Here is a 72,089-nt window from a genome sequence, read left to right as displayed (position 1 = left end):
TACTATACTTGCGGCACCATAAAAATTAGCAGTTAACTTATCTGAAGCTACTAATAAATTCTTAGCATCCTGGAAAAAAAGAATCTAAGGTAGAGGTTGATACTACAGTGTATGTCTTGCAATAATTTTTAGTATTTATTAGTTCCAGTCTGCAAACTACTTGGAAAAAAAATTACTATTAATTTTCATCTGATTGCTCCCATCTAACTGAACATGGATTCTGATAGTTGATTTTACAGTATATTCAAATTTTTGTAGGTAAGATATGAGTAATAAAATAAGGCTATATATACATCTTTGCCAAACAGCCACAAGAGTTTGTACCCAAAAGTCTGTGTGATTAATTTAAGAAACAGCTTTTCAGAAAAAAATCAAATACTGCTTCTAGTCATTCCATAAGCTATTTTATGGCTCCACTAAGCTGCTACTTAGTCGTATTTATCTCTACTCTATTTCATACTTTTTATGTGTATTACCTGTCAGTGAAAAGATCAAAAATTATTTTGCAATAATTTTTTTCTTTTTAGGTGATAAAGTAGTTTTGGGTTAAAACTGAATAAGTGTTATGACTATCCAATCAGTTTTCTCCTTTGCTGAGGGAACCAAAGAAAGGCTCATGTAAAATGAAAAAAAAATTACTGAAGAGTTTTTTCGTCTTATAAAAATGAAATAAGCTCTCTCTACTGTTACTATATTCTCTTGTTCAGCAGGCTGTTATTTTCTGAAATAACATTCATTTGTGAGACAGAAGGGAACTTCTTCTGCTTGCTTTCATCCTGAAAATGCTGGCTGCCTAGTCTAAGACATACAGCCATTTCCTAAGGGAGGCTTTGCTTGAAACCTCAGAATGGTTTGTCATTTAGACAGGCATCTCTCTTTTCTCTGATGGAAGCCCTGGTCAGCTCAGTAGAACTGCTTACTTAGCTTTTAGATGCCTTGAATTCCATTTGTGAGGGTGTAAGAAACTCTACTTATGCACAGGAAGCTTAATTCATAAGGAGCATGAAGGGTCATTAATAAAATGTTAAAATGACACAGGAACAAATATATTCTGTGGCTGAGATCTTACAAATGCTTCTGAAGGTGCGTAACCTAATCCCTGGGAGCAGTTCTACACATGCCAGGAGAACTCCACGAGCAGAGGTATGAGGGGAAGGGTAAGCTGGGGCATTTGAGGTACAGGCAGTCAACAGCAGGACACTTTTTAGCATTTGCCTTTTGCATCAGAGAGACCTTGGTATGACAAAATGGTTTAAAAGTACAAAAGTTAATTTTATAGTATCAAGGCCAGGCAATCCAAGTTGGAAAAGAAAGGATGAATGCAAGTTTGAGTTTTATAGATATTTTCTTCCAGTTAACCAAATGGCAGAGGATGTCACCATGTGATTAATGGCTAAATATAATATGCTGCTGCATAAACAACCACTGTAAATATAGCTATCTTCACAGCAGGGGAAGCCTGAGCACATATAGCAGCAGGCTAGCTGACAGCCAGAGAGATTACAGTATTTCATTTTCAGGCACAAGTCTCAGTCAGAGTGGCTGTGGTCAGCAAGAAACTGTTTCTAATATGTTTGGCTGGACCTTGAAGTTAATCTGTTGACTGCTGCCAGATTTACAGGGCAGGCTTTAGTGGTCCATTGATTTTAATAGACTCTTAATCAACATGGGAAATTAACTCATAAGGCCACCAGGAACAGAGAAACAGGAGAGTATAGGCTGCACTGGTTTGATGTAGGCAGCAGGGATTGGAGAGGGGTATCTCCGTTATATGTAAAATATTATATTTTGTTTCCATATCCTCTGAGCATACAGCCCAAAAATATCATATTTTGCAGTGGCAATGTTCAGCCCCCCTGCCCACATCAGAAATAAAACTTTCTTCATGGATTTATGTTGGCCAAAAAATTACATGTTAAAACCAGAGTTTCCTACCACAGTCTTAAAAATAGAAAAGTAGATCACAGAAGAAAGGAAGTTCAAGCTTGTCTGCTCAAACTGCTCTGTTTTTCATCCACACAGGAAGAATACAGCTGGCCAACTCCTCCAAAGTTAAGCACATACTTCATACCAGTCTCCAGGCTTTGTCCTGAGCTAGCTAATTCCTTCCTCAGAGGAAATCATACTGCCTACCTGCAACACCCCATCTCCAGGTAAATGTACTTTTCCCTGAGGGCTGTTTAGGTAAGATCTCCAGATACTTGAGCCCCTTTGGCTTTTGAATAGAATCAGAGAGTCTTTTAGATTGGAAATCACCTCTAAGATCCCTAAGTTCAACCTTTACCCCACCACTGCCAAGTTCACCACTAAACCATCTCCCCAAATGCCACATCTACATGTCTTCTAAACACCTCTGAAGAGGAATTAGAAAACTTGGGCATGCGGACCTAGTGCGCTGTATCTCCACAGTAAACTCTGACAAGGAAATAAAGGTAAACCCAGGCATGTGGCTAATTTCAACTCCTCATCACGTTCACAACTGTGTCAGTGTAACAGATGCTATTCCTGTAGAAAAAGATCAACTTTGTAGTGCTAGAACATTGTCCAGAGGGGCAATATAGTATAATTGCAAATGACAAATAGTTGCAGCATTGTAAAAGCCATATGCACTTTGTTTCTTATATGCATATTGGTTTTCATGTTCCAGAAAGATAAATTTAGCCGGGCACATGTCCAGGTTATAATACACCTAGGAGAAGTGAGGAATGTAGAAATGATCAGACCAGAGATGACTGGAAAAATTTGGCTTGTTTGAAATGGGAAAGCAAAGACTGAGAAGAGAAACAGTTTAGATTTATAAATAACATCAGGGGGTAGTTGTCTACCAAGAAAGAAGCTGCAGGGCAGTTCTAGCAGAAGAATAAATGAGTACAGCCATGAATAGATTTCAGGAAAAAGGGAACTGTTTGCACTAATAAGAATTATGTCCTAGCAACAGTTTTTCAACAGGAACAATGTGAGCAAAAACCAAAGCTACTTTTAAGATGCAATTCAGTATTTTAAGAAAAGGATTTTATGATGTGTTGGTGTGTGACATCAAGGGATGGAGCCTGATAAATCTGAAAGTTCCTTCCCATCCTGCACTTCCTGTAGCCAGCATGCTGTGATGCTGGTTTGACAGTGCAAAAAGGTTACAGGTGTTTTTCATAATCCTTCTTAGACAGAGCCAGGTTACATGATGCAAAGAACAGAGACAATGAGTCCTCCAGGAGCAAGATGTCCTTGGGAAGGCTGGAGAAACTGCTAGGTTATTTTTTTCAGTTAAAGACTGGTCTCCCAAGTATCCATGTTTTATGAAAGCTGATACATGATGAGATTAAACCCAGCAGTTATAAATTGCAGCAAATAGTGTTCAGCTGGAGATAGAAGCAAAGGCAGTCATTTTGGGAAGTTGGTGAACAAAACACAATATGCACTTAGACCAAGGAAGACTTTTTTTTTAAGATACCAATGGACAAAAATAAAAAGTTGAACATGTGAGGTCATAAAACTTCTCAGTATCCTTAGTGCAAAACCCCTGGCTTCACAACATTAGAAAGCTTGTGGGAACAAGCTCTACCCAAGATCCTAGCTCTGAGGATTGCCTTTGTTGGATGGGTATAAAGAGAAGGCAAAAATGCTCTGTTAAAATTTTTTGGCCCTTCATTTTTTCTAATGGTGACCAGGACTCAGAAACCTATATAAAGCTTCAGAAGATTTTGAAAACAGGGAAAATGTTCTCAAAACTATGAGGAGTTCTGTTTTCTCAGAAAAGTTTTACACTTTCCTACACAGTACTCTTTTTCCTTAGGAATTCCAAAGAAGCCTGCACGTGCAGAACCAGTGAATGAAATGAATGAATGAGTAGTCAGGATAAAGCGTTGAGAATGGATGGTCGCTCCTCAGACAGACAAACAGACAGAGAGATTTACTCAGGCCAGCGTTTCCCATGGCCAGGGAGTGGCAGGCTTCCAAGCCACCTTCTGTCACCTGGGAGCAGGGTTTGACACAGCACCCCTGACAGCAGCTCTGATAAACAGCCCGTGGGGCTTTTACAGCTGAACCAAACTGTGACACTTTTGAAGCTCTCAGTTTACAAAACAAACTTGTGTAAGTGTTTAATTCATCAAAACCCACAGTGGGTTATGGTAGCTGCTTTACAATCCTGAGGGACCCTGGAGCAAACCTTTCGGCAGCTCTGCATCCCAGCACTCACGATCCAGCAGTCTGTCTTCTGTGGCATCTAAGTGGAAGTGACAGTCTGTCATGACCTAGAGGACAGCCAGCCACCCTCCCAGTCACAGAGGAAATGAAGAACATCAGGGCTTCAGAAATGCAAAAAAGCCCTTGAGATTCAGGGTGTTATTTATAAGACTCCAGTGGATGAGAGGCCCAGAGATTTCAGCTGGGAATTGGGGATGAGAGAAGAACTCTGCTCCTCCAGGAACAGCAGCTCCTAACCTTAGAGAGGGCCAAGGGCTGGGCTCAGCACAGGGCTGAGCACCTTCTAAGCTGTTTCAGACTGGGGTTAGAGTGACCAGCTGGTACAGCCACGGGGAATCCCTATGCTTTCTGCAGGCCAGGTGTAAGGCATTCGGTTGGATGCTGCACTTAATACTTTGCCTAATTCTTTCCAGGTGTTCCAGTCCCTTTGCACTGTGGGGCCAGTCTGAGCTAATGAGGCAGTCTGGGGGCCATACAAGAGAGTCTCAGGATTATAAAAGTCAATGACAAAGAGGATTTTCATGGAGCCACAGGTTCAGCACATACCAGATTTCAGGGCACTCCTCTGCCGAGAGCAGAGTATAAACATGTGTTTGTACATATGTACACTCTGCTGTCTGAAGGATGTGTCCAGAAAGATGTGTTTGCTGTCCTGGCTGTGTTATGAAAGTCAGGAGGAGTTGAGTGCTCTTTCTGACCAGCAAGGGGACAGGCAGAATGGACAGACAGATCCTGGTATCACCATGGCTGTGCTCATTTCAGTCCCAATGACACTGGAAACTTCCCACAGCTTCCTAATAAAAACTAATATGTGGGTAAAATAAATATCTTTTATTAGACAGATCAATATAGTTTTTTCCAAGCCTGAGTAGCTCATTTAATAAAAGGATGCAACCTCTACCCTCAAGTCTTACAATACTTTCAACGGGCCTTGTAAACATTTAATGCAGTATACAAATTGAATCTGTGGGGTCTTTAACCTTGGACAGCCTGGAGTATGGACTTACCCAAGCTATGCTTCCACTCTAGAGTGGTCTTAGAAAATTGAATAAAGCTTCTAAAAAGTTTATTTGGTCTTCACAAGGTAGTAAAGTGTGTAGAGGGTATTATAAAGCATAAATAATGAAAAGTGTGACCAGGTGTAAAGGATCAAAGACACAAATAACAGACAGCATATTGTGTAGACCATCAGTCAAATTGTGCCTGAGTTGCATGTGATGAGTCTGCCCCTAATAGGAGAAATAACAGTGGTTCAAATATCACCAGTAACAGCACTCCCTAGAATCATACCATAATCTTAGGAAGGTTCAATTTTCACTTTAAATTCAACACAAGATATATCCTTCAGCAATCCCTGCATTTATCCAGGGTCTATTCCCCACTGATAAGAAACTCAGATATTTTTTTCTGTAAAGTGCAAGATCTCTTAAGAAGCATGAGAGAGACATAGCTGAAGCTCTGATTCTTGTCTGCAATTCCACATGACATTTATCACAACGAACAGCTCTGATCAGGTACTGTATTCATTTGGGGTCTCTAGATTTTGAGTCCTAGAAGAGACTAGATTTTCCAGTTTGTATACTAATCTTTGGTATCATCGTTTTTCATGACTGTCACTGTTCCACAGTAGTTTGTTTTCCTTTTGTAATTGTTGTACATGAGGAAGAAAAAATACTTTGTAAATACTAGTAAGCTTCAAAGTCATAATTGGCAGAAGGGAAAGAGCAATGGCTTTAAATATTTTTTTAACGGTTTGAATTTCAAGTTGATAGCATCACTTCAAACTAATGAGACAAAGTAAGAGATGGAAAACATGCAAATACACTAGGAGAAAGGCTGGCACTATTGACAATTAACTAACGATTATTAATTCCCCTGATACTCATTGTAGTAATGATAATTACGATTTACTTATTTTGTTTCATTGTGGAGGCTGTTAACATTTGATTTCCTGGGCTCTTACTTGCAATTTCCATTAATTACTGCCCACCTTTTCTCTAGTTCTTCTATTGAAACTAAAAAAAAATTAACAGTCTTTAAATTCTGCTGCAGAACCCTTTTCCAATTGACTTTCAAACTAATTGGAATGGAAGTATTTCTGCTCGTCATCACACGTCTCAAAATATGAGTTTTGTTGAAAGAAAATTATTCTTCCTTTTTCTACACAGATTTGCAGACATGCTTTTCCCCTTTGCTGACTCCAGGAACTGACCTTTTTTCCAGCCCAGACCCTTACCTTTGTACATGGCTCCACTCAGTCTCATCTTCTCTTGAGTCCAGCATCTGAGCCACCGACTCATTTCCTGGCCCTTTCTGCTGAGGGTCATTTGCTGCCACTTCACCCACGCCCCTCTGCTCGTTCCCCCAGCCCCTTGCACAAGTAACCCTCCTCATTGACTCCTCCTAATGAAGTCAATGAAGACCACTCAGCTGGAGATCTGGCCCATCATCTTGAATTACGGGCAATCTCCATAGTGCAGACGTAGGAAGAATAAGCTTGACATTATTCATTTGATGCAATAGATAAAACAATTTTCTTTCTAAAATCTAGCATTGGCTATCTCTTATGAAGCTCATACCCATCCTGACCTACATTTTTTTCTGTACAATTAATACCAAGCATTAATTTCCAGATTTTTTCTGTTACCAGAAGAATCCCCTCAGAGTCCTCATATTGCTAATACTGATAAAGCCTGGGAAAGCTTCAGTGATCCCTGTTACAGTGACTCCAGACTTTCAAAGTCTGTTGAGTCCATTTTAGGGAATTTTTGAACTGTAGTTTAAAACAAAAATCTACGTCTTCCAGAAGCTGAAGGAAATCTATGATTAATACTAATATTTAGCTAGATCTGTAATTTTTGCTTCCTCCTCCTCCAGCAAGTGCTGAATTAAGTTGTCTCAGTTCTTGTTGCCTGGCTGGTGCAAAGGCTTCACTGTAGCTCAGCTCCCCATGAACCTTGGCAATTACAATGAAGCCCCCTGTGCCACCCTGACCACTGGGAGACAAAGGCAAATTATTCTGTGAAGCTCCTTTTGGAAGGCTGACTCGACCTGGCTGGTTGCTTCCCACCAGTGCAGCTGTGGCTGGCAAGCCTGTGCACAGAGGTGAGGTAGCAGAGCACACAGTGGCTGAGATGCAAACTACTTCATGAGAAACAAGGCTTCAAGCTAGCAGAGCAGAAGAGAACAGAGCTGTGGGCCAAGTACCACGTTCCCTTTTGGCCCCGCTGCTGGAGAGTCAAACTGAGTCATCCTGGGAGGTGCCAGAGGCTCTCTAGGGCCAATGTGCCAGCAAAGCTCCTTTGCAGAGCTCCTGTGCATTGATTTTGGTCACTTACTCAGATTTTCCTTGTTCTTTACTGGCAGATCAGCTGCCCTGTCTTCAGTGTCCTTCCACAGGGAGGCCGAAGGACTAAAACTGTGATAATGCCAGCACATAAATATATTTGCATTCCACATGGTGACTTTAGCAGAAAACAAGTTTTTCAGGACTTGTGTAGATGAAAAGAACAATTATTGATGCAACAGTACTGTGGCAGTGTTTGCAGAAGCTTTTGCATTCAACTGCTACTTCACCATTGGAAACAAATCCACAAACCACAATTTGTACCTACTTGCAATCAGAGTTCCTTTCATCTGTTTATGCCTAAAGCAAAAAATGAAGAATTGAAAAAAAAAGCTTTTTGCCAGTATCATATCTCTAAGCCTTCAGGTTTCCTTCTTCACCATGTCCCTAAAGTGCTTGGGGATGCAGGAGCATTCTGCAAATACTGGGAAATTCTGAGGGGCATTGCCTTACCCTGCCTAACAGCAGGCACACAGTGAGAGGGAGATATGCAGCAGAGAGAGGCAGGAATATGAAACACATTCCTGGATGTCCATTTGGCTGCTCTAGCCACTCAAACCATGTTCTCAAAATGTAGCTGCAGAGCTGGGCTGTTGGGAAGGGACTCAGGAGCTGGAATAGCTGAGAATAAGGTGGAGCACCACAAAATCATAGTGAGTACCATGGGAATGCAGGTCTAATACAAATAAGAACATTTCTGCCTTCAGTGCCTTCTAGATCTTCCATGACATAGATCCTGGAAATTTGTACTTGTGGAAGAAACTCTGATGGTAAATTTTCACCCCCTAAAAAGGGGGATTTAATCAGAGCAGACATCACATTTTTGAGGAAAAACATCATCTTTCAGCCCACTGAGACAACCAAGGTGCTGACTTTGCCTTTGAAGCTCAGGAAAAGAACAAGTATGTCAGATGCCTATACTCCAGAGCCCCTGGTTCACTACAGGGAAGCACTTGGATGCTGAGATGTTGCTGAAGGAGTTGGTGCTGGGAGGCAGCTGACCTTTTGCAAAATAATGAAAAGAGGCTGAGAGATGTTCCTGTTAGATATGGGGATGATAACTGCCCCATGGCATGCCCAGAAGGAACTGAAAGTATAGGTCGGGTGGATCATTGTTAGAGAGGACTCATGGCAAGGAGGAGGTTCTCAGGTTTGTTATAAGGAAAGAAACGACAATTATTCATCAAACATTAAGAACTTTGGGGAACAGAAGAGGAACAACTATGTTGTGTTATCTGGAGAAATTCAGAAAAGAAGCGAAAAAAGGGAGGTGAAATATTAATATAAGAAGGATGTGCAAAAAGGGCTCTGTCTTGTGGGAATGGGAGTGAAGAAATTGCTAATACCTTCCAGTGCAGTTCATCTCTTTTTCTTGTTATTCTCCCTGAAAATAAAAATCTACCAGATGGATATGATTAACCAAATCCCTTGAGGAGAAAGGTTTTAATTTCCTTCTTTAGCTTCTCTTCACCTTTATGAACTCTAAGGAGGGGATGGGACCAAAACAAATTCACAGAACCATTCATCAACAGCCCAGGGGAAGTCAAATCCCTGTGGAAAGGTTTCACTGGCAGAAGGACCAATATATGCTACACACCAATGGCAGCCCATTGTCTGGACTTCCTGCATATTAATTCTCCTGCCTGATATTTTATGTTGCAAAAATGTCAATAGCAGAGTGGCATCCTCGAGGTGCAATATGCTGTCAACGTGCCATAAATAGCAGCAAGACAATGTCTGAAAGCAATTAAGGGCTGCTGTTTATGACCCAGTCAGTGCATTTAGGATTATTTGAAATAGTCTAGTTTGGCTCCCACAGATATGAATAAGGGTTTGTCTATTTAAATTCTGTGGAAAGCTCATCTGAATTTACTTCTGAATGGAGTAGCATAACCCCCTGCATGCAGGATTATAGCTGCTTTTGATGATACAATTTAGTTCACTCCCAAAGGAGCAGCGGATCAAAAACTCTCATTAAGGACAGGTTGTCTGTTTAAGATTAACACAGATCTTCATTTCATGTTCCTGTGGAGCTGTGGCACACAGGAGTGACTGGGCAGCCAGTGTCATCTCTCATCCCCTGGTTTTGTTTCTTGTAGTCTCTGGGTGAAAGGACAGATCTTGGACTTGGGTGACTTTGCTGGCATACAGTGCTTCTTCTAGGGCGGCTTGGGTTGCACGAAGAACAGATTTTGGGGAAACCTCAATGTGTTCTCTGGTGGTCACATGTCCAAGGAACATGGGCAAGGAAAGGATGCTCCCCCTAACTCAGGCATCTGGTAGCAGAAATGTGTCCCCTGGTTAGACATTTAGTGCTGAGCAGGTGCTGTGGGGCTTTTCTACCTGTCCCTGAACATGCTGAAAAGTCCCAAGCACAGGACGAATGTGGAAGGAGAGAGATCCCTGTGAAATCTGAGGAATTCTCACATTTTTGAAATTATTATTTGAAACATAAATATAACTGTTTAGCTGCTTGAACAGTGGAGGCATTGATCTTTGTTAATTAATTCATACTGTATTAAATTTAGAAATGATTAATTTATTTATTGTAAGTAGGTGTTTTGTCTGTGGGAAATTATGACAGGCACTGAATTGATCTGACCTTTGCCAGTGGGAATATGTTCCTGCAGCTGTTCACACTGGGAGGAGCTCCAGCAATGTCATTGATTTGACTCTGTAACAACATCCCACTTGCTCTCTTAGACCAAACACCTGCCCCACTAATGTGGAATCGTTCATGGCTCAGCTGCTTCATTAATCACACTGATGTTTGGGTATTTTGCATTTCTAATCAAACCCTTACCTGCCATATCAATACCCGATTGATTGATTATGTTTACAGACCTAGTGAAGGCTTTGCAAGAATACTGATAAACTTTTCACTTAAAAAGCAAGACTACATCCTCTGGACTTAAAGAAAAGATAAAAATCCAGATTCTCAGCATTAGATATGAACAGAACACCAACCACCTAATTTCACGAAGTTATCTCTGTGCTGAGTCTCATAATTTCTGTTTGACTTAGGCAAACTTCAGAAAGGCATTTGGACACATGGGGAGATGCAGAACAAACCATTTTCTTCTATATTTTGCTTCAATAGTTTATAACCTCCCTAAAATATATTTGCACCTAATTTCTCATGTAAATTTGTCTAGCCTTGCTTTGAATCATTATTTTTTGCTATGCCATTGTCCATAATTAAAAAGTGAATTAAAGAACACTTCTATTCCCAGTTAATATTCCTTTTGAGGTCACCTTAAACTTTTCTTTCCTGAACAAAAGTGATGGTGCTCTTTACATCTCTCATGGAATTGTATTTCCTCTAGTCTCCACAATTTTTAGGGTATTTTTGCACTCTCAGCAGCATTTCATTGTTCTTTTAATATAAGTATGCCAGAATGTAACATTATCCTAGACCTATTCTAGCCAATTCTGTACATAAAGGTAAAAGCCATCTTTCCACCCTTAATCATTACTTCCCTCTTTACACTGTCAAGAATATTTTTAACCCTTTCTATCACAAAATGCTGAGCAGTTTATGCATTCTGACTTCCCCAAATGCTTTCTAGAATTATTTTCCAGAACCTTCAACCCCCATCTGGGTGCCAAAAACCAAATCTCCTTTGGCCAAGGCAAATGCTGCAGGCTGTACTCAGACACACAAGACACAAATGGTGCCTACATGCATATTAGGTTTTCCACGTAAGTATAAATTCAGCCATGTCAGTTCCCAGCCAGCACAGGAATGGACAGATATGAGCATTGCAATCACTTTCTTGTTCATATGGACTCCTCTTGATTTCAAAATAGCCTAAAATCTTGTACGGACTCTAACATCTAGAAACCTGACTCTCTTGCAAGGTCTTCTTTATTTATGCAGAAAATACACCTGGATACATTCAGACTGGTGTCTGAAGAAGGAAAAGAAGTCACTGATGCATGAAAAAAAGCTCTTACATGAAATACTCTGCAACTTTCCCCATCCTTGGCATGGAGAGCACCCAAGTCCCCGTGTTACTGGCTAGCCAGTGGGAGACCACCCTCCAGTCCTTCAGATAAACTTATTCTGGGCTTTATGTAGGAATGAGGGGTTTGCTAATCCAATATCTAATGTTTTAGCTGAGGATTTGGCACTTGCTTGTTACAGGGAGAGAGCTGAGGTCCAGTCCCTGCTCTGAGGGCAATACACACATTAGACTGAAGGGAGTTGTTAAAGTGATAAACTGCTTCTTAGTTCAGTAAATTCAGAAATTCAGAAATCCTAACAATCAAAAGGTTTACCCCAAACTGATCCCTGGACTGTGACATTAATTCATGACAACAAAGTTTCTGCTCCGTGCAGTATTCACTCAATTTAAATGAGTGACAATCAAAATGTTTTGAAATGTAGCTTTATGTAGAGTTGAATTACTTACCATAAATACTTTGCATTAAGTTTTGATGAAGTTTTCATAAAGTCTCATTGATTTTGGCACTTACATTTCATTGTCTGTCTACAGGACTATGACAAGTAAGGTATTATATGAGCTATAGAACAATTTTTCTGGTAATAATTCAGTTACACACTGTATCACTTTTCTCCACTGTAGTCCTACTTTTCCCAAATGCTTTATCTCCAGCAGCAGCCTCAAAGATCTTTTGTCTGTGCACTGGGTGTAGTTAATTATGACCTCTAACGAGGCTGCTGAATTACACCAATCAAGAAATACATTTACTGGGGCTTTCCATGGATGCAGCTATATTGGTGTACTGAATATATACCCTCAAAAAACCCTACAGGCTTCCTAACTGCTCTGTGCTAGTGATTAGACAAGATTAACATTTCATGGGAACTGTGTCAGCACGAATGTGAATGTGGTAAAATTGAGCACAGTGATAATACTTTGTGGTGAACAAGTTTTCAATCAATGATTCAAAATTATAGCATGTTATCTTCCCGCAGCTAAAATTGCAGAGGCTGCAGATAAAATGTTGACTTTATTTTCCATATTTGACTGGAGATTATGTATTTTCCTGTACTGACAGCTCAGAATTCTCATTAAAGATTAGTCCTATTCACATCACTTTCACTGCAAACACTTAGAAAAGTATTTAAAAGTATAATCCAAGTCATTTTTTGTATCTCCAGCCACAGGCAAAGGACATAGCTTTCCACTTTGCCCATTGCTGCCGTTTTGGGGTGGTGATGGGGATGAGTAGTGCAGAGGAGTGGTCGTGGTTATGGGGGGACAACTAACTCATACTCCCACTAGAAAGAGGACATTGATAAACTGGAGTGAGCCCAGGGCAGATGGTGGGGCTGGAGCACGAGTCCTGTGAGGAAATGTTGGAGAACTCCCACAAGGGAAGTGGTCTTGTTTAATTGGAACAAAGATGGCTTTAGGTGGCCTAGCAGCAGCCCAAAGTGCCTGTAGGAAAGTCACTGAGGATGCCTTCAAAGTGGGACTGGGCAGGAAGAAAGACACAGAAGGCATCAAAGTTGAGATGTAAGAGTTTCAACCTGGGCATAAGGAGACACTTTTGTCTATTAGGGCAATTGGTCAGAGGACAGAGAGGCTTTGCAGTCTCTGGCTTTTGAGGCTTTCAAGACTGAGCTGTATGAAGAACTCAACAGCGTGGTCTGAATTCAGAGCTGACCTGCTTCTCCATTGGTTCTTGTCCCCTCAAGAGAGCAGTGCTCACCTCACCAAGAGAAGAGATGGGGCGGGGAGCTGAGAACATTAACAGCCTGTTCAGTTACAAGTCCAGTATGTGAAGATCTTGCTTTTCTTCTTGAGAAAATGTGATCCCCAGTCATATGACATGGGGCAAAAATATGCAGTTTCTTCCTGAAGAACTACCCTTTCTGGAGACATTTGATATCATTTGATACTATTTGTTTTGTCTCTGGTGGCAAGGCATCAGCTGAAGACATGATTTCTATGACACATATCAGATAGGAGAACCTATCCACATCTGATGTGGCTCAGCTTTTAAAGCTGACATGGCTGAAAGCAGCCCACAGGAGCTCAGCAGTACATCCATCTTCCTTCTGCCTGTAAAAAGGCCTGATAACCTGGGATCTCCCTCCTTGCCTTTGCTGGAAACGCCTTGCTCAAATGATTTTAGAGACCTGCCAGAGAGTGTAGCTGAAAAATGCTTGATGCTCATTTTGTATGAATAGAGATGACTGAAATAATATCAAGAGTAGCAGAGGCTGCTATTTCTGAAGTGAGCACGGAGGATAGTTCAGATTCCCTAAGGGAAGTGGTGGTGCTGCAAGATGTGAGGATGGAGGTGTCACATGTCCCCAGTTGCCCTTTTGCAAGCAGTGATTGCTGCCACTCACAGCTGCAGCATCTGCCGCTGGAGAGGCTGGAAGCAACTACAAAATCTTAAGGCCCTTTCACGATGGAACTTTATGGGAAACACCCCCTGGTGCTCGCCTCACCCTGCTCTATCTGACACCAAGGGAAGTGAGGCACTGCTCTGCTGCTCTGTGTGCAGGTGAGGGGAACTGCTGTCCTCAGCCTCCCCACCACCCTCAGGCGTGTTTTTAACCAGGCACCTTCGGGAAGCAGGTTCATGGCCACAGTCTGGAGACTTGCTGTGCCTTCACTAATGTCACAAAGGTTTCAGATGCAGCTATAAAGGATAAATAAAATCCATAAATAAACAGTCTAGGAAAGAAATGAGGCATTTTAACTGATGTGTGGGGATCTATTTTTTGTTTCTTATCTGTCTTTGAACATTGGCTACAGTTCTACTTTTCATCCCACCTAGGCAGGAATATTTACAAAAACTGAAAAATACCTTGCTTTTATTTTTTGAATCTAGCCATAAGTTCAGATAAAACATACCTGCTACAGGATGCAGTGCCCTGCAGGTGTCGTGGAGGAGAATTGCCATGAAAGAGTAAAGTGAAACATAACTTCTGATAATGCAATGCATTGGACTCAGGAGTTGACAGGACTGCTACTAGAAATAAATTAAGCTTTTGGCACATGACGAGAACATGGGTTCTTGTCTCTGAGGCTCAGGATGTTTCCTCCCCCTTGGGGCAGACTCCATTTCTCTGTGATGCTTGTACTGCAATGCACTGATTACAGTGACCTTCTTCAGGATTTATTACAGCTCTAGATGGCACAAGGAAAGCTAAATAATAATGATAGATTCATGCCCCTAGGGAGCATCCAGTGTAAGAAAAGCACACTAAAAGAGATGGCAAGGCACAAAAGATGTAGGAAGAAGTAGATATCCAGAGAAGAAGATGCTTCCATCCAGCTTTATACTTGCTGTCTCTGCTCCTTGTTGCTGTCAGAATCAGGGACAGCATCTCTGATGATGAGTTGGTAGAAGCCAAAGTGAAGTAGCCCCAAGCCAGAGGTCTGAGCTCCTGCTCCCAGGGCACATGGCAACAGGCAGATGTGTCAGTGTTCCTGGCGGAGATGCAGGCAGAGCATTGTCACAGATGGACGAGTGTCTGCTGCTGGTGTGACAGATGAGCAATGGATCTAATTATATAACTGGAAGAGAAGAGTCATCTTGCACTCTTCTGTGATCTAGGGAAGTCATTGCAAAGCTGCTGTGTAGTACAAGGAGCAGTGTAACATTAGCTGCTCTACAGCCCTGCAATACATCACACATGGACCCATTCCATGGCCACCCTAATATATGTCCCCTAATATATGTCACTGCCTTTGCTTGCCAGTCCATCACTTGAGAAAGGGACAGGAGGTGTAAAAAGCCTCAGTCACAGAACTGCACTGAGAGTGTAAGTTTCACAACTCATGTAGGGAGCAGTGAACTGTAGCAAGGGCTTATATTCACTTTCCATTGACTGCTCAGCTGCTATTCATAAAAGAGTGCGGAAAAACAATTCTAGCTGACTGCACGTCCTAACCCATTTATGTTCCTGTAAGCATTCTGTTTTATCTTGATTATAACCAGAACATGTAGAGCAATGAGAGAGGGAGAAAGGCAGCAGAAAGGAAGAGGTATAGCTATGCAATATTTATTCATATGATATATGCTGAGGCACATGAAAAATTACATGATTGGTGACAATCAACATGGTTTCATTAAGAGCAGGGTGCCTGACAAATTTGATGGCCTTCTACAATGGGATTACAGCATTGGTGGATGAGGGAAGAGCAACAGACATAATCTAGTGCTGGGTATTTGACAACATCCTGCACAATATTCTTGTCTCTAATCTGCAGAGACATGGATTTGACAGATGGGACAGTGGAGGATAGGAATTAGGTGGACACTGAAATAGCTGCAGTCAACTACTCAATGTCCAAGTGTTGAGCAGCATGAATGGCATTCCTCAGGGATTGGTGCTGTGGCTGGGGCTGTTTAACAGCTTTGTCAGAGACACTGACAGTGGCATAGAGTGCACCCTTAGCAAGTTTGCCAGTGACACCAAGCTGTGTAGTCTGACTGACACATTGGAGGAAGGGGATGCCATCCAGAGAGACCTTGACAGGCTTGAAAGGTGGCAATTCACAAAACACAATACACAGTAGAGTGATGGGCATGCAGAAGTATGCACTCTCCTTGGTCTCACTGTGTATGAAAAAGCTGCTAATGAAATTGAATTATCCAATACAGTCAGCTAACTATGCCACCCTTGGGCTGCAGAGGCGTTTGAGGTTTTTCAAACCTACAGGTTTTTCTTTTATAAAAAATGGCTATATGGAACTAACAGAAAAACAGATCATTTTGTAATCCTCATAAAAAGTGTTTTAAAGAAACTGTCTAAAGATATTAAAGGAGAGGATTTTTACTGATACCTTCTCTAGCTTGGCTAACAGACTTCCTGCAGCATCAGTAGTGGATCTACATGCTGTAGGACATATGGCACTGCATTGTTAGTCAGTGCTTAATGACTTTCTGACCTGGATGACTTTTATATTTCCACCTGAATTCCCCAAGCACAACCCTGCCATTTGATGCTGGGTGTAAGCAGATCATACAAGAGGTATGTGTGGGAGCAGTTGAGTAAAGATATGGATGGTGCTGCACACATCAAAAGCAGCCTCCATTATGGGGGGTGCCTGGGGTGCTGGGAATGTGTCTGACCCCCCTAGATGTGGTAGGCATTGCAGGACTAGAGAGTTGCACCAAATCTACACTGGTAGTCACCCATTATCACATTGCTGAGTCCCAGAAAGCAAGAAACTCGTCGCTGCAGAATTCTTGAGGCTCTTATTGCTGCTCTGTTGTTTGAACTGTCTGTACAGGTGTATTTTCATACGTCAGCTGTCTCAGCAGGGCAAAACAGAGGCATAAACACAGCCTATTTGTGGAGTGTATGAGATATCTGTCATGGGTCACAGTTTCTTCTTTTTTCCAGATCTCACACTGCTTTCTTCCTCTTCATCTGCTGATAACAGTTTTTAGAAGGTTGAAGCCCTTGGACCGCTGGTGTGGTCAGGAAGAGATCATGGCTCACTAGTGATTTTTATTGGAGTTGTTGATAATTACTACCTGCAGCATCTCCTCAAGTCTGCTGGCCTTTTGTCCCCTGAAGAATTTTTGAGAAAAAGACTCGGTAAAAGTTTTGGAGACAGGACTCTAGGCAAAATTGAGCATACAAATAGGTTCCTAAAGTCTTCATTTGCATTTTATGCATTATGACAACTCTCATATTCTTATCTTGGACTAGTACAGTTCCTTATGTGCTAGATACCTCACAAATGCATTAAAAAACCCCCAGATGTTCTTTCTTGATATATTTGCCACCCAGGCACACAGATTTTGCTTCTTCATTTTTGTATCACTTTAATAAAGAATTTTAAGGAATGAGTAAAGGATACACCTTTGAAATTGGTGCACAGACTGGAATAAAGCTCACAAGACCAGAGCAAATCTGGTGGCACCAACATACCTCAGCAGACAACTGCCTTGGTTTATAGCTATTCATTTCTAATAGACTTTCTCTGACTATACTTGCTACAAATCTTGCCCTTGAAATGAATCTAGCTTGTGCATGATGGCTGGGATTTAAAAGGAGCCTACGCATATTTTTTTCCAAAATCCCATTACATTTTAATAACATTTCTACTTGTAACAGACTGTGGTCTCATGAAAAGCTCAGTTTGAATTCCCAGTTTCCCACTAAGTCAGTGCTATCACTAAATCAACTCCATGGTGATTCCTTCCAGAAAGTTGAGTGTTAATTTTAATTTTTGTTAGCGGCTCCTCTCCTGCACTTCAGTGGTTTAGGACTTTCCTCTTGCTTGACTTGTTTTTGTGCTTCATGTTTTTTTTATCATCCTTGCTAAGGATATCTCTGAATATAGAGTGACACTCATACCTGACACCATGAACAGGAAAATTGATGAGTCACAGCAGCTCCAATTTCCCACCTGCATCAACAACAGGGAAATATCCAGCTAGGAATAACCACGTACTTTATAGTCAGCTTTTCCCGTTCCTATCACCCTGAGTTACAAGTATTTTCTAAACTGCACAATTGTAAATGTACAAAAACAAACAACCAAAAAGCTTCAAGATTTAAATTATAAATGGATAGTCAAGACACACTGTCCATCAGCCATCACTAGAGCTGTCCCTCTTCCTGGCCTTTTTCAATGAGCCTGAATCCTATTTTCCTTTGGTCACCACCCCTAGGACGGGAGGGAGGAGGATGCTGCAAAATCGGATAAGGTTATTGTATCTTACAAGCACTTCAGGGAGCAATATCACCAAGGTAAAAAATCTTATACCTCCTTTACATTCCCCTGATATCTCTGCTGGGCTTCCAGGAAAGCTGTTTACAGATGTTTTGAGCCAACAGCCTATGCATAGTCAACCTGTAATGTATTTCTCACAGGTTGTCCAGCTACTACATAGCCTGACTTGCAGTGAAAGCCCAGTCTGGGAGTGGGGGAAGCTGGAGCTTGTCAGCTGGGGGGAGCTGTGCTTGTCACCAAGGCTTCTGGCGGCCTCATGCCAATAAATTCACTGGTACTTTTCAGGATTTAATGCCTGGGAGATAGAAGGTGGGATTAAGTGGCTCCTACTCAGAAAGGGAATGAGGTTAGACTTTATAGCACATAGGACAGCAGATCTGTCCATCTCTTTGAAAGTAAATTGTACCTGTGAGAATTTAGCTGGGGTTAAAATCCTCCCTAGTTATATAGGCATCATCAACCTCTTCCAGGGAATTCTTTTTCTCTCTAAAATTTGTCTTTAGCAGTTATTCCTGTCTAACTGCTAGAGAGCATTTGCATGTATTCCTGCTTTTAAATGATATGATAAAATATATGGGCATCTGGTGAATGCACATACAGATAATATGCTTGCTGAATAAATTCAGAAAAACCTCAGAGGCATTGTTGCAGTGGCAGACACTGGTTTCCTCAGAAACACTCTGCTGAGCACTTCTCACTGGGATGTTCAATTTAGGATCCTTGGCTCAGGGCTCTGCTCAGCATTGTCTGCCTCTCTCTGTGTTGACCATTGACAACAGCTCCATTCATATTTCACCAACATTTCTTTTGCACCAAGTGCCCTGCAAGATGTGGGGAACAATTTAGAGCCCTGGCCCTCTGTTGGACTGTAAGGGACAGCTTTGGAAGGACGTGCAGCCTGGTCCCATTTTGGCCATTAGCTTTCACAGGCTGTGCTAGGGCAGGACGGGCAGGACACTGTTATATCTGCACACATGAGGCCAGCTTTGTGAGGGCAAGCCTCACTGCAAGGGGAACAGGGTTTGTGTCATTTCGCAAGTAATGTATTGCAGATTTTGAACCCACAATGTCATGGAGTGGTCCCTGTGTCCAGAATCCTTTCTGGGCTCAAGGACTGCCCCTGACTCCTGCTGAAGCCTGAGGACTGGCATGGCAATGGTGTCCTTCTGCTTTTGCTGCTTGAGCCCACATGTCAAGGCATGAAGGTTCTTGTCCAGGCTGGTGCTCTCCCAAGGGAATGACAGGTGAGGTGGCCTTCTGCACAGCCAGCCATGCTCCAATGGGCAGCTGTGCAGAAGCCCCAGACCTTCTCCTTCACCCTCTCAATTCACCAAACTGCAGGCACTGGCTCCACACCATGCTCCCTCCCACCACTGCAGAAATTATTACAACAGCTCTATGCTATCAAATTAAATTAGTATATTTCACACCTAGGACATCACACGTGGAGGTGGGGAGGTCAGTAAGTGACTCACTCACAAGGACTCATCCATCATGTCCCACCTTCCCACCTCCCGCCTTCTCCCTGAGGGACTGAGGGAAAGCCCATAGTGCCAGATTGGGAGGCTGGGGACAATCACCTCCAGGGGAGCCAACAACCATCTCAGAATGCCACAAGAATGGACCAGGCACTCTTTCTTCCAATTAAGGACATAAGTAGGGCCCTACACTTCCAGCCTACTACTTCCAAACCTTTTGCTGTCTGGCTGACTCTCACGGCTGAGAGCAGACTCAGGATGGCAAATTCTGATTGGAGCCATCTTCAGTGTGTACTAAAGAGAGTCAAAATGGTGAAAGGTGACCAGAGTCATGTTTGTAGCAAATAGAGCTAGAAATGTCACTTCAGTGCAGAGTTGTTAGAAACCACAGTCGTTTCTGTCTTGTGGTAAGCTGTGTGGTGTGCTCTCAGTGTGCAGTGAGCTGCATTGACTTCTCAGTGGTCTTCCTGCTCTTCTCCCTTACTGGGATATCCTCCTGCAGCAAGGAAAGACTCTCCAGGTACATGTTTTAAGGGGTTCTTTGCACTTCTGCACGTGTGTTCAGTCCTGCAGTGGGGATAATAAAAAGTGGATAGAAAATTAACATGATTTTATATGTTTCATTAAGAACAAACAGCAAGATGTAAAAGCCAGCTTTTACACACAGATTTAACTCAGATCCTATGGAGTTGAAAGAAGTTGAAAGACTAACCCAGAACTAGAAAGTAAAATCTACCATATTTTATTTGATTTTTATTCCTGACTGGATAAGCTTCTGAAAATCAGTTCTTTAAAAAAATCAAAAATCTAACATGCTGCTTCTTTTTGGATGATGATCTCTGCATTCACTGGGTTAATCATGCCAGAATTACTTGCAAATTATCCAAACATACCTGAGACTGGGTAAAACTTGCTGAAAAATATGAATTATGTTTTTAATATAAAATTTAAGGGGAAAGAAGAGAAACAAGAATTTAAATATAGGAAAAATACATGTTGGCTTCTAAAAAAATTTTAAAGTCTAACATTTAGGAGAAATTGTGGGTGTTTTTTCTCCTGCAGATAATATCTCTGAGGCAGAAGCTGTTGATCAGCTCCTGCAAGCTTTCATGGCTGTGATGATAAGAAAATGGTGTAACAGCCAGGTTCTTTTGAGTCTCATCTGTAACACTGTCATCATCTCTAGCTCTCTGCTTTCCTCTTTGTGCTTTTCCTGCCACCTTGCTTTAAAACACAAGCTCTAAATTGGAGTTGTTCGGTTACTGTCAGACAATGTGCCCAAAGAAAAATGTTTTACTTTTTAGCTTTTATTTCAAACAGCTGTATTCTTTTAAAGTTCATCCTTTTCACTATAAGCTGTGGTTGCAGACAGCCAGTTGATTGTCAACAATTTCCTACAGCACAGATTCATCTCTCATTGTCTTTTCATTTTTTCCATCAAAAAATATTTGTAAGTAAAAAATGTTGACCAGTTCTATTGTGCTCTCTGAAACATTAAAAAACAGTGGTTATGAAGCCTTATAATGAGCTGTCATGTCTTCCTTTCTTCAGCTTTTCACCACAGCTGAGCTCACTGATCAGGGTGCAGGATTTGTGCTGTTGGATGAATATAGAAAAAAAAATCAGAATTCTTGATGCCACAAGCAATCATAGTGAGACAAAGAGTGAAAGAAAGAGTGAGGAAAAATATTTAGGGTATTAAACGTAGCTGTCTTTGGAAGAAGCCCCTCAAAATACTTACTGCAAGAGAACTGTGATGCTATGTCACTGGCAGTGGCATTTCAGATCAAATCAGCTCAGGAGTACTATTTAAACCCGAGTCAGTAGCTCCCCTTCATTGTGTTTGGGTCACCTTACAGAAAAGTTTTCAGGTGTACAAACAAGCTTCCTTCTGGATGAAACAAAACCAGGAGGTATTTCTCATGAAATCACCAATGTCTCTGGTGGGTGTGCATCCTTGGGGCCAGGCCAGATCTAATCTGAGGGAAACTGCCTAGAAATGGGAGAAACGTGGGTTCCCACAGCTCAGAATCAATGCTTCTGCACAGACCCATTCCAAGGCATTGCAGACACAGCCTGTGACTAAAGGAAGGTGGCAGAGTACTCCCTGAAATCAGCCGACACTGTTATGTTCAGAAATCAGATACCTACAATGAGCTATTCTATTCTATTCTATTCTATTCTATTCTATTCTATTCTATTCTATTCTATTCTATTCTATTCTATTCTATTCTATTCTATTCTATTCTATTCTATTCTATTCTAGTCTAGTCTATTCTATTCCATTCCATTCCATTCCATTCCATTCCATTCCATTCCATTCCATTCTGCAGTGGCCCATCACCATCCCTGCAAAACCTCACTGTCTTCCAGGAGCACATTAGTCAATATGAGTAAAGTTTGTCAACATTTACACAGGGGATAATCAAGAGCTCATTGTTCCTCAGCTCTCCAGAATTGAACAAGAAGCTGCAATAATGAAATTCTCTTATTGATTCAACAGATCAAAATGTATTTGCATCAGTAGCTCAGGATAATTGCAGCACATTATAACAAAACAACTGATTGGTAGTGTAATGCTGTTCAGAATATAAATTCAAAATCCTTTCATGCATTTAATATTTCCGTTAATCACTATCTTGGTGCCATCTTCAATTTTGCTGAACAGCCTTCAAGCTGGGAAGCCTGAAGCTCTTTAAATCTGTTTTTGTGTTTACAGACCCTCTTAGACTGCCTGACAATGTGAACTTTTAACTTTGAATCAGTCTGAAAAATCAGTGTGAGATGATGCTTACATTGGTGTTCTCCTTCCCTGTCCTCTGTTGTGGCATTGCTTCGTATTTGTTTCCTTAGCAGAGAAACAGAAGGACTTGACAAATGTAGAACTGCAGCCTTTTCCCTCCACATGTACTAGTATGGCCTCATTTCCAGACTTAGCTTGGTTGCATCATAAAGATTTTTAGTGCAGGGAGCCCCACACTTCTCCAGGCAGAAAACACACAGGACAAGGTGGAAAAAGCTGCTTCTCTGTCCCAAATTTCCCAGATCTCAGCTGCTATTAACTACTAAAAGGAAACTATCTATTTTCTTTTTGCAGTACCTGTTCTCCAACAAGACATACTTTTAAGAAACAGGACAAAAATAAAATGTGGCAATAAGATACTCTTAGTTTGATATTTTCTAGTTAGACACACTTGTACCATTGGAAGAACAGATGTTGACAGCAGGTCAGATGGACACATGCAGCATATAAAATGTGGTGTGCAACCAACAGATACCAGCAAGGTTAATAGGATTGAAAATGCAAATATGCAGCCCTTCAAGGACCAGCATCGCTCTCCTGAGTGTTACAAGTGCTTAAGTCATCCTGAAGGTAATTAGAGTTGAAGGTCCTCTGAATTTTTCAGAAGATCTAAAACATTTATCTCTGGACTAGATTATTTTTTGCTAAGGGGAACTGTTCATCTTTTTGGTTCTTGGTAACTTCTCTGATTTTGTCACAGATTTCCTCCCTTCTCACCTTAATCTCTTGAAGACAGGTTTGCACATTCTGCCAAATCAGTGAGCAAGATCAGAAGAATGACAGATCAGACCATATGTCAAAAATCTGTCCAATAGTCACTACTATAAAAATACACCTATAGCTTTTTGGATGTGCTTCATAATCTTTCCTTCAAGGTTGCAATTTCATTTTTGACAGGAGATATCACATATTTCATCTTAAAATCCCACTCATGTATTCACAGATACAGTGAGATTCCAAATTATATCAGTCCATTGAATTAATAACTAACATAAGTGTCTGTTGACATTGTTGGAATGTGTTGTAAATTCCTTCAATATCAGAAACAGCATGAATAAACACAGCTCTAACCCTAGGAAAGTGCTGAAAATTCTGTGAAAGCAAATTGATTTTGTCTCTTCTCTGGAATGGGTCCCTAGAGCACCCATTAGAGCAGAAGTAAGCCTTGCCAAATAAGCACTAAATGCCTCAAAGAGCCATCCGTGATGTCCAGTCCAGCTTCCTCTGGTACGTGTTGGCACAGCAGTTATGATCAAACCAGGAAATTTAACTCAGATATGCACAGCATGGAATAATATCCTGTATTTATACAGATTTACTTGTTTGTAGAAGTGGTCCTGAGGTGAATAGAGGAATGTCCATATGGAAATTAGAGAGCACTGTGTTAAGAAATTATGTTTCTCTGATTTGAGGAGTTTTATTTTTGCTTTCTGCCCAGATCACTAACCTCTTGACAGTCTTCTTGCATCCATACTGAAAATTCTTACCTGTTTTTGCTACCCTCATGCAGACTTTGCTACCAATTGTAAAATCACAGAGTACCTATATATGTCAGAGGAACCCCCCACATTATCTCTTCTTTTTGTGGGAAGCACCACAGCTTTTACCCATGAGAAAGTCAACACACGTCTCTGTTCTCTTCAGTATGTGACTATAATGCAAATTGGGACTTTGCTCATAAACAGAGAAGAAAGCTGTTTTGATGTTGTACAGAGTTCATTTATGTCACCTACAAATGGGCAAAAATGTGTCATCTGTGCTCCCTTATGTTGTTCAGATGAGACACAGAGTCTCTTTTTTTCTTCTTTTGCTTGTTTTTACTTTAGTAATATGAAAAAAAATGCCAAGGTGAGGCTGGCCTTGATTGTTTGAAATCAAATTTTAAGTTCTCAGAGGTGAATTAGCACTGCTTGCCTGTCTTGCAACTCCCATGGTTTGTCTTTTCTGTGTTTAGTCAGGCTGTGGTCCCAGCCCCACAGTGAGCTGCCTGTGAGCAATGACTGCTCCTGTATGCAGTTCAGGTGAGGAAAGAGCCTGAGCGTTGTCTGCTTCCTATCACGTCCCAGAGATTTGATGTGTTCCTGTTCCCTTGCCTAGAAGAAAGCAATGACATGGTGACTGCCAATGTGTTTGCTGTATCTTATCTACAATATTCACCAGTTCTGTAACAGAAAGCATTCAAACAAGCAGCTTTTCCAGGAATCATACCCAGGACAGCAAAACTGCTTCCAGAACCAGCTCTGGTAAGAGCCAGTAAAAAGCTTATTTGGCTAAATCCATGGCAAAGAAAAGGTCTCCAAATGTGTAATATCAGCATCTGATGATGTTGGCCATGATAATGTGTCATTTTGTATTTCCTGTTAGAAAAGGCTTTGAAGGTGCAACTCTGAATGCATCTGAAAACGAAACAATCTATTGCAGGATACCAACCATAAGCACCTGGCATTTCAAACTGAAGTGAAACAGAGGAAATGCAAGTTGTTAACAAAGACTTCTCCCTAAACGGAGTTAATGATTACAGTTAAATGTGTGTCAACAAGGGTAAAACAAAAGACTGTCTTAAATGAACTACTAAAAATTTAATTCTGTCTGAATCAGGTTTCATTTCATGGAGTATAACTTGTTGTAAATTGTTTTGGTTTTGCTTTGTTTCCAGCCATCAGAGACATTCACAAAGCATTGGGCAAACAAATTTTGATCTGAGCAGAAAACAAAACAACCAACAACAACAACAACAACAAAAAGTAAACAGACACAAAATCTCTGTAGTTTTTCACATATCACAGACTAACAGGCTGCACTATTTTGTACTAACAGGCTGTACCACTTTGCCTTTTAACACCTCTTCAGCTGTGTCAACACTTATGGACGCAAGGTTCCATGTCCTGAATTCCCTCAAGCTTCAGGTTAGCCAAATGCAGACCCACAGTTTCAGTCAGGTGGGCAGGCAGCTGGACCAACAGTCCCAATCTGAGCCAACTCTGTTCTGTTGCCAGCTCCAGGTAAGCAGGTACAAAGTTAGACAACTGGTGATAATGACTTTTCACTCTGTGTCAGGTGCTTACCATCTGGCCTCTTGCCTTTGTGAGGTCCAGCTCAGAAGAAAAAAGCAAAAACAACAGCTTTGTGAAGGAGGAGACTGTGGCCAAAATTTAGTGAAACATTTCTGAACACGCCTAAATTGAAGAGCATAGCATTTCCCAGTAGGCTCAGGGAAGGATAAGCTTACTCCCTTCACTGAATTGCACTTTCGTGTTCTGCAGAACAAAATTAAGTATTTTGTGCTTCAGAAGCTTATGGTATAGAAGGATGATGATGTATCTTAAAGAAACACAATTCTGCTTACAGGGAAGGGAAATGGCAAGACAATCTCTTGCTCCAGTGTGTTTATTTCAATATGTTAACATTTTGGATGAAGAGGACGACGTGTTTCCAGAGTGAAGTTTTAGTGAAATTCTCCTCCAATATTCTGACACCTTGTTATTTGCATTTCTCTTGTCTTTTAAAAAACTCCACAACTCTGTGTACTGAAGGAAGCTAGCAGCAAACTTCTCACGGCTTTTGGCAGCTTGTATTCCAGATGGCCTGGACAAACCATAAGATATTATATAAAAGACCCAATTCTAGAAGTCAGTGCATGGAAGATATTTCAGGTGATGGCATGAAGTTTTTTACCAGGGCATGTGTAATGTCTCCCTGGGCTGATATCCTCAGTTGAGAAGCCTCGGTGGGTTTAAGGCACGTTCATCAGCTTTACTGTTGTACTTGGAGGAGCTGTCTTGCTCTCCTAATACATGCTGCTAACCAGATGGCCCCAGAAAACACAACCATATGAAGTCTGATCCCAGTTAATTCTTATACTCTTCATGCTTTGGACTTTTCTGGGTTTGCATGAAAACAAGGCATAATCAAGTAGCAGTAAAGTAGAAGTTGATTCAGTCCACAGTTTTGCCCTTGATGTCTGTGATTGAGAAAAGACAATGGTGGCTCTAATACACAGCTATAAAAGCCTGTTTGAATGGGAGTACAGCTGTACCAAATAATATTTTCAATTATTACAAGGTTTTATGTATTATTATAGCATGAGAACCCTATAATGGAGGCTTCTGAGGATCAGAGAACATAAAGGTATTGTTAAGCTTTTCATATAAATGGCTGTAATATGATCCTTTTAAAGGGGCTTCTGCGTGGTTAAAGCCATCTAGTCATTTCCATGTCCTTTGTAGAAGAAAATTATTCTTTTTCTTATCTTCCTTTTGTGAGGGATCTTCTATATCTGGGTAGGGAGGAGTTGTGAAAATAAGTGTATGGCTTTTCTCCCTTCAATTCCCATGAACTTCTTTACAATAAGATCTTATTTAAAAAGACAATTTGTTCAATACTTAGAGCACAAACCCAATGTCAGGCCAAGGTACAGCTGCATCTCAGGACTGAGAGCAGCCCTTCATTGGGATGAATCATGGTATTTGCTATGTTGCAATTGATTGTACAAGGTACATGCTTGCCTGCAATTTGTCAAACAGCCTTGACAGATAAATGTGTAGTTAGAGGGGATGACAATCAGCAGTTGGAAATTCTGCCCTACCTCAGTCCATCATTCCACAGCCTAAATCCAAGAGGCAGCTTCTGGCAGTTTGCAGGTGGATGTCACCTACAGACATGAAACTAATCAGGCTTAGGAAGTACTCCTAGGGTTTGCTTTTTTCCCCTCACCTTGGAGAACCTTAGAAATATTTAAAAATGAAAATGTGACTTGACACCTTGCAGAGGGAAATAGGCCCTGCTTGGGTTTTTTCTCCTGCTAATCCATGATGTGTGCAGTGATTCATGCACAGGCAGCGTCAAGCGCTCTTCCACAGATGTCTGCTCATACAGCAAACAACTTGCAATGCCACTGGCACCCAGCACACCATCCTTTTATCCTACTATAAAAAAAATCCAATCAAGGGCAGCGTTGATCTTGTCCCTACAAGATTTGTTGTGGAGTAACCTCATTTGCACCAATGACTCCTGATTTATGCCAGAAAATGTGAGTGTAGAATGAGGCCCTTTTGCTCTAATTTAGCATCCTTCCTGCTGTGATGCTTTACCCATCCTGGGCCTGATGTGCAGTCATCAAGTGTCCTGCTGGTGCTGTAGCAAGCAGTTTGGGAGGAAATTCAATTTCTCCCACAAGACCTATACTGAAGACTGCTGAAATGAGCTTGAACTCTTGAAGTACAATTCACCAGCTGTTTCTGAGGGGCTGCTGTAGTGCAAGGTCATATAATGCAGCCCCTGGAAATAGCTGTCCTCAAGGTACCTGGAATTTATCTTCAGAACATGGAATTTAGGAGGAGCAGCTCACGTATATTTCCTTCAGTCTCATGTGTGTTTTCAGTCATTATTTAGGATTTCTTTGTGAGAAGATCTGCATCTGTCCTGTGAAACCAGGTTCACTTTTGGACATGTTGTAATTGTGAAGCATCTACACCCCACATCCATTTTGTTGAACATCTTTCTGCTTTTATAGCACAAACATCAGAAAGCCTCAGCTGCCTGCTTCCCCACTGGGGAAAGTGAGGAACACCTATGAGCATTTGACATTTCAGTCTAATCCAATCTACATAAGGATCTTCATCCCCTGTCACAGGGCAGTGAATTCACTGGAGACTCTCCTGCAGGGTTACAGGGCCATCTTTGTGCGGTGAGAAGCGTGTGGGCAGCCTCAGGGGAGAAACATCCACCACAAACCTCAAGTGCAGAGCTGAGGCTTGGTCCTCTCTCAGACTTGTGTGGGCCGCACCAGGGTAACTCTCTAAGAAATGATGGAAGATAATTGCAAAGTGGGTCCATCCTTTTTGCCTCAGTGCTGCCCAGGGTCTGACCCTGAGCATGGCATTACAAAACGTGTCCAACCTTGGGCAGCTCTCCCTCTGCCAAGAAGCTAGGTGTCCAAGGACCAAGCTGTGTCCCAGGGGCCAGCTGGTGCAGCATGGCTGGTGTCCATGCAGCTGCCATCTCATACCACCACCCATGGCGGCCACGTCCAAACTCTGTACCCAGAGCCCTCCCTAATCCATGCTAACCCCAGGCTGTGCCTAAAGTCAAACCCCACGGGGAATGTGGGACATGGGCTCATCAATGCTCTCAGCTGGCAGAGGGCTGTGGGGTAATGCCCACTGCCGAGATGGATCACGTGCAAAAGCACAGCCTACAGAGAAATACCCTGGGTTCCAGTTGTTTTTCATTTTCTGTGGGTTTGTAAAGGGAAATGTGTTCAATACTGAGTCAAAGTAGGTTTTCAGGGGGGTTAGACAAAATGGAAATTCTCTGTTAACACTGCCAACCTATATTTATTCAGCTGACAAACACTGTTCCTGAAAAAACTGTCAGATAGGGCTGTCATCTGAATCAAAGTAAATAAAGAGGCTGCCAAATTTGCCTAAAAAATCCCAATAATTGCCTATGTATTCTTTATTTTTGTCAGGTGATGGCAAAAACAGTAAAAATGAGAAACAGGGTATTGAAAGACAGCACAGAGAGAGCACAACAGACAGACAGAACACAGCAACAGAGAGACACTTAGATAGTTAAGAAAAACTATAATTAATGTCAGTGCTGAATAATAACCTATTTGAAGGAAAATACATATTTTAATTTACAGGATGATTTGATCTCAATACCGTTATGAAGAAGCTCTCACCTGCTACTATTATTCTACATTTTAAAGATTGTAATGATATGAAAGTGTAAAAGAAAATGAAAGAATCAGATGACTTAATGTTGTGGTTAAACCCCAGCTGTTAGCTAAGCCCTACACAGTCCCTTGCTCATTGTCCACCCAGTGGGATGGCAAGAAGAGAACTGGAAGGATAAAAGTAAGAAAACTCATGGGCTGAGATAAGAACATTTTAATAACTGTAATGAAAGGAAAGACAGTAGTAATAATTATATTAATGGTAATTATTAGCATTATTATTATTACTACTATTATGTATTGAAAAGGAAATTAACAAAGAGAAATAAATCCAAGAAAGACTATGCAAATGAAAACAGTTTTTCACCACCAACTGACCATTGCCCTGCCAGTTCCTGAGAAGCAGCTGCCCCCTGGCCAACCTTGCCCCCTAACTCTATTGCTGAGCATGACACCACATGGTCTGGGACATCCTTTTGGTCAGTTGGAGTCAATTGTCCTGGCTGTGCCCTGTCTCAACTCTTATCCCACCCCCAGCCCACTCACTGGTAGGTGGGGCAAGGAAAAGAAAAGGTTTTGGCTCTGTGTAAGCCCTGCTCAGCAATAACAAGAACATCTCTGTGTTATCAACACTGTGTCCAGCATAAATCCAAAACACAGCCCCACACCAGGTACTGTGAAGAAATTTAACTCTATCCCAGCCATAACCAGCACACTTAAATGCAACTGGCACAGAAAATAGAAGGCTACATTGAGATTTTAATGAGCAAATGAGCTTTGATCAGCGTGTGGTGATGATTGATGGAACACGGCAGCACATCTGCCAACAGCAGCTGCAGGGCTGCCAAATGCAAATGCTGAACACCCTTGGTCTTCAGCTCTACTTTTAGGGAACTTACTTTTCCCAGAATATGTATTTCTTACACATCCTTGCCCAGGTATACATTCTCAAAGTCAAGCCCAGACTATTTCTCATAGGAAAATACAAACAACAGAGATGAATCACGGGATAGCAACAACAACATATGAGAGGGACTTCTGAGATCTCTGCACCTTTTAGTGACAACCGCAATGCTCTCAGGGCCTGGGAGAGCATGGCTTGTGAGGTAACTTTTTGTTTCTACACTGAGATTGTCTTTGGGAGATGGAGGTCCTAAAGAGGGGGGATGAGCATGTGAGGCTGGTAACCTGCTCAGCTAACACTGCCAATGCCAGAAAAAGAATATATATAGAGAATGAACATGGGATAAATCAGAAAATCACTTCCACTGGTGGACTCTAGAAAAGGAGTATTTTTTGACAGGTGCCACATAGTTATTCCTAGTACTAATGGCATCTGTTGTGATGTCTCGAGAAACAGAGGGTAGCTCCAAGTGCTGGCTTTCTGGCACAGCTTACCTACTGCTTACTCTGCTTACTCCAGACTGAGTGCAGCACAGCACAGACCGTTTCCACCTACCCACATCTGTTTGATCCTTTTATTGTTAATCAAATATCTGCCTGATAATCATGTTCTGGTGTCTTGGCCTAGAAAACTAAACATTTGGCCTCCAGTAGATGTGAGAAATGGGGACTGCTGGCAAACAGATCTGAGTAGGCTCTGGGAGCACTGCTCCAGCTTTCTGCCCCTGCAGCACTCACTGCTGCATGGGCTCTGGTCTCAGGGTCACCTCTCAGGGTCACTCAGGTGACTCAGGCTTCCTAATAACAAGAAATGGCTTCTCTAATAACAAGAAATAAAATATTTGCCACTTATAAATTTTAATTTTAAAATATTTTTAAAGGAGTAAAATTCTAGTTCTTCAGTCATCATCAGCAAGGGGACAAGTCACTGCATGCTTTATTCTGCTTTTCTTACAATGAGCTTCTGTTAGCTCCTCAAAATATTTATTTAGAGGAATTTCTTAGCATTCTCCTTTCTTTACAGATAATTACAAGTTTCTCTTTGTGGAGAGAAATAACAACACTGAAGTGGAAGTGTTTCTTGTGAAATGCTGAGATGCCTAAATTGTCAGAAGATTGGAGAAAAGTACCTGAAGGACTACAGGAAGGAGTAATTGTAGCATATAATTGATTACCCAGAGGATGAGGAGCCAACACGTCTGAAGAACCAAGCAGTGTCTGGATCTGGTAAAACACTGCAGAAACTGAGTTCTGGAAGATTTTCTTTGCTGAAGTCCAAGTACCTTGTGGTCTTCAGGGATGTTAATCTTAGCTGCTTCCTGCCTGCTCTAACGCTTTAGAGATGCTGCTCCTTACAGGAATGCCCTCACTGACAGAGGAGCAAGGTTCTTGTTCTTTTCACAGTAGGGTTTGTTTCTGTTGCTGTTTAGTAAAGTGTCTTCCCTGCTGATTCCGTGGGCCTGGTCACCAGCTGCCCACCAGAGCTGTCAGTGGGCACTATCTCAGCTAAAAATTCTGTAGATACTGGGAGGAAAAGCAATCATCCAAGCTGCTCCACTGGTGGCATGAACCCTTCACAACAACAGTCCACAAACCAAACCAGACTACTTATGTTGCATAGTGTTTTGAATTTAGTCTGTGCTAGTAAATTCCTTAAAATACAGGACTTATCCTTTAGGGGTGCCCACCTGTGGTGTTATCGGTGTCCCCTGGATGGATGGAGGAAATGATGAATCTGACTCCATGTTCTTAGAAGACTAATTTATTATGATATGATATGATATGATATGATAATGTAGAATGCTATACTAAAACTATACTAAAGAATAGAGCAAGGATACTTACAGAAAGCTTAACAAGGTACTAATGAAAAACCCGTGACTCTCTCCAGAGTCCTGACATGGCTGGACTGTGATTGGTCATTAAGTCAAAACAAATAAAAAAAATTCACACGTTGGATAAACAATCTCAACAATCTCCAACCATATTCCAAAGCAGCAAAACAAAGGAGAATCAAATGAGATAATATTGTTTTCCTTTTTCTCTGAGGCTTCTCAGCTTCCCAGGAGAAGAATCCTGGGCAAGGAGATTTTTCCAGAATATATGACAGTGATACCCACCTTTTCCACTGACTGCAGAAAAGTTCAGCAAAACTAGCTTTGACCTAACATTTAGATAGCTGAAGTTCAGCAAAATTAATTTTCACCCTCAATGATTGCAGGGTAATTCCAGTCAAAACTTTCTCATCATCTTTCCCTGAAATTTTCCCTTCAGAAGACATTTATCAGACAGGAATCTGGCATTACTCATTTGCATTGTGCTGGTGGACAATGCTTTCCTGCAACACTGTCTTCCCACTTCAAGTTTGCCTGCATCATCACATAAATGTCAAAGGTGGATCTCAGAGGGGCTGTGCAGATGATGATCAGGCAGGAGTCTGTGATAGGTATCAATATGCCACTGCAAACAGCGTCATTTTCTCTGTGCTGCTATGATATAATCTGTTCTTAGACATCCATGAGGTATGGTCTCAGGTATTCCGCTGCTTTTTTCCCTGTTTATTTTGTGGTTCGGTGGTGCCTGCTTCATGCTGTAGCCACTTTCTGTGAAATGCAGTAATCCAGAAATTCATTAGAACTCTCACAGGGTTTGGTAGGCTATTCTCTCACCATACCTAGCACAGAGACTGTGGTGTCTTTCCATCAGGCTGTAAGTACCATGTGTCCTCCCCTTCTGTAGCATCTGTCTGACTCAGTCTCATACTAATAGACTGCCATGTGTATTTCTTTTTGTATTCTTGTAATGCAGATTTCCACTGTGCCTGGGAAATGAATTAATCTTATCCTAAATTCTGAATTGATAGAAAAGGCCTTTAGAGCATACCAATCCATTTAGTTCATATCTCCTGAATAACTTCTAGTTATTCCTTCACCTTTCCCTACGCAGACTCATTCCTGTGTCCTCCTGAATGCTTTGTGAAACTGAAGTAATTTCAATAAGCTCAGAGGTTTAACAAATACAAGCCATGACTGTCCCCAGCTTTGCCAGGAAGCTGGCCAGCACTCAGTGATTAGGAGCTGTGCTAGCAGAAATATCTGGTCTTATTTTAGCATGCAAGGAAATATCAGAAGGTGAGAGACAAGCTAATGGACAGTAGATAGAATAGAAGATTGTTTGGGGTCATATATTCTCTTCTGGGCACTTGACATTTGTTCATACTGCTTTGTTCACTAAATTGACCTGGAGTAGGTTTTAGTAGCACCTTGTCACTCAAATATGCTAAATTCTGTTTTTGAGGGAAAAGAAGAAAAAATTTGCTCAGCTCACCTCAGTCCTTAATAGTTATCTTCCTGTGTTAAACCTTCCTCAGATCACCTTGGCCTACAAAACTGGCAAGAATGGGTTGACGAGTAAATTCAGGATGTGCAGCAAAGAGGGGGAGTGAGGTCCCTGGGAATTTGAGAAGAGCTTGTCTTCCAACTTGCTACTCAGAAAGTATGGGCAGTTTCTTTTTGCCTGCAATAGTTCTGCTTCTTGTCAGCCTAAAATAAATTATAAATAGTTCAAAAGAGCAACTCCATTGCTTTTGAAACAGAACAGACTGTTCTGAATAAATAACAGATATTACAGAAATGTCCTGGTCTGGGAAAAATTCTTTCCCTGCCTAGCAAAGCTGTCTTAACTACAACCCTCTTCAAAATATAAAGCCAAGCTCTGAACTGTTATTCATACACTCAACTGACCAAATTCCCCATGGAAAAAAAGTCGAGTTCAGCTCTGCTGGAGTAATTGGATCTACTGATTTATATCTGCCCAGCACCACTGGCAGTATACAGCTGAGGAAGAGACCTGAACACATTTGTAGTCATTCAAACACGTGCATACAATCCTTCCTTCCCTGGCTCCCCATGGGTACAAGTCTGCATTCTTGTTTAAGGGAGACAACAGTTATCAGGTCTTGTGTATGTGTATGGCAAAATAAACAATTTAGTCTGAGTCACCAGCTAGCTTAACTTGGTGTTGCCTGGAAACTGACTGAGGATGCACTCTATCCCCTCACCCAGATCATTGATAAAGATATTAACCAGGGCTGGCCCAAATACCTCACAGCCCCGGGGAGCACCACTAGTGACCAGGCCCCAGCTGGATGTAACTCCATTGCCCATCTCTCTCTGTGCCCATCCATCCATCCATCCATCCATCCATCCATCCATCCATCCATCCATCCATCCATCCATCCATCCATCCATCCAGTTTTATCAGTTTTATGCCCAGTGAAGAGTACACCCATCCAAGCCATGAGCAGCCAGTTTCTCCACGAAAATGCTGTGGGAAATGGTGTCAAAGGCTTTACTAGAGTCCAGGTAGACAACATACAGGAACATTCCTCATCCCAGGGCTAGGGATCCTAAGACTTCTCCCAGCTCCTTACAGAATACTTGGTCTGCTTCTTCATCCTGGCTGGGTGGTCTATAACAGACTCCTACCTGGATATCTGCCCTGTTGACCTTCCCCCTGATTCTTAGCCATAAATGATTGCTTGTTTTTTTCAACAACACTAGTGTCAGTCTCTTCTAGAACGTATTTTAAAATGGACATTGTAAAGTATGGATTCAAATAATTTACAGATCAACAGATGATTGCTGAATACACATCACAGTCAGCCCATGTTACTGTCAGAACCCAAAACTTCAAGCACCTGTGGCTTCCCCAGTGGAACAGCATGGGATCATGGGTTCATGGGGGGCTGCAGCAGTGGTTTAAGAAGACACTAACCTCCAGATAACTATTATTCCCTCCCTCCTTGCCTTCTCATTTCCCCACAGCTGGATACAGCTGCCTTCACTCATCAAGTGTGTGCCCTTCTAGCCTGTTTTAGTAGAGCTAGTTCTTGAAGCTTAAATTACAGGAGCATCATCTCAAGACCTGCAAACTGGGTCACAGTCGGGAGGAGGGGATAGATGAGAGAAATTTTTACATGACTACACCTACAAAGCCTGTCAGACTGCAACATTGAATGTTAGCATCCCAGAGTACAGTACCATTGAATTTTTAGACAGCAAGATGAATTTGTACCTCCAGTGACTATTAAGCAAGCTTATTTAAATACTTCTCACTATCCTTACCCAAAAGCATTTCCTTGTAATGGAAATAATTGACCAAAGACACTTCATTCCAATCTATTCAGATTATCCTTGTGCACAGAATACAAGTTTCCACTGACTGAGAGTTGACACTTTGACTAATATAATACCTTTCTCTGATTCCCACAAATTAAGTGTGTGCTTTGAAACTATTGTAATTTTCTTACTCTCCTGAAAATTGCCTCCCTTGGAAATGAGGTGTTTGAGAAATAATGTGATGCACATCAGAGCAAATTCTTCCACTTTTTGATGATTTCAGTATGTCTGGAAATTTAGTATAATCGGGGTAGATTTAGTTAACACTTCTACCTGCCAAATGTACTTTGGCTGGAATCTGAGCTGGAAACTTACTCAGGTTTCACACCCCCCAGATTTGTCTGAATCTAAGCAGGTTCCTAATGACACACTGTGATCCATGTGAGTATTGAGGTCTCTCTCTCTCTCTACTTACATCTGTGCAGCTAAACACGAAGCCAGGGTCCAACCCTGCACCTGGATGCCGAGTGACAGGGAGCATCCTGCACCCAGCTGGTGGCCTGGGTACAGCAGATTTCTCTGAGGGAGAGCAGGTGGGAGCATGGAGGACACAGCCAGGGAAAGTATTACCAACTTTCAAGTGCACTTGGTGCTCAGGGCCCCACCTGAGCTTCTGGAGCCCCTTTGCTTGTCAATTCTGCCTTGGTGGCACCAGTCTGAAGTCGGGATGGGCTGTGAGGGGTTGGGTCCCCCGGTCCATCTGCACCAGACTGGTGGCCTCATGTGGAAGCTGGTCTTCACATTCTCCCCCTCAAGCTCAGAGTGCTTTCATTCTCTGCCAAGAGTGTCAGCAACGCCTCTGAGAGCCCAGAAGGGGAAGCAGAGCCATGACAGCCACCACAAGTGGCAGCCTGACATGGGCTGGCATGGAGCCGTGAGAGGTGGGAGGCACCTCTCCAGAGAAAAAGACAGAAAACTGCTGTTGTTGTGATAATAGCCTGGGAATTAGTTAGTGTTGACTTATTTGTTGGTCTAATTAATTTCTTGTCTTTAATAAACTGTTGCTTATTAGCCATTTAATTAATGTTGTGAGTGGAAAGAGTAACTCATTAAGTATAAGGATTAGCACACTTTCCCAGGTTTCTGGCTTGGGTTTGGAGAGCATTTTTTAAAAATAATCTGCTTATATTTAAATCTGATCTTTGCTTCTTTAAATCAGAGAGGAGCCAGGACTGATCAGTGAGAAGTTACCCTTTCTCTATCCATCCTTAATGAGCAAAATCTGCTTACAGCCAAGAGCCACAGGGCTCACCCTAGGGTGAGAAAAAGTCCCACCTGCTCCCATCTTACCTATCAGCCTCTTCCTCAGGGAACCGAGGAGCAGCAGAGGGCTGGCAGGTGGCAGCAGTCTGACGGCATCCCACTGCTCTGTGTCACAGCAGGGATGTGAGGGAGGATGATGGAGAGACAATTCCAAAGAAGTGAACTGGCATCTTCTCTGCCTCGACAGAACTGCTCTGCTCAGAGAATCTCTCGTAGCTCAGTCACCCAGGGCTCTTTTTACCTCCTCTGTGGTTTCACTTTTTCACAGGCAATGCACCAGCCCTGCATTTTCACTCAATCTCTCCAATTCTTCCCATGTGCCCTGCAATACTGCTTCCTGCCACAGTTGGGAACTTACCAGTTTAGCTTTGGCTCATGAAGGGGATATCAACTGGTCCTTCACTTTCAGTCAGAGCAAGGAGGAAGTTTAGCACATCAGCTCTTCAACAAAACCTTCAAGTAGCTGTTTCCAGTGTCTGGCAGTCCAGTTTCATGAGAAATCTGGATTGTCAGTGCTGCAAGTCCAATTAGAATCTCTCAGTACATGACCAGAATGTCCTGCTCATATAATGAAAGACGTACTGATGTGTGGGTATGGGATGGAAGAGCGATATACCTCCATGGATCTGAAAGTTTAGTGGTGAATTCAGCCTCTTCCTCTCACTTGTAACACACTGGGGCGTGTCCTGTGTCCAGGGCTCACAGATACTGGATGGCTATCCATGCACAGCAGGTCTGTGCCCTCACACAGTGCATCACCAAGTCCTTGATGGGGCTTCCTGCCCTTCTCGGGCCTCCCAGCAGTCTTGCATGCACACTCACTCCATGCTTATATTTTTTCCCCCATATTCAGATTAAGGAAAAGCTAGACTGATGTTTTCTGTGGTTAGTCACCCATGAGAAGTTATTTTGTCAAAATCTCTCAGATTCCCACTGATTTTCTTCCAGTGGGGTTGTTTTGGAATGTGGAAGAGAACAAAACCTGACACATCCTCCTGCAAAAGTTACCAGCCCCTCTCTGCTCTGCACTACATAGCTAAGGACCACAAAGGGGTTCATCAGCCACTGAGGATCTGCCCCTGTGGCAAGAGGTCTCTGCCCCTGGTTCTGCATCACAGCACGCCACCACACAGCAGTGCTGTTCAGCAGTCCATATCCTGATTTTTTCTCACTCTACAGATGCTTTGCAGCACAGCATGCTGCCTTGCTAAGGATAAATTGTGTTTTCAGGTCATTGTTTTTTCAGGCACCAAAATGTTTTTATACACAGAACACATAAATTAAACATTATTGATGCTATTACTGTGATTGCATGTTCCAGTTCCCAGGCTTATTTTAATGATGTACATTATAAAAAGACATGTTGGCATAACAGTGAGAAATATGCTGCTCTCCATGGCATTTCATTTTATAGATCGACACGAGAAGTCTATGATGATGACTAATTTCACGATAAGATCATGTCACTTGTTGCCTGCCATAAATGAAATGTCATACCCAGTCATCTATTCTACATTCTTGAATTCATTCTAATTACTGTCCTTACACAACTGACTGTGACTGAGATACCCTGTAGCCAACAAGACTGTCTTTACCTTTGTCCTTTAATACATGTCAAATCTATGGAACACCGGCTGAGACTTGACCTTAAATGAATATAAATTCTGGTTTGGCTGTCAGTTACCACCATTCATTTAATATATAAAACTGTGTGTATTGGGGAGCTTTGTGCATGCAGCCTGCTCTCTCCTATCTGGTTCATTTCATAATGCCCTGTAATGACAGAGCTTTCAATTTAGTCCAGACATTTTTTTCCAGTTGATTTACTATAGTTTCATTTCTACACAGAGATGATTGAATAAAGTAACATAAATCTCCAAATGATTAGAAAATGTGATAGTTTATTACATGGACAATCAGTTTATTTTAAAACATAATTAGTTTGTACCTCAGGAAACCTTTCCCCGGTTGTGATAAACTATAATTACTGCCTCTCTTTCAGTGAAATTAAAAGCCACGCAATTCTACTACTAGGAATGTGTGATTTGTTGGAGAAAAGGGTTTCTATTTTCCCCCCTGTATTTTCAGCAGATTGATTTTTCTTTCTTCTCATCCCTTAAGAGGGAGAGAAATAGAACAGATAGATAAGATAGCATAATATAAGTAGAATTACCGGTGATGGTGGGAATCTACTTCACAGCTGTCCTCCTAGTCAAATAGGAGACAAAATCTTTAGTGATGATAGCAGGAGTCAATGCTCTGCCAGAAGCAGACTGACCACCCTTCCTGAACCTACAAGCTGCATCCTAAAAGCTTCCCTGGCTGAGAGCCACAAGACATATTAAACACTTTGAAGATCTGGGATAGGAGGAACAGTTCACATGTGAGAGCTGACAATGTGTACTTTAGGAGAAGAGGTTTTTCTGTGTTGATGGATGTGTGCTGATGGGTTGCAGGAGGACTCAGTGTCATTGGACTTGAGGTTCTCTAATAACTTACACCTCCTGGCATATTCCAAAAGCCAGGGATCTGCACAGAATCATATAACAGTTGGGCTGGAAGGCACTAGTCCTCTAGTCCAACCACCCCCACAATGAGCAGGAACATCTTCAGCTAGGTCAAGTTGCTCAGAGCCCTGTCCAGCCTGACCATCCATCGAGGGATGGGGCATCTACAGTCCCTCTGGGCATCCTGTTGTTTTTAGAGCTGCATGGCATGAGGCCCAAATGCAGCTCAGGAACACACACTGGTAACTGAGTCCCTGTTCTCACAGGTCTGTATGGCTAATTGAGATGTATGGATGAATTTGTGAAGTCTGACCTCAGATGGGATAAATTCAGTATCAGTTAGCTGGAACAACAGTTCCACATGCTGGTTCTGTCACCTGCTTTGTCCTCACCCTTCCCTGTGTGAGAACTTGCCTCTCTGGAAGGCTGTTCCCAAGCCTGTCACAAAGATGCCATCTCCTTGGCTTTTTGCTGTGGTTCACTCATTTGTGAAATGAGTGTAACAATTACTTACTTGACAAGGAAGTCAGAGGCATTCATGCATTCATGCATTCATGCCTCTAAAGCCTTTCAGGATCCTCACCAAAGAGCATCATTATTCACACAAACTGTTGTGAGCCAGATATCTAATTCTAAAGGAATTTCATGCTTTGTCTTGCTGCAGTGGCAATGAGAGTGAAATTCACTTTCCAGACACATAATAATATGGAAGTTCTGAATTTGCCAAGCAATTTATCTATGGGCAAATAATAAGCTTCTCTTGATGGTCACCCATTTGTTGGAAGATACTGTCAGAGCTAGACTATATGTGGCAGATGAACAGCACAGGTAATATATTTCCACTGATGAAGACATGATTAATTTGTATTTGTGTCTGGCATCTCCATTCAGCTCTTAAATGCTGTGGATTCTGTTACCAGCAGAGCCATTTCCTTATCAGAAATAATCAGTCATTCACTGCAGTCTGCTCCCACCCTTAGCATTTATTTTATTCTTAATTACCACGCTGTCAGCTTCATCCCTGTAGGGTAAATTGCTTTGTCCATCAATACACTTATAAAACACTGAAATATTAAACTCCTGATAAGCAAAGTCATGCGTGCAAGAAGAAAGCAAGGAGTAAAAGAGGGAAGGCAAGAGCCCAGAGCAGCAAGCTCTCCAGCCTTTCAGCCATCTCTGGGAGCTAATGTTCAGTGCTTGCCCCATAGGCAGTGAGGAGGAGGGCACAAAAGCAAAATGAGGCACAGCAAAGACTTGTTCGGTTGATGTGAAATATTTAAGACCTGAGCCCAGGCCCACTGAATCAACTAAAAGGCTTCTCTGGAATCCCATAAGTTTTGATTAAGCTCTTGGTTTCCTAGAAAAGCAGCTTTTTATCAGCTCTTACAGCTGGTCTGATTCAGGAACAAGAAGGTCAAGTGACTTTCCAGAGATGACATGGTGATGGAGTGTCTCATTTCAGGTTAAACCTAAAACTATTCTCTTTGTCATGTCTATCTACCTACCTATGCATTTATAAAACATCCATCATTGTGGTATCTCAAAATTTACACAGTCACTTAAGCAGTCTGAAAAGCTATTCTCCACCACAAACTCATACTTGCTGGCTGGAGAGGGAGCTATTCTTTTTCATTCCCCTCCTGTCTCCAAGGAACTGAAAGCAAAGCAAACTTTTTTTTTTTTTTTTTTTTTTTTTTTTTTTTTTTTTTTTGCCATTGCTATGGAGAAGAGAATTACACTATCCAGGTTGTTAACTAGTAGCTGTGCAAGACAAACAGTGACAATAAAGATATGTCTTAATTAAAAATAAATTGCTTTCCTAAATAGAAATGCTAAATAGCAGCAAAGCACCTCCCTCTTTTTGCTAGTAGATGGGACCTCTTGCATCTTATTTTCTATTTGCCCCTGGCTAAAGTCAGTAAAATAAAGGAACATGTTGTTTGTCTGGCCAAGTATGTTCTTTATTTGCAGCCACCTCAAATAACATTTTATATGTCTCCTACTCCTAGATGTTGTGTCTCAAACCTGTATTTTGAGACACAACAACCAAAGATTTGACAAGGAAAAGATATCTTGTCTAGTCTCTGGCAATATCTAGCATTATAACCTGACATAACCTTGCAGATGCTTTTTCTGTGGAAGGGCAATACATATCTCAAAAAACTTATTAGAAATCAGCATGCCAAAAGGTTAGGGAAAACAGATAATAACTAAAATACAGAAGATTACATGTGAAACTCAAATAGCTCAGTGCAGAACCAGCTTGAGAAGAAAATTGTATGGTGGAGGTGGAAATCAGGAGGAATTTTTCTTCTAAAATATGACAACCCACCTACAATCATTCACCACCTTATTATTAAAAAGATAATAGAGACAAAGCGCAGAATACACGCTCTGTAGTCATTTGACTGCAGTCAGATCAAGAACCAAAAATAGATTACTGCCCTTTAGGTCTGTTGTATGTTTTAGTAAGCTACATGTTCTGAATGTGACTCAGTGGGTTGTCTTTCAATTAATTCCAACTTTTTCAGTATTTTTTCACATCTCTTCTTCTGCTTGAATATCCTGACTTGGTCCTGGATATACCTAAGGGATCTAATTTATGTAAACTACCCAATTATCCTTCAACTGCTGTCTATCCCATTTGCAACTTAGAAATTAATATGAATCCAGGGAGTGTAATTATATGAACAGTCACAAAATGAAATTGAAGAGGACTCACAATATTTTTTTGATTATTATCATATCATAGAATCATATCCTAGAATGATTTGGGTTTGAAGGGACCTCAAAGACCGCCTTGTTCCAACTCCCCTGCCATGGGCAGGGACACCTTTCACTAGACCAGCCTTCTCAGAGCCCCATCCAACCCAGCCTTGAACAATTCCAGGGATGGGGCATCCACAGCTCCTCTGGGCAACCTGCTCCAGTGTGTCCTCATCCTCAAAGTTAACTTTGCTACAAGCAAAACCATACAAAACTAGACTATATCCTTGCTCTTCCTGCCTCAGTCACGCATTGATTTCAAAGGCACACTCCATGGATTTAAGGACATCAGTCTCTTTTTCAAGCTTCTGCTTAGTGATGTTCATAAACAGAGTCCTTCAACAAGTGGGGCATCAACTATAGAGCTTTAGAGTGAAGTGAAAAGGCAGGTCTCATAATTGGAATGTCAGGATATTTATACTGTTCATGTCAGAAAAAGGGATACTGGAGAGCTAGGAAATTTGTGGATCAGCAAAGGCTTAAAACTTTAGATTGGGCTGTCTCAGGACATTTTTAGATGACCCAGTCATCATCACAGCTGATGTGAAACAAAACAAGCTCCTCGTACATCCAGGAAAAGACATTATTCTGGTGACTCATGCCCCAGTGCTGCTAGACAGTCCTAATCCTCTCATATCCTCAACAAGCAGTACAAATAACACTTGGCTAATGAGTGTCTCAGAAGGCTGTGGCCAGGCTGTGGAACTGTGCAAGACAGACGTCGTCTTCTAAGGCTGAACCTGCGGTCTGTGGGTTGTACTCCATCTCTGACAGACAAGAAGTTTTACAGAAGGACATTAAGATGCTGCAGCAAGTCATGTATCAGGTCATCTGTTTTTCCTCCCCATTCTCTTCTCATTTGAGGTACAGGGGTTGATAATCAGCTCTGAAACCCTCCAGAATGTGCATCATTAATTATGGTAATTCTGGCACTAAGAAAAATGTCCTGGTTAGTTCTTGGTTTCAAAAACATCCTTTGATCAGAAGTTCCACAGCTGGCCTGTTGGTTCTATGAATTATTTCCTTTAAGTGATCTTGAGATTCCCACTTTTTGATTTTATTGAAAGTTCCATTTTTTCCAACCTATTCTTTCTATAGCAATAATTATCTCATTTCCTTTTCTTTTCTTTTTGACCTCTTCCTCACCTCCTTATAAGGACTTTAATAATGTCCATATAAATAGCTCAGATTGCTTATTTTCAGGCTATTGACTATCTGGGAAATGTTGACCTCTTCTCAGAGATTACCATCTTTCTTTGTCTTTAAGATTTACTGGAAAATGCTTAGTTTGCACTAGTTCTCATGTGTCATTAACGCCACATCTGTCTAAAGAGTCCCCTGTTGTAGTGGCCTTCTAGGATGGAGAAACTGTATCAGTGAGCAAGAGAAGAGCTACAGGTGCTGTCAACCTGGTCTTCCATAAGGCCTTTCAACATTCTTACCTTTAAAGTTGTGAGTTTGATGGATGGACTGCAAGGTGGATAAGGAATTGACAGGAGGGCCACGCCCAAAGAGTTACAGTCCATGGATTAATGTTCAAGAGGACACCAGTAACAAGTGGTGTCCCTCAAGGATCCATTCTGGCACTAGTACTCCTAAATATCTTCATCTCTGAGGTAGACAGTGGGATTGATTGAACTCTAAGGAAGTCTGCAGATGACACCAAGTTGAGTGGTGCAGTTGTATGCTAGAGGGAAGAGATGTCATCCAGAGAGATCTTGATAGGCCTGCACAAACCACCAACACTGCAGATGGGTAGCTAGGAAGAGATGACACAGATGGGGTGCTGAACATTGCATGGATTGTTTTGGTGACCTTCAGTCATGGGATAAGTGACAGGATGGTTGCATCTTCTGATGGCTAAAAGCCAACATGGTTGGTGGCTTCCCAAAAGAGTTTTAGGTTGTCAAAAATTATGTGTCAAAATCCATGAAACTGTGGAAATTCACAAAAACTTGTCCAAATATATGATGGAAAGACAGGGTGTAGTAAAAAAAAAAAAAGAGGAATACATGCCAGACTAAACGGAACTTTTTTCATGAGGATATCCAAGGACTGAGGAGAGCTGCATCCTATTTCTCAGAGATACCACACTGGAGCTGGGTACACCTGGCCATGGAGCACCTTCAACTGAACTTTGTGATGAGGCAGCAGTTACAGGCAGAAAATTATTTTTCTGGCAGCAGCAGATAGCACTGTTTGCATTTACAAAAATGTCCTGATTCTTACCCTCAACTTGTTTGTTGTAGTTTTATTTTTTTTCCTAAGTGTTGTGTATTTCATAAATACATATATTAATGGATATGCTTGTGACTCATATATATAAACATTCAATGCTACACCACACTATATAGATGAATGATTGGAAGATATGACACCAAACATAGCATTTATGTGTTCTGCTGCTTGTTTTCCTGTTCACAGAGGTTTATGTATTTTCTCTCTCTCTCTCAAGTTCAAAGTGTGCTGCTCGACTAGCCCAGAAAAGAAGAGACATGTCACTGAATGTGTGCTTTGTTCAGCTTTGTGAGTATCTGATTTCTCTCTGCCACAATTCATGTTAGCTAAACAAAAAAAACACCTATTGTACCTTGACAGCGGGACCATCTGGAGTTCATTATTGTAATTGTTTTCAAACACAGTCAGTCCTCCTCTGGCAAATATGCATTTTAAAGCATCACAGGGCACGTTTATCAGTTTATTGGGAAACAAATGTTTAGTTTCATATAATTCTGAAAAAGATATTTTCAACATCATAACTAATAATCCAACATAGAGAAAGTGGGAATGTGTGTGTGTGTGTGTGTGTGTGTGTGTGTGTGTGTGTAGTATGGATATGTAATCCCATAGTGGCCCACCTGCAAGCTCTAAACTGGAGATGACAGTCAGGGACAATTGATTTTCCCCTCTAGTTGCTTGGAGAATGTCTTTTTCATTGAAACTCTTTTGTCAATTCTTTGCAGGAATTGCATCTGGGAAATTAAAGACATTCAAACTTGAAAGGAATTGCAGTGCAAATGAATTAGCATCAAGACTTATTTGCATCTAGATACATATTCTGATTGCATCTTTTATAGGTGAGTAGAGAACACAGTGTTTGTGCATTTTATGGGGATGCACCATGAGCTGATATTTCCCAGGCAGAATGTGGAAATTGATGTACCTAGTATAATCATATGTTTTTCTGTCTGACACTCAAGAAATGTAGGCTTGCTGGGTCTGATTTCCAAAAGTAACCAAGCAACTTAGAAGTCCATGATCAAAAAAGCATTAAAAAACAGATTTGCAAAGGAACTGAAATAGCTAGGGAGGTTTTCAAAGCCTGAAGACAAGTTTAGGATCCCAGGTTACTACTGCTTTTCAATACCTTGCCCAACTGTCCTTTTAGCTGATCTGCAGTAGATGACTATATGGATATTTAGATGCTTGGATATCTTTGAAAATCTGTCCCTACATGCAGAAAACATCTTCAAGACTTCAGCACACTGGAATGATAAAATATTTATTTTCTCCCTAGGAGCTTTTGATAATTACCTGTCATCTGTCATTCTTATTTACTAGTTAATGAGGCAGTGCTCCTAGGAACTGAAGAGGCAGCATTCATTTTTCTCAGTGTTAGACATTTCCACTGTATGTTTCATCAGCACAGTTATTCCCTATTCTGATGGAAAGTACCAGCACATGATTTATTTGACCTGTGTTAGACAGCTACATAAATATGAGGTGAATCATGCTTACAGATGCTTCTTTCTCTCCAGTTCTCTATCAACAAAACCAGGAGAAGCAGCTAAGGTGTATATGACTAGATTAAAGATACAGCATCAGGAGAAATACAATCAGCAGATCCTGGGAAATTACTGCTATTATTTCCAACTACTTGGCAATAGAACACTGAATCCTATTCAAGAGGGATGGGGAGAGGGGAGATGAGAGGGATCCAGAAAGGTGCTACCAAAATGGTGAGTGGTCAAGGTCCTAAAGTGGACAAACTCCAAGGAGATACTGTGGAGATGACTATATTTAGTGTGGAGAAGATTAAGGAAAGATACCATGACACCTGACAACTACTCAAAATGCAGTTGTAAAGATGGCAGAACAAATCTCATCTCCCTAGTGGCTGATGAGGTAAGAGGGGACAACAGCAACAAACTGAAGTGGGGAAGGTTCAGACTGGATTTCAGCAAAACAGTTCTCAGCAGAAGGATTGTTTAGCAGAGGAACAAGGTGTCCAGAGGTGTGAAACACTTCTCCATTTTGGGAGGTGCTCAGGACTCAGTTAGATAGAGCCCTGGCTGATCTGGGCTGGTGACAAGTTAGTCCCACGTTGGTGGAAGGTTGGCTCAGAGACCTCCAGGCCGTGTCACCAACATGTCTTTAGCTGACAAAATCCCACTCTTTTTAAGTCTGAGAAACTGAATTCTGAAAACTGAACTGAAATCTGAATTTGGTGGTGTTTGCAATTTTTCTGAAATGCTTACACTACCCATCTCTGGGTCTTTTCTCATTCTTGATGAGCACACATGATCATTTGCATTTTCAAATCCCCTGGCACCTAGGGGAATATTCTTCTTTCAACCTACTGATGATGTAAGACCGATGTGAAGAAATTAAACAGATATCCAACAATTGAAATTCAGGATTTTTTCTCACAATAACCAGAAATTCAGGGGTGGTTCTTACTGTAGGGACACTTTGACCCATCCCCACCACAACTTTATAATCCTGACTGGCATTTTTGTTTAATTTTTTTTTTTTTTATTCTAGTGTGCAGAGGCAGCATAATTCATTAGGAACCCTTTTTGGTTATCTGGAACTGCCCTATGGAAACTTATTAAAACACAAAACTATTTCCTTTATTTCTTAAAAGTTTTTTAATTGTGGGTTCTGTTTTTTTTTTAAACTAACACTAAGAGGTGAGAAGTAGTTCTTATTTATTCACTCACTTGTGTTGTAGATCTCTAGGGATTTTACCATCTGTCCCCAAGCTTACAGAGATAGGTGTGTATCATCTTGGGCTGAGAGTGATAAGCAATGTATAGGAGAAAGCTTAAAAACTCATTTACAAGGTAATGGAAATTTCTCCGCTTCCTGAAATATAATAACTAAATATTTTAATCTTGTTACTATTGACTTGGTAATGAATAACCTGCACCCTTCTTGTTACGTATAACCTGTTCCATTTTACTTATGTATTAGTGTTTTCTTAAAACCCCCTTGTGTTATACACATGCATGCACACATAAAAGCCTACTACAAAAATTTATGTGGAGATTGCCACTAGTCAAAATGCATTACAGCTGCCACCAGATAATTGTGAAAACCAGATCCCTTTTTCCGCTGATCAAGATTCAGAAGTAAAATGCCTTCAAACACTGGGAATATATTTGCAAGGATTGTAGGCTTTGTTACAGATGCTTAGATAAATATAAAACTCTGAAACCTTTCACTTGGCTATTATGAGCAGTTATGCAAAGTCTGACTTCTTCTAAGTCAGTAATTGAAATGAGGTATGTGTAAAAGCTGGGTAGAAATGTCACACTGAAAAGAAGATGAACATCTAAAATGGAAGCTTCCTCAGATGCTAAATATTTCATTTCTACTCATGAGGATAGCTTTAGTGTACATCATTTAAAATTATTCTTTCTCTGAGGTCATGGTAATTTTGGAAGCGCAGGAGCTCAGATTTCTGCTCATGTCTTTATGAAAGAGAGAAATCAAGCCAAAACAAGACAAAATAAGCCCAAACAAGCCAAAACAGCAAAGGCAGGGTCGAGAACAGAGAGTGGGGTGAAATCACACTAGAAGGGAAAGACTAAGCACAAATGTTTACACCTCTGTTTCCTGTTTCTTCTACTTTTTGGCTCTATTTTCCACAATTTTACTAATTCACTCAGGCCAAACAAATTGGATGCTCAGAAAGTGATTCACTGTGACTCGCTAGGGTCCATAGCCCCACTCCAGTGAATGCAATGTTGTGCAGCAGCCTGGCAGGCACACGTTGAAGAAGAAGGCAAGCGGTCTTCCCTTCCACAACTCCCACCGGTCCCCATGACCTTACTTGGGCCAAGCTTTGGGAAATATGAGCAGATACCAATGGGTCTGTTTACTTTGTGGACATGTGAAAGGCTCCAATGTCTCACTCAGCAGTAAAAAATAAGGACCTTTGAACACAGGCCACAAACCACCACAGAATATTATAGCCTGGAGATGAATTCATAAGGCAAATATCTTGAGACTACAACTACAAGCAAAAACAGAAACAAGTCTCCAAAAGGCCATTTGCAGCTTGTTTCTACTAAAATAAGGAGAGTGGAGTTATCTTTCTAATGCTGCCATTCTGTCCCTCTGGTGAAAAGATGTACTGAGTCTCAGGTCAATTAATTTGTCATCCAACATCCTTGTCTACTTTAGCTTTGTATGGGCTGAATTGTGACCAGCAGAGGCACAGTTTTGGAACACCACACTCACAAGGAAAAGCGCTGTTTTCCATGCTCAAGAGGTCAGAGACAGTTTATGTAGGAAACCAGAACCACACAACTTTAGGGCTGGAAATTTTTTTAGGGTTTGCTTTGCTGCTGTGTTGTGACAGCACAGCACCATGAACGAGACGGAGATTCAAAATATGTCTGGGGAAACACCTTCTAGGAGCCACAACTCACAACCTGGTAAATGGGTAAATATCCAGGTGTATGCGGCACAATAAAATACTGGATGTAGGTTTTAGCTGTGGCACCTAAAGTAGTCTTGCTTCTCAGGAGCAAACTGCTGGAGCAAACTGTCCCTGATGGAAGCATAGGTCTGTTCTCTGGAGAAAAAGCCACAGTCCCCAGTCCTCAGCATGGTGCTGCAGAGCCAGTGTGTGTGACTGACTCTCACCATGCAGCTGGGAAGGAAGCAGGCATAAATCCTGGCCCCACTGAAATCTCTGGCAGGCCGAAGGGCGGGATTTATGATTGACCCGGGTACATCCAGAATTCCACACCATCTAATTTCCAAACACTTGTGATTTACAAAGGTGAATCTCAGCCCTGCTCTAAACAGAAACAGGACACAGAGGTAAAATAGGAATCAGAGAAGTTGTGTTCAACTGCACCAGTTCTGAATTTTGCTTTTGGATTTTCCTAGTTCCAAAAACATATTGACTACAGAGTTTGTGCATTTCAACTTTAATTAGGTAGATACTAATATGTATCATGAATTAATCAATTAAACAATTACAACTCTACTTCTGTGAAACACAGTATGTGTGTAAGTGAGAGTATATGAGCATATGCCTCTACCAGGTAGATACTGATAGTATGGCCTGGCAGCTGTAAAAATCAATTTGTATGCAATGATCATGTTATATCTTCTAATTTCATGAAAACTCTGGGACTGTGGATTCATATTGATTTATTCATGCCATTTTAGGCTTCATTCTTAAGAATTGATTTCAGCAGTCATTTAGAAATGTATATCAGTGAAACTGAGTAAAAGCTACACAAGCAGATCTTCTTCAACACAGATTAGTCCTAATACTTCTCATTGATTAAGTATGACAGATATGCAGTTCTACTGTTTGTCATCATGCAAAGGGAGAAAGGTATGAGGGCTTTTATGAATTGCAACAAATTAGAAAATACCATAAATTATTGGTCTACTGGATGATTATTGCATTAAGTTTTGCACAGAATCAAATGACATTTTGGAAAGCTTCATTTAGTATAACTAAATGATAGAAGTGTTACAGTTGAAAAATGCATACTGCAGCATGCTGTGGTGCATATGCCCAGCACAAAGACCAGCCATGAGCAAATCTTCCCTGTATCAAGGATGCTTCCTGAATCTGTACTCTGTTGTTTATGTGGGACACTAAAAATGAAGAAATGGCAGGCATTCAGAATGAGCAAGAAGAGGAACTTAAGATAATGTGAGCAATACCACTTTTGATAAAAAGTACTGCAATACAGTGGCACTGCTTGCCCAAGTTCATCAGGATGATCCCTCTGAATTTCCAAAGGGATTTAGCATTCAGTGTTAGAATCTGAAGTCCGCTGATTTCAGCTCTGATCTAAAACAAAAATTGAGAGGTTAGGTTTTTTTAATGCCTATAAGGAGATCAAAGGGTCTCCTTAGCAGATGCTAGAGAGTTTCTTAAAAGGAGGTGCTTTTAGGATGTTTCAAACTACACTAGACAAAAGTAAACAATACTGGTTTAAGTCTCTAGGACAATATGAACATCTAGGGAGAGCCTAACTGTATTTCTTTATGTAAAATAACAACAACAACAAAAAAACCAAACAACATGAAATCCCCTGTGGGGATGCAGGAATCATTAAGTGATATTCAGTGTGTCATGAAGGAGGCCAGACTAGAAAATCACAATGGCTTCACCAGACCTTATTAATCTCAAAGTCTATGAGAAGCTCATGGCTAAGAAGCAGGTAAAGATACACAGATGGCTGCAAGTGAAACTTTCTCTCTGACCTTCAGCTCTGTGTGAGCCATGCATCAGGGTTATGGCAAAATTCATCATAGTACAAGACTAAAAGATTTGTGTGGTACAAGATTAAACCAGTAGAAAAGCCATAAATTGCCTCCCTCTAGAACAGAAACTGCTTGTTTGGGGGGTTTTTGTGTATTTGTTTTTTTTGTGCCAGGTCTGTTAGTAAATATATTGCAGCAGATGGAAGAGCTATTCCCTTCTTTCTTAGTCCCTGTTTCATTACTGGGAGCACTGGAGTCCAATACCATCTGCCCAGAGGCAGCAGTTCTCTCAGCTCCTGAGTGAAATGTCACCTCACATCAGCTCACGTATCAACTTCAGCTGAAAGAAAACTCCCTCTCTGATAAGATGCTCCTACATTCCTCCAAGTGTTCATGTTTTATCTTTTTTGAGAAAGTTATTAGTGGTGCAAAAGAGTCAGTCTAGGAAATGACATCAATATACCAAATTATTTTCCACACAACCCAATCCTCCTCCTCGTGGTTGTTCCTGTCATTGTTGTACTCTGTAAGAGTTTAGCAATGAGTCAAGAGCTCATGGTGCCAGGTACTGTACAAGCATAGAGTGCAAAGGTGTCTCCAGGCATTCAGAGCCAGCAAGAACACCCAACAGAGGATGCAAAAAGAGTACTGATAAATAGGAAGAAGAACTGGTTGTGTCTGTGGCCTGGTGGTTTGAGCACACCAGTAGTCTGTGTGGAGTTATTGTGGGTCTAACAGGAAAGAAGAGGTTATGAAGGCCTGAGAGAAGGATGCTGGAGGCACACTAATGCACCACCACTGTCCCAAATGCAAAGGACAGCAGGCACAACTGTGTGAAAACACACACTTGAAAGGTATCCAGGTTAGGAAGGAATGCTTGCAACAGGTGAGTGTCTGGTATAACTGAGATGGATGTTAGAACTGACCATTCAACATAAGGGTGAAAGCAGTCCATTAAAGAAGTCAGAAAACAATAAGTGGGTTGAGTTGCTGTAGTATCAGAAAGGCACCTGTCAAGGATTTTAAAAAGAGAATTACATAGTCAGTAATAGGAATAGCATCTCCTTTTTAACCCCATGGTGACTTCGTGCTGGCAGGCCAAGACAGTATTTAGCAGAGTACAGAAAAAGGAAGGCTGATTGTGGAGAAAATAAGATGGGAATTATCCAAAGGAGTTTCAGTTACCTGGAAACCTTCAAGCAACTACCAAAATACTGCTGCATCTAAAAATTTATTATTTTCTATTGATCTGTTCATAAATCCTGGTGTTCCTGTTTCTTCTATTTATAGTTATTCTGGCAGGACAAAACAGGCACATCATTTATCTTGAACAGCCTAGTATCACAGATGCAGTCTGAAACCCCACCTGTTACCCTAACTCATAAATTTTTTGAGAGGGAGAAATTGTGGCTGCTTGTTCAGGATCCGTCTCCTGAGGAGAAGTACCCTGTCCCTTCTCAGAGAGGTGAATCACAGCAAACAGAATATTTGTGAGCAAAAGTGCTGGGGTAATTGTTGCCATGGAGGAGAGGATGTCCAAAGACAGGGCTTGCCTCTGCCTCCCAAGGCTGGCCAAAAGCAGCTGAAAATCTGACTTGTTCTCTTTTGTGATTTCATACAATTCTCTTAGGATTAAATCTTTTGCATTCAGCATAGCCTCTTAGCATCTCCTCCATTGCTCCCTGGTTTGCTCCTCACTTTATTTTAGATTCAGTTTACCAATGGATTTTAACTTTTTGAATTTTATTACAGCAAAATATCTTCTTTCTCCTGGGCTGTCTTTTAAATGTCTCTTTTTGAAATTGGCTCCTAAATTTTAATTAAAGAAACATCTTGTTTGGCCCATAAATTAAAATGTTCTGAATTTTTTTTCTGTCCATTTCAAGGCATCAAGCCAAACAAGAAACACTGAAAACTGTCCAGATTTATCCTTTTCTCTTTTGTCTTTCTTCTCTGCATGAGTTTCTTCTCCAAGAGATGGAGCCACAGCTATCAATGTTATTGCCACAGTCCTGTAACATCCCATTGGAAGTACTCTCTCCAGAACAAGTGACCAGAATGGCTGGAAGAGCAGGGCAGTGAGAGCACACCAGAGCAGAATGACTGGAAGAGCAGATCAATGAGAGCACATCAGCACATTGAGTGGCAACCTGGACTTTGCTGTCCTGCTGGACAAAGCTGTGGGCATGCAATGTCATATGCTTTTGTCAGCTAAGTTGAAGTTGTATTAAACATTTGATCTCATTCATAGAAGATTAGAAATTAGGAGAAATCATTTTCTTGATCTTTAAAGTACTTATCAGAACCAAGATTTGAAAGAAAAAATTACAAATAGCAACAATACCATCTCTCATCCTCTTTCCATCCATCTTTTTTGGGCCTCTTTCGCTGTGTGAGAGACATTCTTCAAGGAGTGTCACCATTGTGTCCTTTCTTGCCTCTGTTCTGCAGCTGCCCCGTGGCTCCTCCTGATGCTTGTGCAGCACCCACAGGAGCCTGAGCTGTGGCTGCACCACCAGGAGCTGGGCTCTGGGGCCTTGGATGCAGGGGGCTGACCCTGGGGTGCTGTGAGGGGGTGGCTGCCAGGGCTGTAGAGAGGTTTCCATCTGCGGTTTGTGGGAGTAAACCTCCATCTGCAGTGTGTGGCTGAGTCAAAGCCTGAATTTTCCATGTGGAAGAGCAATACTCTGTATTCATTTCAGCAAATAACAGTTTAGATCCTGACATAAGGAGGCCAGTGGGATCTGCTAAGGAAATAAGTTTCAAACACCCTCCACCCTGTTTTGCATCACACCCAAGCCATCATTTGCTCTCCTTCCTGTCATTCTCTGTTTCTGAAGTTAGAATCTGACATTCTAACACAGAATGTCAGATTTCCTACAACTAGCACAATAAATTTCAGTGGGGCTGCAATGGAAGCCAGTCTGGCTGAGTTGTGAATGTGGCTGAGCAGTCAGTGCCAACTGAGAAAACACTAATGGCTTTGGGGCTGAGCCACAGCACAGACCAGGGAAGAGCCTGAAGAGCAGGAGAGAATGGTTACACTGAGCAGCTGGCACCATAGTGATGGACTGTGCTGGGCCCCACCAGATTTACAGTGACAGGTATGGCTGAGACAAGATTGTCTCTGGACCTTGATCTCCAAGCCATGAAGGCTGGTGTGCCACCAGAGACACTGCCAGAATTTCATCTTCTGCCAACCCCACAAAAGCAGGCCTAGATTGGATAGGGTTTAAAACCTTTGGGAGACTTTGATGTGTTTGGTCCTACTAAACTTTTTGGAGTGACAACAGTGAAGGTGCTTATTGAGGTCAAGACAGTGTGGCACAACGTGATTTTAATTTTGAGGAGCTTGAGAAAACAGAACGTAATAAATTACAAACATAATTTGTATCTACTGAGTGAGGCCAGGTCCCTGCAGCATCACAATGCCTGTACAGAATATGAGTGAAATAAACTTGCATGCTTTAAGTTTGGGAATTTCCATGCTTTCTAATTACCTGCTTTTTCCATACCTTCACAATACCCCTCCTATGGCTGGGCAGCACTGGGGAGCCTGCTGTCTGCCCTACCATTCATGCTGGCTCCTGCCCAGCACAAATGCTGACAGGGGCAGAGTCTTCAGATTCTTTTATTGTACAGCTTGTTTCCCCACTCAGCAGCTGTAGCTGCTTAAGACCTGAGGAGGAGGAGGAAGGCCTTTGTTCCCTCTTGGAGCAGTGAGTGTGCCAAGATGTGCCAACAGGAGCTCTATGGCTGTTCCAAAGCTGTCCAACAAGATTCATTGAGGTCCACGAGCAGGGATGAGTCACACCAAACCACCTAACCTCAACATCAGACCTTGCTATTAATTCCCTCCTTACCAACCTCAGCATGACATTATAACTCAGCAAGCTGGAAATGCTACCTTAAAAAAAAGTTTTGAGCCTAACAGTCACTGCTCTGCCTGAAGGTCAGCAGATATTAACTGAATTGTGTCCAGCCTGCCTCTTCTCCATGCAGTATCCATCGTATTCACAACCCTCAATGATATTTACAACAGTGTTCACAAGAACGGTTTCTACATCCCTTTATGAGAAACCTTTTTTCCTCCTTCTTCCTTGCCAGGTTCTGTCTAAGACTTGGTGGAACCAAAGAAACAACTGACAGCAAAATTACATGTTTATACCAACAGAGTAATGTGAATTAAAAAAAATAGTTTGAATTGCTGTAAAATAAAATGAAGTAATAAAATGCTCTGAATGTGTACATACACATACATATTTGGACACATATATAGACACATATATAAAACCACAGAATTGTTGAGGTTGGAAGGGACACTTGGAGTTCATCTGTTCCAGCCCCACTGCTCATAATATCTCCAAAGATAGCTCCACCAGCTCTCTGGGAAACTGGTTCATGTGTTCAACTACCCTCACAATAAAAAAACCCAAAAATTTCAAACTAATTTTCTTGTCTTCCATTTGTGCCCATTGCCTTTTCACCTGTCTCTGGGCACTGAGAAATCTGTCTGTGTCATCTTTACTGCCTCCCATCAGACATTTTACACTTAAAAGTAAGATATTCTTGAGCTTTGGCTTTTCCAGGATGAACACCCCAAACTCTCAGACTTTACTTGCATCAATCCATTACTAATTTTTGTGGTGCTTTCCTGAAGTCACCCCAGCATGTCCAGGTGCCTCTTGCAGTGGAAAGCCCAGCACAGAGCCCAGCACTGCAGCTGTGCCTCCCTCACCAGAGCTGATAGAGAAGGATTGCCTTTCTTGACTTGGTGGTGATGTACCTCCAGATGCAGTCCAGCCATACAGTATATCAAACAGTTCTCCCAGTTTTGTGTTATCTGCAAATTTTATGCAGTTGTGCTCTGTACCATTATACAAATCATTAATGAAGATATTTGACCATGTTGGCCACAGTATCAGTCTATGGAGTACAGGGCTGGTCTCCAGCTGGACTTAACACTGCTGATTGCAAATGTCTGGGCCCAGCAATACAGCCAGTTTTCAGTGCCCTTCACTGCTCATTTATCTAGTCCATGCTTCATCAGCTTGTCAATGAGGATGTCATGGGAGAGAGTGTCAAAAGTCCCAGCAGAGCAAAAATAAACAACATCTAGTGCTCTCTCCTCATCCATCGAGCAAGTCATCTCCCTGTAGATATCAGGTCAGTCATGCCTGATTTCCCCTTTGTATATCCATCCTATCTACTCCTAATCACCTTATTGTCCTATATATATATACACACAAACACACACATGCACATACATATATGCATAAAAACATATTCGCATATATATTAAACATAACAATTCCAATTATTCCACACATATATATGGTTCAAATAATCCAAAAGTTCTTAGGCCTTAGGCATATTTGCAGAAAATTTTTTACAAAATTTTCTTACCCTTTTATGCATTAAAAAATCCAAAGCCCAACAACAAATCAAACCAGCTAATAGGGGTTTAGCATGAGGAAAAAAATGGGCCAGCCAATGAATCTACGTAAATACAAAGAATGCCAGCATCCAGAACAGCATATTCTAGCTGTCCCATCTAAAGGAGACACCACACATGAACTGTGAGCTGCATTCAAATGTCAGTGCCAGCTGAAGGATCCAGACGCAGGAGATGTGGGCTCTGCAGGATGGGCTTTACTCTGACATCACTGGCAACAGCTTTCCACAAACAGCAGACCTCCAGTCTGAGCTGCTATTTGAAGTGTTATTATTCTTTTCTTGGAGTATATTGGCCTTGGTTGCAAGATGAATTCCCTAGACGGTACCAGAAGATGGTGGCAGCATGCCTTTGCTTCAGTATATAAATGTGTGAACTGATTAATATTTGTGCATCTCTTTCAAAATTGGAAGGGTTATACAACTGCAAATTAGACTCAGATTTTAGTGTTCTGAGGTTCAGTCAGAAGATACTATCACTCCTAATGTTGCAGATCCCCAAATGCCCAAAAGGTTCCTTGACTTTTTAAGGTTCACAGGCTTAGTCATTTAGCCAGGATTTTCCATTGGCCTCAGTCTCTAATTGCTCAGAGGAGCACAGATGAGAGCACCTGAGCTGGTCACTCTGCTCAGCTGCACATCTGCTGAAACCATGGAACCCCCTGTTTCCTCTCTTCTAAACTGCATACAAAATGCCATCCAGTTTAGTTATACTTTTGCCTCTCTTTAGAGACCATACGAGGATATGCACACTCAAAAGTTTCATGCCTGTCATCTGTCATTATTGCTACCAGAGCAGGGGCTGGAATCCAAGATAGTGCTGCACACTATTCTAATCTGACCCTAAATCAGAAAACTGCTCTTCGTCAGGTTGCTGGTTTCTGGTGATCAGAGACAGCCTAGACTGAGCTGGGAAGTCAATCTGCAGGTCACCATCAGGTCCAGGCACCTCCCCGGGGACAAGGATGGGCTGAGGCCAGGCCAGGACGTGGGCACATGGATCGGAAAGACTCAGAGGAGACCATGACCAGGCAGGGCAGGTGAGTGTGACACACAGACTGGTCCTGCTGCAGGATCACTGGGGCAGGGATTGGGCCTTGGGGAGCTGCCATGGGGTTCTGAGCCCTGGGCAGGGAGGGGAGAAACCCTGGAGAGGGGATCAGGGCCACCAAAACCTACTGGTGCAGTCATGACATACACATCTCCAGACAATCCTACTGTGTTCTGATTTTGATTTTGCTTTCCAAAATACTGTGATAATCATTTTATGGTAATAATCTAAATTAAGTCAATTAGGCTAAAATTAAAGGAGTACCTTAAATGACAGGAGAAAATTATTTACCTTATTCTACTGCCTGAGGACTCCTAAATGCACAAGTAAGTAAATACATTTAAATGCAGCTGACAGTATTTGCAACAAGTGTAGATGTGAAGAATGCTGATGAGTGCATAAATTATTTCATTTCCATTCAGTCATTCCAAGCAAAGTTGAATGCTGCAAGTGACCAATTTCTACTTTGCAGACTTACACTTTAACCTCACCAAAACCAGCAGAGAAATGAATTGCCCTTTACCAGCCCCCCATTCTGCCTGTGAGGGTGCAGGAGCAGAGCAGAGTTCGTTCTGCCCAACGCTAACACTATGGGGCCCTAAAATCTGATTGCACATGGGAAAACTACTCAGGGGACAGGCTTTGCACCCATTAGCCTGGCTGGTCTGCTTGGGCTTTGCTTCTGAGTTAAATCTGTGCCAAGGTGGAGTTTTGACAGTAACAGCTCAACTGCCTTTCCTTTGGAAAGCTTTATTAACAGCAAAAATGTGGAAATGGGAGCCAGAGCTCCCATCTATCTCCAGAGAACTCAGCATGAAAAGGGTACTTTGCCAAACATCTTGGCGAAAGCCAAAACTGTTCTTTCTGTCTGTAAACACTTTAGGGCTGGGCCTAGGATGTCTGCAGCATTTTAATCAAGAAATTTGAAAATAATTCAGGTGGTCAAGAGAGGAAAAGGTACTTTCTGCAGCTATCCTGCCACTCCACACATGAACTAGGAGGGATGGTTATGGACTCTCCTTTTCAGAGCATCTCATGGCAGAACTGTGTTCTAAATGGAAGGAGACGTTTTTTCCCTTCATTTTCTCACCAACACCTGCATCTCACCTGATAAATTAAGTGTCAGTGGGAAATAGAATCATGGAATCATAGCATAATTTTAAGTTGGAAAGGACCTCTAGAATCATTGAGTCCAACCACTAACCTGGCATGACAATGTTTATCACTAAACCATGTCCCTAAATGCAACATCTACACACCCTTTAAATATTTTCAGGGATGGCCCCTCAATCACTTCTCTGGCAGCCTCTGTTTTAGTGCTTCTCAATCTCTTCAGGTATGAAATTTTCCCTGATATCCAATCTAAACCTCCCCTGGCACAACCTGAGACTGTTTCCCCTTATTTTGTTGTTTGTTACCTGGAGAAGAGGCCAACACCCACCTGGCTACACCCTCCTTTCAGGCACTTGTAGAGAGCAATAACATTTCCACTGAGCTTCCTTTCCACCAATTCCCTCACCCACTCATCATTCCCTAGACCCTTTACCATCTTTGTTTCTCTGCTTTGGACACGCTCCATCAACACTGAGAAATAGTCTGAGGTACTGTTTTCTCCAAGTGGAAGCAGGTCATTCTGGTAACAGCTGAGTTTGAAAGGAGTGCCATTTCCAGAGGTATTTGTTTAGCACTGGTGAGACTATATTTGTGTCCAGTTCCAGGCCACCCACTTAAAGATGATTAGGGAGAAGCAGAGCATTCCTAGATTTCAGTGCCTGCCCTGATACTGATAATGACAAATGACGCGCATGAAGCTTTTAAGCCTGCATAGCCTTGTATGCTGCGTAGAGAAAGGCATAAATATAACCAAAATGGACGACATTTTCCAACCCTCATCACCACAGAGACAACTGGCAATTGAGGAAAAATGTGTCTATAAACATAAAAATATAGACATTTGTGTTCCATATAACGCTAGCAAAGCAAGTAAATCAAATTTGCTATTGCAGTATATAAAAAGTGAAGGCTTGAATCACTGTTATTAGAGTTGATGCACATTCCTTTCAGTCATTTTTGTTTTAAGAAGATACCAATCATGACTGTGTGCTTTAGTTACTGAATGTTAAGGAGGAAAATAAGTTCCCTGCAATCTCTGAAACACACAGTGACAACTACAGAAAATGTGTTTTTAGTTAGGGCAATGCTTTTCAAGGTGGGGATAGATGGATCTAATCTAATCTATAACACAGCAATAAGGACCTGGATATACCAATCTAGCTTTACAGGACTCAAGGAACCCCAAAAAACCTCAGTGATAACCCAAGCATAGTTTGGGATGTATGTATGTAGGACAAGAGCTGAAGGGACACTGCTATAAACAGGAGAAGACAGGACTTCAAAGCTCACATCCTCAAAGGTCTTTTCATGTGCTCGAAGTCTTCTTTGCATATCACCTGAGTTTTCACAATCACCACTCCTCTAAACCCATAGGCAGCAAAGATTTGGAGAAGGCTCACACAAACAGGCCTGAACCCTGAGAGCTCCAGAGCTCTCCATCCCTAGAACTTTTCCAGACCCAGCTTTATTAAGTCCTGGGCAGCTTAGTCCAACCTCAAGCTGACCCTGCTGTGAGCAGGAGGTTGGACCAGAGACGTCCAACCTTGCAACCTGAATTACTCTGTGGTTCTGTGGCTACATTGGGTGTGGGAGGCCTGAGTGTCAAAGTGGGCACTGCAGCATGAAAACCAACAAAGAAATCCAAAACAAAAGACAGGAGTAAACTGTAAAAGATCAGAGTGCCCCAAAAACAGTGGGTGTTCTGTTTAGTTCTGTTCAGCTTGATTTGAACATCTGCCACAACCTGGCAGTATAGATAGGAAATACCTTATTCACATATGTGAAGGAACCCGAACTGGGAGGTTGGATGGCCATAATAATAGATATAAAAGAGAAGCATTATTAAGTATTCCAGCAGGATTTCAGGAGGTTAGGAATACAAAGAGCAATTAAGGTGAGATTTGGTCTGAAAAAAACAAAAGCTAAACACTGAAATCCTGATCTAAATAAAAGCACAGCAGTTGGGGGGGGGGGGGGGGGATCGTCACTTTCTGGTGAAAGTAGCAGATGAACTAAGAGTATTCAAGTGAGATTGGGACAATAGGACCACCTGAAGTCTCTCCAATCTGTATATTGCTGCGATCCCTTTTTCCCCCTTCACATTATTTCTTCTTCCTGCCTTCTCTCTCCAGTTTCTCTGTGTTGGAGCAAAAAAGGAAGAATGATGCCTTAGCCAGCTAACATTGCACCTTCTGCAAAACTGTTGAGAGCCTAGGACCAGAGAGGAAGTGAAAAGCAGTGGCTAAGTAGTTCAACACTTGAACTTAGCATGAGGTACAAGTAAAAGAGGGTGCAAACCTTCTATTTCTCCAACAGCAAAATTATAGAAACAGCAGGAGGTCAGAAAGTTGCCTTATGTTATGACTCTCTTTCCTGCCCTTTTGTGTTTGTTTGCCCTCTTTGTCTTGAAGGAAGAATTACAGCAAAATCAACATATTTTAGTTAGCCTTTGAACTTTTCTCTGAAAAATCTAGTAATTTCTAGCCTTAGTGATGTAAAGAAAGACTGACAAATAGGAAAATTGTTCCTTACAACATTTCCTTGAGCTGAAGGTAAAAAATGAAAACTGTTTGTAAAACAGGTCCATAAAGCATCAAAGGAATTAATCTTTTTATTCTTTCCTGCATTTGTAATAAAGGATTTACAGTAGTTCAGAAGTGTTAGAGGACTGAGCCTCCTGTTCTCAAACCCCAAGCTTTGTCTCACTGTTTAATGCAGGACAATGACAGCCCTGTGTTTGTAACTCACCTCTTTATTCCATGAAATACAAATGAACCCAAGCCCTGCAGGTATTCTCTAGCACATTCAAAAACATCTGCTACCAGGCAAGGGGGGGCAATGAAAAGGCAGAAGGAGCTTCCAAACTTTTGGTAAAGGTAAAAAAAGCATCCAGGAGTTTCAAGTGCAATACATTCAGGCGTGAAAGAGGAGCCATTTTCATGTGTGCGAGGAGACAGTGTGAAGGAAAGGTGCTATGAAATTGTGGAAGCTGTCAGGCCTGAAACAAGCACCAGCACAGTCATACCAGGATGCTTGATCTGTTTGTCTGTGTTTGTCTGTCCACTCACCAGCCAGGGAAAGTGCCCACCTGGTCCCATTCTGGTTGCAGCCCAGCCCTCACAGCAGGGTCAGGACAGCAGGTTTGCGTGTCTGTGTTGCTCCAGCTGCCATCAGCAAACATGGGGCGGCCTGGCACATCCCCCAGGCACCACCCATCATGGGATTTGAGTAGAATTATGGAATAACCTTTCCTAGAATTATGGAAATAAACCTTTAATAGAATTATGGAATCATAGAATCATTTGGGTTGCAACAAAGCTTTAATGGTCATAGAATCCTGGAATGCTTTCTGTTGCAAGAGATCTAAAAGGTCATCTAGCTCCAGTCTCCCTACCATGGGTAGGGACATTTTTCACTAGATCACATTGCTCAGAGACCCATTCAACCTGATCCTTACTGATTGTTGGCCCTCCTTCTGCTGCTTGTATCTCTCTTCCCAGACTCCAGCTTTGCCCCAACTACACAACCCTCCTCTAAAGCCTGTTCCCCCCTTGGTGACAGCTCTGTCACATCAATAACCAGACTTGGTATTTTTGACTCAATTGCCTGGATATTCTTGGCCCCACATGGCATTGCTGACGTGGTCACCTATTGGTCCTGTTTGTCTTGCCAGCCCTACTCCACAAAGGCCCCCAATACCAATGATCTGCAGAGTCTGGGCATTTCTCACACACCCAGTCTTTGCCACCTGTGTAGTCTGGATGTCCCTTCTTGGCACTGACACTGCTGTCACCTTCTTGCCCTGGTTTTAGATGAGTCTAGCAATTTGTCCTGTCACATCCATGAGCTACAATTAACCCCTTAGCATGACTTTTGCATATCACTATGTATGTTTAATGAATTGATTATTTTCGTCTATGAATGTCAGCGGCAGCTGCTGAAAAATTCTGTGGAATTGTACTTAAGGAGCAACCCTGGAAGTCTGGACAAAGAAATGAAGGTACTAGGGACAAATTCAGAGAAGAAAAGGTTTTAATATGGAGACTTGTCTATGAAAATGTACTGAATGAAAGGTTTTCCCCTGGGTGCATACTGCCTTGAAAAGTCTGGATATTTTTAACCTGACTTTCACAAATAGGCAAATAGGGTGATGAGGCTTCAGTGAAAAATTATTTTGCCTTATTTTCCACCTCTTTATCTTCTAGATGTTTAATCCAAGCATCACAAAGTAATAATAGAACTTGTGAGATTTATGAAGTCAAGTATTTTTGTGCCTGCATTTTACATAGAGGAGGATCCAAGTAGAGAGTCTGCAAATGGCATAACAGAGGTGTCTGAAAAAAGCTGTGTTCCCATGACTGCCACTAGACCACAGTGTCCAGCTCTTGAAAAATGTGTAGACTACCAACTTGGACATGCTGGATGTCACTGAAATAAGGAAGGCTCAGCTAAGGGGATTCCTCTTCAGCTCATTTCTGCAACCACTCTCATTTTCTGTGCCTTTGTTTTTTGATATGACAAATACTAAATACACTCACTGGAAACCCTGACTCTAGTCTTTAGAAGCTACAAGAGACTTGAGATCTGGACTCAGAGCTTGAGACTAGATCTGGACAAATGCAATCTGAATGGCTGTGACTAAGAAAATCAAAACAAATGAATTTCGAAAATTATTTTTCCTCAGGTGTTCCAAATGTAATATCCTCATGAATAAGCCTAAAAGTTCTCCAGGCAGAATATTAAAACAACAAAAAAAAACCAGGGAAAATATAAAATAAAATTGAATATTTCACTGAAAGAAAGACAAGTAATTTGGTTAAACACAATATGTTATTCACCTACATTAGTTTTTAATTTCAGTGAAGAAAGAAAGGAATAAAAAAAAAATCACTTGGATTTGATCCAAAACACTGGTAAAGGGATAGTCTGAATAACACACTGTATGGGAAAACACATTAGAGAGGACCAACTCTGCAGTACAGCTCTGGCCAGAAAGTGATGCTCAGACCATGCTCTAGGCTAGAGACCAGATATGAAACCTACTTTTACAGTTCAGTCAACCTTTTAAACCAATTTTATCCAGGAGCACCAAAATTTGATACAGACCATAGGAAGAACTAATTTTAGGGATTAAATAACAAACCCATAGTAGGTGCCCATAATATATCCCTAAGTGTCCAGAAACTGTATTAGTGGAATTTTTCTATTTCTAAAGAAAGCATAGCGAAGCATGGAGAATGAGAAGGGTGAATAACATAGCACTTTTCAGTGTATCAGAAAGAGGGGTTTTTTAAGCTAAAAGTATATTACTTTCCTTAAATACTTTTGCAATTATCAGATTGCTATAATGCATAATACTCAGCTGAAATCCCAGTTTAATTACCACTTTTATGTTTAAATTTGATTCTTTATCCATAAAATACTGTCTGAGGCCTCCTGATTGTATTTAATGTCCTCACTCCGATGCTCTGCGTGTACCCTGAGCAACGCTCACATGAAGCAATGCTGAGTTACACTTTCCAAATGCCACCTCATTTCATGCAAAGGAAATTAGATTCTTTTTTAAATTTAATCTCTGTTCTATTTAATTAAAGTCTTAACAATTGTTTTGTTTTTGAAAAAATTGTTTAATAGAGGCTTTAGGATAAATCATTCACTATGAGTTTGAATTTCATACAAAATATTCTAGGCTATGAATAAATTTCTAAGTGCTGGCAGGACCAAAATGCTAAAGAGCTGGGTGACAGGGATGACAAAGAGCTTCCTTATTTCTGCCTTAGAAGAGCTGTAAAAGGAAAGAGTTTGTGATTCTTCTCTGGTATCTTTGCTATTCATCTTGTGTGCATGGGTTTGGAGAGAAAGACTAATGGAAGAACTGTTTATGCTTCTTATTCCTCTTCCATATTTTTTTTTTCATTTGCACTATTCCTGAATAATTTTCCTGCCTTCAGACTAGTTAAATAAGAGTATTTGATCTAGGAACCTAGCGGAGGACACTGTGATGCTGAGAAGCTTTATGGAAATGATTCCTGACTGCAGGAATCTCTGAATCAGAAGCATTCAACTCGAGAAACTGAGAGCAGCAAGATCTGCAGAGCGCTCCAGCTCTGAGAATCTGCTTCATTAGCACCCATTTTTAAAGCACCACAATGGAGCAGCCAGCCACTCTGGGGATGCTAGCTGGGTGTCAAACACCTCAGCAGGCATTTTCAAGCTGTGATAACTGATCACTCAATAAGCCTGCTTTCAAGAGCTCCTGCTCTGCAGGTTGAAACATCTGGGGGGAAAAAATATGCAGAGGATCAGTGGGGAAACTCGCAGGGAAGGAGGGAGAGGAGAAGAGAGTCAAGATATTTCTCATCAAAAACATTTCACAAAATTAAACCCAAAGGCATAATGTGCATAGTGCATTTCTCCTTAAACAGAAGAGCATTGACACACAGAAAGGTAGGAAGGTACAAAGGGGATTACAAAATTGGATTCACTAGGCTAAAAAAGAGACACAGACTTAAGTCACTGAGGAGTACAGTTAGGTCTGGAAGAAGTAAATGCAGACAGTTCCCTGCTTTGGAGACAGAATTTGGCTTCCAGAGCAATGCTTACATCCATTCTGAATGGAAAAAGCATCCTAATCATCCTGTATCTGAGGAATTGGAAGGAATATCAAATCAGGACTTGAACTCCAGGACACATTCTGCATATCATATTTGCAGCTCATGCATATTCTACTCAGTCTCTGGGTGCTTCCAGTGGGGGTTTTGCTGCTAACAACCCTTCTCAAACTGTTCTCTGCTTTTTCAGTCTTTGTTTTCAGTATTATTCAGTTTTCATCTCACTACTTTACTTGGCGACATATGAATGCACTAGAAGTCCCCTCAGGAATATTGTGTACTTGGTCTCCTTGCCCCAGCAACCTGGCTGCCCATTTTCTGAGTGCCTCCTCCAGCTCCTGCCTGCCCTGAGGGACAGCCCATGCCCATGGGTGTTGGGCACAGGCCAGACATGCTGCCTTGGCTGCAGGTACCTGGAACGAGCACTGCTCTCAGCCACTCTCGAGCTCCTCATCAGCCCTCTCCTCACCTCACAGCAGGATAAATGCATGTACAGCTACTTCATCAGCTCATCCTGTCAGAAAGATGTGCTTTATAAACAGGGACAGCAGTGTTTAAGGTAAATCAGGTCATTCTAAAATATATTTATCTTGTTTCTTTGCTTGCCTTGATTCCAATAAGTAAAAAATAAAAAGTATTTGTTGTTTTCTTTTTAATACATGTTTTAGACTGCAAGATTTTTGAGAGAACAAACTTTCTAGTTTGGCCTTAAAGAAGTCTTCATGCAGTGCCACTCCTTACTGCTCCTGGACCTGTAAGCAATACAGTTCTACAAACAATAAACACTATTACCATCTTGAAATTTCTTAGTTGCAGTGAAGCATTCTGCAGCACTCTAATAGTTTGTTTCAGTTTCAGGAGATTTTCCATGCAGCATGTTCCAAGCAGCAGAATTGGATATGGGAAAATCTGTCGAAAGGACCTGCTGAGCCCAAACTCTGTTTAAAATTGAACAATCACACAAGTGAGATTCACATTACAGTGCTCTTTAAATTGGACAAATTGTATGTTGCCTGGAAGAACTTCCACAGCATGAAAACCTTGCACTGCAGCTTAGCAATTAAGTTTACCCCCATGCAAGCCATCAAAGCCTTGTTATATTGAGTAGCCAGGGTCAGAATTGGAAAACAAACAGAATGAAAGACGTTTATTAAATTATGAACCCCTTTAGAAGAAAAAAAGAGAATGCCTATTCTAAACATAATGTCATCCAGTTAGAAAACATTATAAATAAATAAAGCAGCAGCATCAGCTTCCTAGGAAGTTCACTTACAAACACAATCCCTTCAAAATCAAATTTTGCTTTTTGTTTTTAATGTTATCATTACCTAAGCTTAAAATTAATACATTTTTTATTTTCCTGACATCCCACTTGGAGTTATTCCTTTGAGAATCTTCTACAGTTACCAGAGCATGCCCTGAAAAAGCATTGCCAACCACAATGATAAATATAAAATCCTTTCATTTCTAGGATCCAATCTATTTTTCTTGAAACTGATTTTTATTTCAAACTATGTAAATGCAGATGTTTTAGTGACTTTCTTGCCATCATTTGCTTGTTTATGATACTCTGTTTCACCACCTTGGTGTATGTTTTATCTGTAATTTTTTGCTAGGCCTTTGATTTCATTGGGCTAATGGTCTGTGGAGAGCCATGCACTAATGATAACATTAAAATATTCACAAATACTGACACAAAACCTTATAAAAACATACTTAATGGCTAGGTGTGACCTTCAAACATATTTTGTATTAATTCACCAATACTGAATATCTCTGACATTTCTAAACCTTTGCCACTGTATTTGAAGGGCCAACACACTCAAAATCTTTGGAAAAAACCTTTCTACACACACCCTCAATGCATACACAATGCACAGAGGGTGACAAAATAAACCCATTTGCTTATGAAAATAATTGAAAAAGCTGCATTTTCATCAACATTCAAGCATTTGGAAAGTGAATTTAGTTGTGTGAGGTTTTTTTTAAATAAAAACCAATTTTTTTCTCATTTTTTAATTCCAAATGTTTTGCAGAATACAAAAGTATGAGGTCCCAGTAGTTGTTACATGCCAAGGCAGTTGGAACTTGGTTCTCTGGAATGGTTTCTAGACCACAGTTCCAGAGGGTTTGCTTAAAGATCAGAATTATTCCCTTCAGTTACAGTATATAATAAAGTGTATGCAAGACAAATTAAATGCTCCCGTGCTGCCATAGTTGGGATGGATTCTATCCCCTCAGCATGCAAGGCCTTGTGACCACAGTGGGGAGTTCCCAGTCCCCAAGGCAGGGTGAAGAGCATTTCCCAGAGCTGAAGGGGCTGTGGGCAGGGAGAGGCCTGCCCTGCTCTCCCCAGCACAAGAACCAGCATTGAAAGGAGAATTCTGTCCCTCTGTGCCTGGCAGAGCTTCTGCACAGCCTCCAGGGTGCTTTTTCACTTGCACACCCACAGTGCAGGCCCAGGCTTCTGGTCAACCCTTCTGACCGTGGGAGGACCAGGAAATGGAGAAAATGTAGTCTGTGAAAAAACATGAATGGACCCAGCACTGGTGTCACTGGTGATTAACTGCAGTCAAAACAGTAAATGAACCTACTAATTGCTGCTCTTTCCAGGCCATGATTTCAAACACAAGGCTAACCAAAGCCACGGACCAGGCAAGTGGGTGATAAATGTATATAATATATATAATATACATGCAGACTAGAAACACACAGCAATATTTTTTTGCACTCAATTTTTCAATTATGTGTTTACATTGCCTGTTTCTGATCTTTGCTCACACTCTGACCAGTCCATTTATTTCCATTTCAGCTCATGAAGAGGTTCTTTAGCCTGTGGTAAAATACAGTGCAAAAAATATCAGTCTACTGAAATCTGGAACAACAAATTCCTCCCCAACAATCTGGCACATACAGTTTCAAAAACCCATCCAGCTCCTTAAAACCAGTCTGGTTAATGAAGGGCAACAAGACATGTTTTGAGAGGGTCAGATGACTGTCACATTTCCAGCCATATGTTATCATTCCTTATCAAGATGCAAACTTGAGGTAAAGACGGTGACTTCTGCTAAACTCTTTTACGCACTTGCAGGGTAGAAGGGAAAGTCAAGGGTCTTTGAATGAAGATTTGTTGTCAAATTTTAGCATAGTTTCATTTCAAGGTTTCCAGGGGGTAAAAATATGCCAGATGGATAGCAAGTGAGTATTTCTTCTAGGCACATTGCAAGAATCAGCACCACAAAATAATTTGTGGAAGAGCTTTTCATTCTTTTCTGAGGGTCCCAGAAAAGTGGCTGAAAATGTGTTCAGCAGTGTTGTAAGCTACATGATTTCCTGTGTGGTCCTCCCATATTTCCATCTCAAACCCTACTGTTCTTATCTTTTCATGGAACTGTAGGCACTGCTGTCAAATACTCCCATTTCAAATGCAACATTTTGATAATTCAATGTGCATTTCTAAGAAAGTATTGTCCTTTCAGGCTGCAGAATAGAAACAGGGCTTAATGATCATTTCCCTGCTACCCAATCTGCTCTGAGAAGATGTCCCTTGTGGCATCTCTTACATTCTGAGCCTTCACAGGGATTTCTTGGCCTGTGGGGCATAGTTCTTTGCCATGACTCCCACAACTTTTCCATCTTGTCTCCTGTTAAAGCTTCTTAGCTATTTTCTTAGCTTTTTCCCTCACTCACTGAGCACTACTTCTGGTATTAAAAGTGCTTGCAGCTGCTCTTTTCATGTTTGTGCTCCTATTCTTCTCTGGTCTGCTGCAATCTCCTCTGTGCTGCCAGTATGTAGGTCAGCATCACTTTTGCTCCAGCCGCTGTTAGCGAGTGATCTGGGCCTGAGTGTAAGTTCTGCTGATGAACTGGTTGTCTCCTTTGCCAAAAATTATTCTGCCTCTTATTAATTCTTCTTTTAACATTCAGTATATGCAATGTTCAGCAAAACTGTGATCTGCAGTAATAAAAGCTTCATCTGCTCGCCCTTGTTCTTGGCACCTCCTAGCAAATTTGGCCTTTTCATGTATTATATTCTGCTTGTCTGTGACATCGACTTCAAAAGTCTCTTTTTTTTTCCCTTTTTTTTTCATCTTTTTTTTCTTTCTTCGATGTGAGACACAGACAAGCAACAGCAGCAGGAGTAGCCAGGGCAAATTCCAAGGAATCTACATGGTATTCTTATACCTTTCTGAATGAACTCCTGAACTTTTCAGCTTCAGCAGCAGCTAAGTTGCCAAAATCAATATTCTGCTTGTTCCTTCGTCTGCCCAGGAACCTGAAGGAAAACCCTCTGAAGGAGTGGCACTACAGCAGAAAGACAAAGCAGTAATGAGCTGAGGGGTGATGGTATGGTTATGGGTGGTTGCTTCTAATGATCTCTCTGTGCATCAGTTTTAATATTCACCCACAGCAGATGTGGGAGATGACAAAGAGAATTGGACAGCTGTGTGACATTAAACCCTGTTCCAGCCCCTGCTGACACATTCCCTTTTCACCAGCACCTTTTGCCTTTTCTCCATCTTCTTCCCTTGCAAGAAAACTGTTAATGGCAGCTACAAAAGGCAGCCACCTAAATGTGCATGTCATTGTGAAAGTTTTCCATGGCTTCAAACTCCAGCAGGTTTTTTTACTACAGTAAGCATTACTATTTTTAGCTGCATATTAACTACTAAGAAATGTTGAAAGTTTTTCTTTTTCCATTTTTTTGTTTATTTCTTTGTTCTGTTTTTTGTGGGTTTTTGTTGTGTTTGGTTGTTTTTTTGTTTTTTTGGGTTTTTTTGGGGGGTTTTGTGTTTTTTTTTTTGTGGGAAGAAAATGCTTCCCATTTCATTAGAATCACAGGAAAAGAAAGCAAAGTGTGACTGTCAACTGCTCATAATAATCTGCTGTGTGGCATCTTTCAGTCATGTGGCAGAGATATTAAGAAATTAAGCCTTGCAGTATAGCTACAAGAAAGGATTTTTTGGTAAGGATTGCTACTTGTACTGCCAGTGTGATAGCATCATAATTTTTTATGATAAATAATAATACCAGCAGTCATCATTATCAGAAACACAATAAATCAAAACTGACTTATCTAAAAATGGGATTTCCCACAGGATATGCAATTTCAAGAGCCACGCAGCCTTTACTGAGGAGGATTGTTTAGTTTTTTTCTGCAAAATCCTCAGGTTTACAGTATTTTTCACAACCTTGTGCTTGGTAAGAATATGTATAGCCCTCCTTCAACCATTGTGTCTTTCCTTTCTATTAATTTTTCATGTTGTCTGTATGAAGTGATAGCAATTTCTGCATGTCTTCCAGTGATGAGAAGCAATGATCAGTCAAAGACAGAGCATCACATTCTGTGCTTCACTGTCTGGAGCAAGGAGACAGCCCAAGAAGCATGAACACATAAAAAACCTACATGGTGGGCTTGTTTCTGGGTTTTTTCTCTTTTGTGTACTATATAGCTCTCAGGGTGATTTCCATGTACATTTAGCATAAAAAGTGTGGTAGTCTGTTTCTTCTAACATCATGAAATTCAAAGAGATAAGGCTGGAACACTTGAGAGCCTGACATTAAATAAACATGGCCCCTGGATAAATAGTTAGTACTTCAGAAAATGAGGCCACCTACTTAAGTGCTAAGTGTGGGTTTACATGTCCCTCTCTATAAACAGCCAGGCTTGAGCATTTTAACCCAATGCATAAACCCCCAGATAATGAAACTGGACAGTGTATCTGTGTTTCACTGGTACAAGAACAAGGGCAACTGAAAACCCTAGGAGTGATTTGCAATGGGAAAAATAGGAGATATGTCTTCAGATAACCAGTTTGTCTTCAAACATGCTAGGGGGGAAATCAAGATTTTTTGAGGATTCTGAAGTCCATCTTGGGTTTCAGTAGGAAGGATGTATGAAGATCTAAAATTTCAAGCCAAATGTGAAGATTACATTTCTAAAAATGTAGCTTTGGATGAAGCAAAGCTATTTATTTTGATCAAATGAAAGATTATTGATTTCAATTTTTATTGCAGTATGTGCATAAAATAGAATACAATAACAACATTTTAGGCCATTTGGAAATCAGGAAATTAATTCGAAAACTACTTGTTTCTGCAGAGAATTTTCCCATTATTGAATCAGGATTTTGAATGGAAAATGTCCCTCAAAACACTGTTTGACCATGACTACGTGAGATCCAGCACCAAGCAGGAAACTGAAGCCCTCGTATCCAAGACCATGTGTTGTACCATGAGTGTTGTACCTTCCACTGTGCTACTGAGACGACACACACAAAACTTCAGTCATGATCTAGCAATGAACTAGCAAGGACTTTAACCCTGCCATTGTAGTTGAAAGCAATTAGGAACAGCCCAGACAGAGAAACTTCTGCTGCTTGAAATCAAGCACAAAAATAACTTGAGGAGTTAAGCTGTAAATTAAAAATTATAGTAGTTGTATAGGTCTGAAATTAATTATTGCACAACTTTTTCTGTAACATAATCCAAAGTGTATTTTAATTGGATTCTAATGTTTTCTTTTTTAAGGAGACAGCTGGAGTTCCATCTGGCCTCATTTCTCACAACACAATCTATTTTATACTATAATACTTCCAATATGGTAATTACTATTGTTGGTTGTAAAAAACCGTAAAGTTTCAGTCTGGACAATTTCATCTGGCCTTGCAATAAAGCTGACTCCACTTTCAGTTGCTGTTGCTCAGCATATTAAAAATTATGCACCACTGAAAACAGCAATAAATAGCCAGACAAAAATATATAATTGTCTGGTATTTGAGCATATGCCTTAAAAACAGCTGATTCAAATGCAAAAAAGCATTCATTAAAAATAGAAATATATTGTATTGAAATCCACTATTGGATTTCTTAGTGGTAACATCCAAATTCACTGCTTATGATATTTCCAAAAGGAACAGCTGCATTTAGATCATGAGAAAGACAAAGTATTGAACAAAAGAATACTGAGTATGTTACCATTCCAGCAGCATGCCTTCAGTCTTGCACCAGCTCCAAAGCAATGCCCTCCACCACAGCCAGGCTACTACAGACATTTAGGACCACTGTTGGTGTGACATGCAGAAGCTGTCCAGCCTCAGGAAATCATCAGTCTGAAGGGCAGAAGGAAGTTTAATGTCCTGGAAGTTACTTCCTTGCTCTGTTTAATCTACAAAGACTGCATGGTTGCTTCCACAGCACACTGAAGTGCTTGGAGACAAAGTCACATCCATTAGGCCTAGCTGGACAGAAAAATTGGATGTAATAGGAGTGTTTGAGATCTCTTGTGCTGAGACAGATAATGCTGATGGCAGACTAAAGGCACAAAGGGGCTGAAGTGATCTGGACCAGCCAGGACATGCAGGTAGTGACAACAACAAAACATATTTTAACCATCCCTGGCAAGCTGGAGTAGTTCCCAGTGCAAAACATGTACATGTGCCATGTGACCACAGTGAAACTGGTCCTTTTGCTGTTTGAATAATCAAACACAGAGAATATTTTTTTCAAAGTGCAGCTGTGCTGTGAATTCATGTTCTGTACCTAGAGGATGAAGGCTACAGAAAATGTCAGACTGTTTCCTCC

At 41.3% G+C, this 72,089-nt stretch overlaps 1 long non-coding RNA gene across 1 annotated transcript; it reads left to right on the top strand.

Moving 5' to 3' along the window:
• Window positions 1-20,077: 20,077 nt before the first annotated feature.
• Window positions 20,078-44,881, top strand: LOC134415177 (uncharacterized). The gene is made up of 4 exons (XR_010026955.1): window positions 20,078-20,229; window positions 31,119-31,479; window positions 44,266-44,336; window positions 44,774-44,881. It is a non-coding gene; the product is annotated as an uncharacterized LOC134415177 (long non-coding RNA).
• The last annotated feature ends 27,208 nt before the right edge of the window (window positions 44,882-72,089 follow it).

Source organism: Melospiza melodia, chromosome 2, assembly GCF_035770615.1.
Source record: "Melospiza melodia melodia isolate bMelMel2 chromosome 2, bMelMel2.pri, whole genome shotgun sequence".
Taxonomy (NCBI): domain Eukaryota; kingdom Metazoa; phylum Chordata; class Aves; order Passeriformes; family Passerellidae; genus Melospiza; species Melospiza melodia.
Note: the sequence above shows the minus strand (reverse complement) of the source record. Positions and strands in the feature narration are given on the sequence as shown.